A 72089-nucleotide genomic window follows, 5' to 3' on the forward strand; every position below is an offset into this window, starting at 1 on the left:
GGAAACACTGGAAAAAGTAATGTCAGAGTGTTGTAATTATTGCCCAGAAAACAACATGGACAGTTCATGCCGTCACCTGCAGCTGAGCTGGACTGGAGGGCCTCTAGTGTGTTTATCCTTCCAAAGACCGGCTAGTCCACCTTTTGTTCCTATTCTTAACAAGCTTGCAAGGCAAGTTAAGTTTAGAGATTGCAATGGGAGAAAGTGACCCAGTGGGGTTCAGGATCGATGGCAGGGAATCTGAATCTGCGTTTTCCAAGGAGTAAATCTTCCTGGCTCTAATACTACGCCACCTGCAGTAGTGCAGCTCACTATTTGCTCCCCTAGAAAGAAAGAAAGCCCATTGAGTTCAGCGAGGATTACCAAACAGGTATAGGATTGCAGCACGCTTACCGGAAAGTAAGTCCAAGAGAACTCAAGGAAGGCTGCCTTCTCAAGAGACCAAAGGCCACGCGATCCCGCGGAATTGCTTCGCCCCCGCAGGGCTGGCGTCGGTGCAAAGATGCGGGGGGCCGGCCTCGACTCCAAGAAAATAAACAGCCGTCCCACGTTCCCAACAAACCCCATTGGGAAGGGGTTTGCTCTCCGCGCGTCCCTTTCGCTCCGTTTCCTGATCTAGACGCGCTGCTGGAAAGAGAGAGGTTGCCAGGACTTACGCGCCGAGCAGTTCTGGCCGGGGAAGGCGGTGGCTTCGGGAGATCGGCGCCTCTGGCCTTGCCGGCTGCTCCCTCCCTGCCTTCTCGGAGCCTCCTCTTCCTTGCCCTGCGTCCCGGGCCCGTCCCACTTTCCCTCGCTCACCTTGCAGCAGCGAGAAGCTTTCCCGAGGCATTTTGCACGCTCGCGCCACCTTCCCACGTTCACTAGCGCGTTCTGCACGGGGAAGGGAGCGCTCGCGTCTTGGGCTCTCCTCCAGTGGGGAGGAGATTTTCTCTCTCCCTCTTTCTCCCACGCCCCCAACCGTGATGTTTTGGGGAGATGGCTGCGAGTAATGGATAGAGATTGCAAGTGGCTAGAAAGACCGAAAGGTCGGTGTAACGCGCGATGCTGATTTGTGGGAAAGTGCCGTGTGGGACAGTGCCTGTTGGATTTCCCAGACTCTGAGCATCCTAGAGGTGGAAGAGTACTGCAGTGGGGATACAGGAAGCCCTTGACTTACAGCAGTTCATTTAGTGACCGTTCAAAGTTACAATGGTGCTGAAAAAAGTGACTCATGACTGTTTTTCACACTTACAACCATTGCGGCACCCGCATGGTCACGTAATCGAAATTCAGATGCTCGGCAACTGACTCATATTTATGATGGTTGCAGTATCTTTGGAGTCTTGTGATCACCTTTAGCGACCTTCTGACAAGCAAAGTCAATGGGGAAACCAAATTCACCTGACAACCATGTTACTAACTTCACAACTGCAATGATTCACTTAACGATTGGGGCACGAAAGGTCATAAAATGGGGAAAAACTCAACAACTGTCTTGCTTAGCAATGGAAATTTTGAGCTCAATTGTGGCTGTAAGTTGAGGACGATCACAATTCCAGGGCATCTACTTCCTCTGTCTCCACAATATTTCACTTTGTAACTGGAGTTAGGAATACAGTAATAGCCAAAACTGACAATTAGTAAAATGTGAAGTTTAATTTTTTTAGTTTTAAAACAAGTGATGTGTTTACTCTTATACCCAGAGTTAATTTTTTCCCTTAAGGTGAAACTTCTTGCCCTAGCTGGTGCTTTATGTTAATAGATGGTAGTTAGAGATATAAAAATTGCACGTAACTCAGGCAAAATTTTTGATCTGGGTCTGGATACCTGGTTCTGGATGCTGTTTTAAATCAATAACTGTCAGAAGAACTCATATAGATGCAATTTTACATTGTATTATTCTGTGATGGTTTGAAAAATGGTAGATTATCTATTGTCCTGTGTTAGTGATGCTCCTTGTTACAGAGACGCTGTGTTTGCTGAAACTGGAACTGTTGAATTCTGGCTGGTCATACTTTTGTTACTTGCATCAATCTGACTCCTCTAAGTTCAGGTCAAAAAACCTAATATAACCTTCCTCAACCTGGTGCCCACCAGATTGAAGTGCAGTTGGCTAGGGATTCTGGGAGCAGCAAGCAAATAACCAAGCTCAGAGAGCACCAAAAACACCACAATATAGGTAGTCCTTAACTTACAACCATTTGTTTAGCAACCATTCAGTTACAAAAGCATCGAAAAAAGTGGCAGGTGAGCGGACTGACTTCACATTTAAGAGTGCCACAGTATCTTCCACAGTCATGTGATCAAAATTTGGGTGCTTGGCAATTGGCATGTATTTATTGTCATGGTTCCAAGAGATGGAACTCTTCAAAGAACTTCGAGGCATTATTTACCTAAAAGAATCTTTATTAGAGAAGCATAGCATCAGCACTAACACAATGGAAGCCAAAAACTGGATTCCCCTCCCCTGAGCACATAGTATCAAAACACAATTCCCTCCTCCAATTAACAGTCATAAATCACATTCTCCAATTCGTTTGAAATGCAGGCTTTCTCGCCTGATTCTGATCATCTCTTATTTCAATAACCTTGGTTCACACACTAGGTCCAGTATTGTTATGTCTAGCTAAACTCTCATGCACATTCCTCCCCCCAGCATCATCTAACTCTAACTGTAAGAGTAAAACATAAGAAGAAAATGGTTGCATCTCCATCTGTTGTCAAAGCAAAAACATCCGATGTTAGCAGCGTTGACATTTATGATAGTTGCAAAGTCCCAGGGTCATGTGATCACCATTTACCACTTTCCCTGTTAGCATTTGACAAGCAGAGTTAATGGGGAAGGTCAAATTCACTTAACAACTGTTTGTGATTTTTTTTTAACAAAATTGATTGTAAAATCAGGTGCGACTCACTTAATAACCTCTTGGCTTAGCAATGGGAATTCTGGTCTCAATTATGGTCCTAAGTCAAGGACTATCTGTATTTTTCTTTTGCGTTTTCCAAGGGGTCTGGATGGAGATCTTCCTCCTGAAGGTTAGATTGGCATTCTCATAATTGGTCCTTTAGAAATACAGTGGTAACAAAGAAACCTTGAAGGTTACCCGATATACTTTGAGTATTGTTTTTATGGTCGTTTGTGTTTTTTTACTGGGAGTTATGTTTTTATTCTCTGTTTATGTTTATATGTTGTAAACCCCTGGGAGTTGTTTTTGTTGAATCCGGTGATATATAAACATAACAAGCAAAGAAAAGAACTTTGATCTGACAAGTCAAGGCAGTTCCGCCCAAGGGAATCCCTCCTCCACGCTATCTGTAAAGTGGAAACATTTTCCTGCCAGAACTGGCAGGAAAGGAGCAGCATATCCCCATATTGCAGTGGTTCTCAACCTGAGGGTCGGGACCCCATTTGGGGTCGAACGACCATTTCACAGGGGTCGCCAAACAACGCAGTCCGCCATTTTTTTCCCCTTTTCCTTAGCTGTGCTACTCCCTTTTATTCTATTGGCTTTTGAAAGCCAATAGGATAGACTCTCTTGAATAGAGTCTAATTCTATTGGCTTTCAAAAGCCAATAGGAATTGTCCAAGCTGGCTCTGCCCTGCTGAGCCCGCCAAAAGTCCCATTCTACAAATGGTGCTGCACCAGTTGAGTAGTCCTTGACTTACAACCTGTTGAGTAATCCTCAACTTACGGCCGGTTGGGGGTCGCGGCATTAAAAAGGTTGAGAACCATTGCTCTAACTAAATGCATCCTCCTTGTTGCTGATCATTCTCTTCGTCTCTTTCTTTCCATCTTTCCCAGTATCAGATCCTTCTCCAGAGAGCCAAGTCTTCACATTAGACCTGAGATTATCACTGTTTTTGAAACAGCTGATAGACATGCTAGCACGCCACAGGTATTACTGTCCCAATATGGCAGTGGTTCTCAACCTTTCTAATGCTGGGACCCCATAATACAGTTCCCCATGTTGTGGTGACCCCCAACCACTTATACATCATCAGGTGCCAGGGGCGTGGCCAAAGAAAAGGGGGAAAAATGGCAGACAGCCTTGTTTGGCGATCCCCGTGAAATGGTCGTTCGACCCCAAATGGGGTCCCGACCCACAGGTTGAGAACCACTGCTCTAGAAAGCTCCAATCAATTTATTCTTCTGAATAAATTAAGAGTCAATTTGATGCAGTGGTTCAGGAGGTGGCTTAAAAACTGGGAGTCTGTGAATTCTAGGTCTGCTTTGGGCATGAAAGTCAGCTGGGTGACTTTGGACCAGTCCCTCTTGCTCAGCCCAGCCCACTGCAGAGGGTTGGAGTGGTGGAGAAAATAGGCAGAAGGATTTAGTGTGTTTGCTACTTTGAATTATGTTTATATAAAAAAGGAGGATAACACTGAACAGAAGGCAAAGAATTGGAGAAGATCACAAAGTATCAAAATCAAAGTTGAAAACTATTGCACACACTGGCTGCGGTGGTCACAGTGGCTATACCAAAAAATCTTGGACAGCACTTACAAAATCTTGGACATTAAAAAATCTTGGACATTCACTTACATAAATTATATGATTTATGATGATTGTACTTTATGATTATGACCATGATTTATCACTTGCCGCTTGTATGTATACTGACAGTTTATGCATCGGAGACAAGTTCCTTTTGTGTCCAATCACACTTGGCCAATAAAATAATTCTAATTCATTCTATTCCTATTCCATTCTATTCTATTCTACAAAATCTATGCATTGAATGTGTCAATTCCCATCTATCAGTTACCATCTGTTAATTGTGAAAGTCCACAAGGCTTGCACACCCTACCCTGATATTCTAGGTTTGGGGGGTGGGGGAACACGATGTGTATGAAAGCCAATGCTAGCCGCGTAAATAACTGGCAGCAAACAACTTGTATATAACAATAATATCCACGTGCATATGATACCGTTGCATCACAGGAAGGGCAGAGGACAGTCCTTGAATTTTAAAGCAATGTTGAGACTGGGCTGTTGATTCAGTGGTCACAGATTTGCAAGCCATCAATCTCTGCTTATCATATCTTCCTGATGATGCTTTAGAATAGAATAGAATAGAATAGAATAGAATAGAATAGAATAGAATAGAATATAGAGCTGGAAGGGACCTTGGAGGTCTTCTAGTCTAGCCCCCTTGCTCAAGCAGGAGAATCTATACCAGTGATAGCGAACCTTTTAGAGACCAAGTGCCCAAAAACCGCCTGGCCCCTGCTCCACCTGCCCAATCCTGCCCTGCTCCGCCCTCACCCCACTCACCCTCAGGGCCATCCATGGCACGCTGCAGGTTGCCCAGGCGGCCCTGCAGCGCCATGGTGACCATGCCCTCCGCCTGCACCCTACAGCATCATCTGCTGCCCAGCTGCCATGTGCTTGGCTGTGCAGCTCCACACTGGCTGCACCCAGGGGTGATTCTCCGGGGGGGGGAGCTGCTGGTGAGGAGGGAGCTACGGGGGAGGCGGGGCGACGGCATGAGTGCCCACAGAGAGGGCTCCGAGTACCGCCTCTGGCACTAGTGCCATAGGTTCACCACCATTTCAGACAAGTAACTGTCTAGTGCAGTGGTTCTCAACCTGTGGATCGGGACCCCATTTGGGGTCGAACAACCATTTCACGCGGGTGCCAAACAATGCAGTCTGCCATTTTTTTCTCCTTTTCCTTAGTTGTGCTACTCCCTTTTATTCTATTGGCTTTTGAAAGCCAATAGAATAGACTCTCTTGAATAGAGTTTAATTCTATTGGCTTTCAAAAGCCAATAGGAATTGTCCAGGCTGTCTCTGCCCTGCTGAGCCCACCAAAAGTCCCATTCTGCAAACGGTACTGCACCAGTTGAGTAGTCCTCGACTTACGACCGGTTGAGTAGTCCTCGACTTACGACCGGTTGGGGGTCGCGGCATTAAACAGGTTGAGAACCACTGGTCTAGTGTCTCTTCTTAAAAACCTCCAGGGATGGAGTGCCCATGATTTCTGAAGGCAAGCTGTTCCACTGGTTAACTGTCCTCACTGTTAGGAACTTTCTCCTTAATTCCAGGTTGCTTCTCTCTTTGGTCAATTTCCAACCATTGTTTCTTGTCCTGCCCTCTGGTGCTTTGGAGAATAATTTGACCCCCTCTTCTTTGTGGCAGCCCCTCAAACACTGGAACACTGCTATCATGTCTCCCCTATTTCTTCTTTTCTTTAGCCAAACCCAAGTCCTGCAGCCGTTCTTCACCTCCAAGTTGTCTCAAGCTTTCCCATTTGCTGGGCTTTCATCCTAATCTCTGCGAAGTCAAGGCTCGGACCGACGCCCGTCACGTACTCCCCCCCCCCACCCCGTCTACTTTCTTCCTGATTTCCCCCGTGGGCGCTCTACCCTCCGCTTCCTCCCTATCCTCGTCTCCCCCGCTGAAATGGTTAAAGCAGCGGCTCTGCCATTCCTAGAGAGGGAACAGGAAATGCCGACCAGGGCCCCTTTAGAAGGGGAGGGGGCGCGGAATCTTCCTGTCCCGCCCCCTTTCCATTCTCGAGCGGACCGTGCAGTCCGCGGGTGGCGGCGATTGCAGGTGGGCGAGCCGATCCTTGCTCGCCCGGCAGCGGCGAGGGAAGGTCAGCGCGGGGGGAGCCGAGAGGGAGGCGCCCCGGGCGGGTGAACGGGGGACGAAAGCCCGCAGCGGGAGCGGGGAAGATCCATATCTCCGGGCCCGGTTTTGCAAAGCGGGGAGGCGAGGCAGGGCTTGGGGGGGGGGGACTCCGTGGATGCGCGTCCATGTTGTTTTCGGGTTGTCTCTTCCCGTTTTTCCCGATTCCCCCGGGAGCTTCAGGTCTTGCTCTGCCTCCGGAGGGGAAAAAACGGGGCCCACCCGAGCGGGGTGTTGGAGAGGAGGCGGAATCGGGCAGGCGAAAGTCAAGATCGCCCCCCGTTGCCCTCCTGGGGGGGGGATTCAAAGAGTCGTCCATGTTTTCTAAGCGCTACGACAGGCGGAGCCGACCTTGGATTTACTGGTGGTCTCCCATCCAGGTCTGGAATGATCAGGTTTGGCTTGGCTGATCTGTCAGGTTTCGCCTGACACATCAGTCCTGGCTCGCTGCTTAAGTGTGTGTGTGTGTGTGTGTGTGTGTGTGTATGTATCAATAATAGCTGCATGTGAGAATGTAGCTGGACCCCTGGCCTTTCTCACCCATCATTAGTTTGCAGGCAGGCAGGTTGGTTCTCCTGAGGTTTGGCCTGCAACCTCTGTGTTTTTCCCTGAGTGAAAGAGGAGGAGATATCAACCTATGCAGTAATGGGAAAAAGGTCCTCTTGGGGTTGGGGGGGGGAACTCCTCTTCTGCACATTCACTCCCCCCTCCCTGTCTGAAAGATCTGTCTGTCATCCTTACTGCATTTTAATTTACTTCATTTTAATGTTTTGAGGAGTTCTTGCTGCTCCCTGAGCTTGGTTGTCTTCTTTCAGACATTTCAGCACCCAGTTAGGTAACAGCATCAGTGTGAGGGAGGGTGTGGTTTGCTGTTTATATGCAGTAGTTGGCCCTGCCACTGTTGGTGGGGATGTGGTTTTCTCCTTGTTCTTTGATGAAGATATTGTTTAATGTTAGAATGCTTGTTGGCTTTTTATTGTTTGTCCCCTTAACAGCTTGAAGCAAAAAACAATGCCCTAATCAAGGAACTATCAGGAGAAAACCACATCTCTACCAACAGTGGCAGGGCAAGCTATAGATCAGGCATGTCAAACTCGCGACATCACGTGATGTTGCGCGACGTATCGGAGCTTTTTCGCCATTGCTGGCATTGGGGTGGGTGTGGCTCCGGTATGATGAAACCGGCCCGTGGGCCGGCAGTTTGACACCCTGCTATAGATAGAATCAGAATAGAGCTGGAAGGGACCTTGGAGGTCTTCTAGTCAAGCCCCCTGCTCAAGCAGGAGACCCTGCACCATTTCAGATAGGTGACTGTCCAGTCTTTTCTTGAAAGCCTCCAATGATGAAGCATCCACAACTTCTGGAGGCATGTTTCTCTGGTTAATTGTTCTCTCAGAAAATTTCTCCTTAGTTCTAGATTGCTTCTCTCCTTGATTAGTTTCCATCCATTCCTTCTTGTCCTGCCTTCAGGTACTTTGGAGAATAGATTGACCCTCTTCTTTGTGGCAGCCCCTTAGATATTGAAACACAGCTATCATGTCACCCCTAGTCCTTCTTTTCATTAACCTAGACTGCATGGCTAGTTTGAACTAGACTCAGTGGCTAGTAACTCTGATATTGACAATTGACTTGCTACATAAGTTTATCAAGAAAAGAAGAATGAAAGTATTTCTCTTTGAAGCATCTGGTTAGCCAATAGGAATGCTGGTCTGGATTGGTTTCCAATCTGTACTCTTCTTGGACCACCACCCCCTTGCCACTTGATGCTGTGTTTGTTCCTGATTCCCAATCATTTCCAGTTGCTTATCAGTCAATCCTTGCAGCTTGCACAGCATATTGACCAAGAATGCATATCTGCTTAGAAACAGCTTCTAAATATTGTGTGATTTCGTATTGCATTTAGATTTCTTATCTTTGGACTAGAAGCAAGGAATTGCAATTTCTCTTCTATATGAAGTCAATATATCTTAAGGTCACAGTGACCAGGCTTAGTCTAACATAGAGGTAAAGAGCTGAATTCTGTATCATAAGTCTGTATTCTGAATACAAAAACCACAAATCTGTCTGTACATTTTTTGGAAGGTATTAAAATAAATCTGGCTGTCTGTATGCACTATTGCATTGTTTCTCAATCTTGGCCACTTTAAGACAGGTGGACTTCAACTCTCAGAATACCACAGCCAAAAAAGCATAATAGGGTCCTATTATGATAATGAAAAAGTCTTTTCCATATTAGAAATACAGGTAGTCCTTGACTTACAACAGTTCACTTGTGACATTCAAAGTTACAGCAGCACTGAAAAAAGGGATTTTATGACCCTTCTTCACACTTCCATTACAGTATCTCCGTGGTCGTATGATCAAAATTCAGAGGCTTGGCAACTGACTCACGACAGTCGAAGTGTCCCGGGGTCACGTGATCACCTTTCACGACCTTCTGAACAAGCAAAGTCAATGGGGAAGGCAGATCCACTTAACAACCTTGTTACTAATTTAATAACTGGGGAGATTCACTTAACAACTGTGGCAAGGAAGTTTGTTACATGGAGCAAAATTCACTTAACAAAATGTCTCACTTAGCAACAGAAACTTTGGGCTCAGTTGTGATTGTAAGTCAAGGACTGCCTGTATACAGCATTATTTAAATAGAAATAATTCCATTTAATAGATAGCAATAAATGGATAGCAAACATCAACTAATGGTTTCATGGGTAGCAATTAATGGTTTAATGCAGTGGTTCTCAACCTTTTTAATGCCACGACCCCCAACCAGTCGTAAGTCGAGGACTACTTAACCAGTCATAAGTCGAGGACTACTCAACTGGTGCAGCACCGTTTGCAGAATGGGACTTTTGGCGGGCTCAGCAGGGCAGAGACAGCCTGGACAATTCCTATTGGCTTTTGAAAGCCAATAGAATTAGACTCTATTCAAGAGAGTCTATTCTATTAGCTTTCAAAAGCCAATAGAATAAAAGGGAGTAGCACAGCTAAGGAAAAGGAGAAAAAAATGGCAGACTGCGTTGTTTGGCGACCCCCGTGAAATGGTCGTTCGACCCCAAATGGGGTCCCGACCCACAGGTTGAGAACCACTGGTTTAATGGGTAGCAATTAATGGATTAATAGATAGCAATTAAGGTAATAATGGATAGCAAATGTGAACATGTGTCCCCAGGGCATTGCAACTATTGTAAATAGATGCTGTTTGACTAATATCTGAATGTTGATCACATTATTACAGGGGGGGGGGCTGTGATGCTTTTAAGCATGGGTATCAATCTCAATTGTGTCATGTGACGTATCATGACATATTGCGACATTTTTTGCCTTTGCGGAACCGGGGTGGGCATGGCCTGCATGTGATGCCTCCGGCCCACAGGCTGCCAGCTTGACACCCCTGGTTTTAAGTATAAGGATTAACTGCAAGTGACTTTTCAGCACAGTTGTAACTTCAGATGGTTGTTAAATAAATCATAATTTGAGGATTACTTGTAAACAGATTGGTTCCTCCTAGCTTTTCAGGGACGGGCAATGTCAGATATATCCTACTACCTAACTGGGCTCCCTTTTTCTCTTCTTTCTATACTGTTAAGTATATGCCATACAAAATCAGGTGATGAACGAAGGTGATTGAACGTTTTCAATTAGGTTGAAAACGAAGCCAATTATTTTATTTAAATGAAACACCTTGAGGTATAGCAAGTATTTTTCAGCTGGGAAGCTGAAAAAGGTGCCGTGGGGAACAGCAGGCCACGTTGCTGCAAAATAATCACATCCATGGTTTCTGTGAAGTTATCAGATATCAAGCTAAATGTAATTGCGGTTTCATAAAAATGATGTCAGTAAATATATATCAGCTTTTCAAGGTAGGCCAGGTAGGGGAATACACACTATAGGAAATAGTAGATTCCATTTTATTTATCTAGGCCCGTGGTGGCGAACTTATGGCACGGGTGCCACAGGTGGCACGCAGAGCCCTCTCTGTGGGCACGTGCGCCGTCACCCCAGTTCTAGGCCTTCAGCTGGGTATTATAAAACCTTTTCCCTTTAGGCCTCCACCACCGTGTGCAAAAAAAAAAAAAAGGTTCAATCAATCAATTTCAATTTCTTGCGGGGGAAAAAAAAAGATCTCGCAAAGTTGGAATTGATTAATTGAACTTTTTAGTCCCACCCAGTCTGCCATTATCACCGCAGCCACACCCACCCAATGGGCCACGCCCACCTGGCACCTGAAGATGCATAAGTAGGTTTTGGGTTGCAGTTTGGGCACTCGGTCTCTAAAAGGTTCACCATCACTGATCTAGGCTGTAACAACAAAATCTTGAAAGTCTGACTATGTTTCCTTCCTCCTATATTGAACAGCATCAAGGAAAGACAGTCTTAACTTTCCTTCTCACGTTTTCTTGTTTTCCTGGGCTCCTATTTTGCTAATCATGTTTTTCTGTGAGACCGTCTCTCTACTCTTCTAAAATATGCATATATTTTAAGGTAGTGAATTCATAGAGTTGGAAGGGACCTCAGAGGTCTTCTAGCCCAACCCACTGCTCAAGGCAGAAGACTATCCATCCCTATCAAATGGTTGTCCAATCTGTTTTTGTAAAACTTGCACTGATGGAACACCCTGAATTCTGGGAAGCAAGCTATTTCATCGATTAATTGTGCTAACTGTCAGAAAATTTCTCTTTCTAGGTTGAATCTATCTTTTAACAAGCTTCCATCCATGACTTCTTGTCCTGTCCTCTGGTGCTTTGGAGAATAAGCCCTTTTCTCTGACAGCCCCCCAAGACAGTTATCACCCCCCCGTTCTTGAATTGGGTATGTCTAGTTTAACGAAGAGAAGGACGAGGGGGGACATGATAGCAGAGTTCCAATATCTCAGGGGCTGCCACAAAGAAGAGGGAGTCAAGCTATTCTCCAAAGCACCTGAAGGCAGGGCAAGAAGCAACGGATGGAAACTAACCAAGGAGAGAAGCAACCTAGAACTAAGGAGAAACTTCCTGACTGTTAGAACAATTAACCAGTGGAACAACCTGCCTCCAGAAGCGGTGAATCTCCAACACTGGAAGTTTTTAAGAAGAAACTGGACAGCCATTTGTCCGAAATGGTATAGGGTTTCCTGCCTGAGCAGGGGGTTGGACTAGATGACCTCCAAGGTCCCTTCCAACTTTACTATTATTATTATTATCATATGATTTAGCTTCCCAGCACTTTTATCATCTTTGTGGCTCTGCTCTGCACACCTTTTTGTATCCAAGCTTGTGAAACCCTCCCAAAGCCCATACTAATAGGAAATTTCATTTCAGCTTAGGAAAGGGAGCCCGAACTAAAGGTGGAAGCTGCTGGGCTTGGAACAACAGAGAAATCAGAGGAGCAGGAAAAAAAAATCTAGATGTCCAGGTTTAAATAATCATGAAGTTATTTGGTGGTTTCTCCCCCCCCCCAAAACTGAAATATGTTCTTCAAAGGAGAGTTTGATGCCAGTCAGCAGTTGAGTAAGAAGAAGGGTGACCCCCAACTTTGCAAGGAGAACAGGTAGTCCTCGACTTACAACAGTTCATTTAGTGACCATTCAAAGTTACAATGATACTGAAAAAAATGACTTATGACCCTTTGTCACACGTTTGGATGCTTGACAACTGATTTATGACCGTTGCAGTGTCCCGGGGGTCATGTGATCACCTTTTGCGATCTTCTGGCAAGCAAAGTTAATGAAGAAGCCAGATTCGCTTAACAACCATGTTATGAACAGCTACGGTGATTCACTTAACAACTGTGGCAAGAAAGATTGTAAAAATCGGGTAAAATTCACTTAACAAATGTCTCGCTCAGCAACAAAAATTCTGGGCTCCATTGTGGTCGTAGGTTGAGGACTACCTGCACAGGAGGGGGGAAATGTGCATCAACTCTGCAAGCATGGCATTGGAGCCCCGCCCCTTTTGCATTGTGCATCCAATGGCAATGCTTGTTCAAAGGAGGCAGGGCTTGCATCACAAGGCTGCACCTGCCATTTTGACGCCGTCTGATTGTCACAGCAGTAGAGAATTCCTGCAGGGGCCGATTGCTAAATGGAAAAAAAAAATGTGGAAAGTATAGGAAAAGGAGACACTGCGGAGTTGGAAGGGCGGTTCAAGTGTTCCTAGGATGATGGAGAAAAGCAGAAGGTGTGTTGCTGAATGCTGATGTTCTTTTGAAACTTAATGCTTATATAGTAAGTGTTGCCTGTCAGCTAAAGGTCTTCAGTGTCGCAATCATGGTTATACTTTAAACCAGTCCTTCTCAACCTTGGCGACTTTTAAGATGTGTGGAGTTCAGCTCCCAGGATTTCCCAGCAGCCGTGTTGGTGGGAGAATGCTGTGAGTTAAGTTCACACAAGGTTGAGAAACACTGCTTTAAACAATATATAAATAATAGCACCAGTGCATCTTAGGCACTACTGTGTTCTTAGGGATCTTTAAATGCCTTCAGATTTGATTCTGGAATGGAAAAGCAGAAGCATTAGAAATAGAGATTTTTTTTTTTTAAAGAAAAATGATCTGAAAAATATTAAGAGAAATTTGGTTCTAGTTCCTGTCATGTGATCATGGTGCGGCTGCTTTGAGTTCCACCTAGCACAGGGGTTCTCAACCTTGGCAACTTTAAGACTTGTGGACTTCAACTCCCAGAATTCCTCAGCCAGCAAAGCTGGCTGAGGAATTCTGGGAATTGAAGTCCACAAGTCTTAAAGTTGCCAAGGTTGAGAACCCCTGACCTAGCAGGACTGGGCAGAAATTGATACACGTCTCTTCATGGTATTCTCATTTTTCTTCTAGGCATTGGGCAGTGGAGAAAGAGACAACCGCTTCTGCTAAGACGGACAACATTCTCTTGTGAGTCTGTGAAGATCCAAGTCCTCATGGAGGCCGTCCCAGAAGAGGATGAAAATGCCAGCTTGCTGGGTAAGAGAATTTGGGCAGCTGGTCCAAAACCCTTAAGAATAAGAGGGAATGTCTTGCTCATTTCACACCCAGGCTGCCTCTGTCCTGGGAACTACATCTTACTTCAGCACAAGTAGTCCTCGATTTACAACAGTCCATTTAGTGACCGTTTGAAGTTACGACGACACTGAAAAAAGTGACTTATGACCATTTTTCATACTTAACGCCCATTGCGGCATGATCACGTGATCAAAATTCAGATACTTGGCAACTGGCTCCTGTTTATGACGATTGCGGTGTCCCAAGCAATTGTCAATGGGGAAGCCAAAGTCACATCAGAAGGTCACAAAAGATGATCACATGACTACGGGACACCACAACCGTCATGAATCAGTTGCCAAGCAAGGGTTGTTAAGTCGTAAGACACTTTTTTAAGTGTTGTAACTTTGGTCACTAAACAAATGGTCAAGGATTACCTGTATCCCACTGAGTCACCAACCCTTTCAAGGGTGTCTTACGTTTGGATTGGGCAGCCTTTGGGCATGCTGGCTGGGGAATTCTGGGAGTTGAAGTCCACCTATCTTAAAGTTGCTAAGATTGAGAGTTGCTGCTCTAGTGCTTGCTGGATTAGCTGCTTCACGTAACGCCCCGGTTCCTTCACTGACTTGTATTGCATGTGGAAATAGCCACTGAGCAGACAAATCCAATGGGATATGGAATCTTTCGTATTCTTGTGATCTCATTGGCTGCTTTTTTATTATTATTATTCCTGCAGGCAACGGGGAAGTGACGGAGCCCGAAGTGGCGACCTGCTGGATGGTGCGGCCTGACTATATGGAATTCAATGGGGATTTGCTGGAGGAGAACATGTATGAGTTTCCTGGGATATCTATGGTCGAGGAGGGGAGCCATTCAGAAGCAGCAGTAGAAGCGTCTTCCTTTTGTGGAAAAGGCCCAGGCTGTACCAGCAGCATCCCAGACTCCTTTAACGACCAGAAATCCATGGTTAGAGAGAAGCCCTACAAGTGCTCATTCTGTGGGGAAAGTTTCAAGCAGCGCTCCTATCTGGTCAAACACGAGAGGACCCACACAGGAGAAAAACCCTACAAGTGCTCGGTGTGTGGGAAAAGCTTCAGCCAGAGTTCCCACATCATTACGCACGAGAGAACTCACACGGGAGAGAAACCCTATCAGTGCTCGGACTGCGGGAAGAGCTTCAACCGCAAAGCCAACCTCCTGGCGCACGAGAGGACCCACACGGGGGAGAAACCTTACGCCTGTTCGGATTGCGGCAAGTGCTTCAGCCAGAGCTCGTGGCTGATGGCTCATAAAATCATCCACACCGGGGAGAAACCGTTTAAGTGTTTGGTCTGCGGGAAACGTTTCAATAACCGTTCGAGCCTTATTAAACACAAGAGGTCTCATTCGGAAGAGAAGCCCTACATTTGCTCGGACTGCGGGAAGTCCTTCAAGGAGAGCTCTAAGCTTATCAAACATCAAAGAATTCACACGGGCGAGAAACCGTACAGGTGCCCTTTGTGCGGCAAAGGCTTCTGCTTCAAGTCCAGCCTGAGCCAACACGAGCGAACGCACACGGGAGAGAAGCCCTACGCCTGCTGCGTCTGCGGGAAAACCTTCCGGCAGAAGTCGCATCTCATCAGGCACGAGAAGATGCACATGGGAGACAAATCCTACGCCTGTTAAGGCTGCCGCAAAGCCATCGGCTGGGGCTCAGGTAGCACAGGTAGAACGACGTGTTCTCCCTGCAGGGAGAGATACACAGCTGAAGTTCTGCCAGCCCCTGCAGTGGCAGAAGGAAGTAAAGCAAACCAGGAATTGGAAGGACAGTGTTCTGGGACTTGAAACTTGAAATTCATTTAAGCCCGCTTTGTAAATCTTTTGCAATTTTCTTTTTCTAATAAAAGAAAACCAAAGTAGATCTCCCAACTTAGTCTATCCCTCCTTGTTTCAAGCTTCTCAAATCTGTCCAGAGTTACCTTGAGGTAAGATGGGCGGCTACCCTATAAATTTTGAAAATAAAATAAATAAAATGTAGAGTCGACCTCCTTAGCAGTCCTGATTAGTAGGGAGCTGCTTCAAAGGAAGGCATATTGCAGAAATTGGGGGAAAGAGGCTGACCCATTGAAAGGAAAAGGAAAACAGGTAAAGGGGAACTGGTGTTCTAAATAACCACCACACTGCAGTGTGGGATTGTGTTGGAGGCACTTCTTATATCGACTCTATCATATGGAAGGTGACTTTCACATTGGTCATTAAAACATGATGGTTTTTTAGGTAATTGTACTCTAAAGCCCCCTGTTGGCTCCTTGCTGTAACTCAAGAAAGGCCACAGAGAGGATCAAAATATTTTCTAATAGATTAGAAGCATATAGAACAGTGATGGAGAACCTTTTAGAGACCGAGTGCCCAAACTGCAACCCAGAACCCACTTATGCATCATTGGGTGCCGGGTGGGTGTGGCCCATTGGGTGGGCATGGCTACGGTGGTAACAGCAGACTGGATGGGACTAAAAAGTTCAATTAATCCCAACTTTGCAAGATCTTTTTTCCCCCGCCCCGTGAGAAGTTGAAATTGACTGATTGAACTTTTTTTTTTTTTTACATGGCGGCGGAGGCCTAAAATGAAAAGGTTTTATAAAACCCAGCTGAAGGCCTAGGATTGGGGCGACGGTGCGCGTGCCCACAGAGAGGGCTCTGAATGCCACCTCTGGCACCCATGCCATAGGTTCGCCACCACAGATATAGAATTCTTGCAGCTATTAACATACACAATCTCAGTTTAGTAATAAGAAATACATGTTTTGGTAAAGTTTTAATAAAAGTGTATCAGGGTCAAATGGAATTAAAACTTTCAACATTTCTTTCACTCTATGATAAATTATTTTCCTATTATTGTTGAGCTTTGCAGCACATAAGGAAGGATCCATTTATTCAATGCCTTTGCAGCATTTTATAGAAAAAGATATTCATCTTGGCAACCAAGAATGGAATAATATACTAGTAATAAAGTGTCTTACACCAAGTCACTCAAAGTAGATTTTTGAAATTTGAAGTACATGCAATAGATTTTCCATTGGAATTCCCATTGTTCCACTTCTATAGCTATACACAAATTTTACATTCATTTTAATCATAGGTTTTTAGAAACCTCTCCAGAACTGTTATTTCACTAATAAACTATACGTTGTGCCTCAAACCAAGAAATGCTAAATTGTGAAAAAGGAAACATTTGAGACATCAATAGCCTTTCTCCAACAGATTTTATATATATATTCAATAATGATGGTGAAAATGCGACTCCCGGGCATAATTATAAATGGAATGAATAAAGCGCGTTCACCAGGAGAGTTTAAAGTTAAAATACTTTAATTAAAGTATTTTACTATATTAAAAGGTTGCCAAGCTTTCGTTGGGAAAACTCCCCAACATCTTCAGGGCTGAGAGACCGTTTCTAACAAGGTGGTTTAAACGGGTTCCATAGACGTCTGTGCTTGGTTCCTAGACTGTACCAGCATTCCTGGCTGAACAGCTGATAGGTGGGAGGGGGAATCAGAGTAAAGATTTCTTCCATCATTCTCTCGAGCACTTGTGTTCATATCTCCGTTTGAATCATCCTCCATTATGGTGTCCTCCATGCTCATCTTCCCTCGTAGGTCAATATTTAAGTTAAATCCCCCCCATTTCTGTGAGCAAAAGTCTGTTGGTATTTGGGCAGATTCCCCGATCATGTTACTTTCCCTTTTATCAAGCGAACGGGTTGGGGAGTTTTCCCAACGAAAGCTTGGCAACCTTTTAATATAGTAAAATACTTTAATTAAAGTATTTTACTTTACACTCTCCTGGTGACGCGCTTATTCATTCCATTTATATAATATATATGTGTATATATATATATATATATAATAGATATCTATCTATATATATATATATATATATATATATATATATATATATATATATATGTCTGTTAAAGGAATATTTAAAAGAGGTATAACCCCTTATAACTTTAAGTGCCCTTCAAATGGCACTTAAAAAGGTGACTTATGACTGTTTTTCATGCTAACAATCATTGTAGCATTCCCGAGGTCACATGATCTAAATGTCAGGTTTCCCAGACAGGAATATATGAAAGGGGAGGAGACTGTCAGGGCCTTCAAATATGATGTTTCAAACATGGCCTCTGCAGTTGACCCATCAGGTGAAGGGTCTAATTCAGGGGTGGGGAACCTTGGCTCTTTTATAACTTGTGGACTTCAACTTCCAGAATTCCTGAGCCAGCCATGCTGAGGGGAAAAGGGAGGTTTCCAAGATGAGCCATGCTGGCTCAGGAATTCTGGGAGTTGAAGGCCACAAGTCACAAAAGCCAAGGTTCCCCACCCCTGGTCTAGTTCATGAAATTGGAATGTCAAAATAGGTTTTTGAGAATCGGTTGCAGGCTTCTTCACAATTTCCCAGGATTAATGTGGTCTATCATGCTTTTTTCTATGACCAAGGTATTTTTGCAACAAAACCTGCTCGCCTATTCTTCCTTTTAGAGCAACACAATTGCCTAGCAATTTTACACTTCCGTCCTCCATATCAAGAACAGTCTGATCAGGCTGTTCTTCCTTGCAGGTTGTAGGATGGCATTGGGGAACTGACTCCAAATACAGGTAGTCCCCGATTTACAACAGTTCATTTAGTGACGGTTCAAAGTTACCACAGCATCAAGGTGACTTATGACCATTTTTTCACACTTACGACCTTTGCAGCATCCCCATGATCATGTGATCAAAATTCAGATACTTGGCAACCGGTTCATATTTATGACTTGCTGTGTCCTGAGGTCATGTGATCGATCCCCTTTTGTGACCTTCTGACAAAGGGGGAACAAGATTCAATTACCCACTGGGTAAGTAACTTAACAACTGCAGTGATTCACTTAACAAATGTGGCAAGAAAAGTTGTAAAATGGAGAAAATTCACTTAACAAATGTCTCACAGCAGAAATTTGGGGCTCAACTGTAGTCATAAATTGAGGACTATCTGTAGTGCCTTTCTCAGATATGGTTTTGAGTCTAGGTCTTGGGAATGTAAGAAGAAATGATGGTCAGGATGCTGCTGCAATTTGGACAAGACTACCAGTCTTCGCTGCTGAACTTGGTGATTTTCTTGCAGATATTTCATTCCATATAGTAAAGATATTATTTATCTTTATTATCTTTCTTACTCCCCCCCTCTTATTGGTGTTATTATTCTGTTGCTTTGCATGCACTGAAGAAAAATTTCTCAAGCCTTTTAATTACACTTGGCCAAATCAAGTGTTCAATTCTCCAAACTAGGTAACATCTTAATTTTAAGATATTGCTGCCACTTAGTGACCAGATTTAGAATTGCACTGTCTGAATATTTGTAGCCCCATTTGGAGATGACAAGACGACAACTGGTTTGAAATACCATTTAATAAACCATGGGAAAAAATTCATACAACAGAGTAAGTCTACACATGCTTTATTTGTGGGAAAAGAATTCTTTCAAAAATCACATCTCATTAAACATGGAACCAGCCATACAGAGGTAAGAGACCACATACATTTTCAACCTGTGAAAAATGTTCCATCAAGGATCCCATCTTATTAACCATGAAAGGAGACCGGGGGGGGGGGGGGGAGAGAAGAGGAAATCTGCTTGTTCAGTATGGGGTACAAACACTGAGTCATAAAATACCCCTCATCATTCATGAAGAAATACATACAGGAGAAAAACCATATCAATGCTCCCTGTGCAATGAAAGCTTTTCTTAGCGTGCTGGGCTTTACTGCACACAAGATCCCTCACAGAGGAGTAAAACATATTTGTGGTGGTCCATGTGCACAAAATGCTTCAGTAACAGGCATGTCTGGTTAAGACATGAGCAAATTCATCTGGGAGAGGAAGGTACCCTTGTCCCACCTGTGGGAAGAGGTTTTAGCTCGTCCTCGGGGGTCTTCTCCAGCACAGAAGAATTTATATGGGGGAAATGCCCTATAAATGGTTGATTTATGGAAAAGGCTTCCGTCATAAAAACTTCCGAGACATAAGGGAAACCATACAGGAGAAAAACCATATACATGCTTGGTCTGTGGAACGGTTATAGCTGGAAAAGTCACCTGGCTGTCCACAGGAGGGGCCATAAGGAAGAAAAATTACATACATGGTCATTGTGTGGGAAATACTTGAACAAAGGATCCAATCTTCTTAGTCATAAAAAGTCTCGAATCCATGGGAAAACTTACAGGAGAGACACCCTATAAATGCTCTGTATGTGAAAAAAGGTAGAGTGGGAGAACTAACACAGGAAAGCAGTCACACACAAGAAAAATATTAACCACGTGTGTTCCGTGAGAAAAGTTTCAAGTAAAGGTTCAACCTCACTCACTATGAAAGAGGCCATGCTGGAAAAATTCTGCATACACGTTCAGTCTGTGGGAGAAACTACAGGTATGAGGCTAACCTTCTCAGACAAATGAAAACCCACATGGGGTAGAATTCATATTTGTTCTCCGTTTGCAGGAAAAAGGTTTGGCAATGAATCCCATAAAAGAATTCACACTGGAGAAAAAGGCTACTACACCTGTTCGGTCTGTGGGAAGAACTTCAAGCACAGAACAAGTTACACCGAACATCAAAAAAATCCACTCAGGAAAAGCTGTACATGTGCTCTGTCTGCGTAAAGGAACATTTGGGAGAATCCACATAGGGGAGAAACTGTATTCACACAGGGTTTATGGGAAAAGGTTCAAGAAAAAAGCGAGCTTCACATCCCCATGAAAGAAGCCACATGGGAGAGAAATCACACGTGCTCCCTCTGTGAGAAACGTTTTGGGCGAAGATAAAACCTCATGAATCACGAAAGAATCCACACGGAAGAAAACACAGATGTATCCGGCCTGCGGGAAAAGTTTCTGAACGAAAGCATACCTGAGGAGATATGAAAAAAATGAAAAAATCCAATGTGAGATGAAAGAGTCTCTATGTATAGCTTTTGTCTACTTCAGGAATATCTCAAAGGGATGACACAAGGAGGCAAATGTCAAAAGGGGAATCATGTTGCAAGTTCCACACAGTTTCAATGTGTGTTGTGACTTTGTATGCCTTACAACAGCGTTTTTCAACCTTGATGCCTTAAAGTGTGTGGACTTCAACTGCAAGAATTCCCCAGCTTGCATGAGGTAAGTATTTTTATTTTTCATCTTATCTTATGTAATTTATTAGTACAGGTCATCCTTCATTTACAACCATAACTGAGCCCAAAATCTCTGTTGCTAAGTGAGACCTGTGTTAAGTGAGTTTTGCCCCATTTTACAACCTTTCCTGTCACGTATATGAAATGAATCACTGCAGTTGTTCGGTTAAGGCAGGGGTAGGCAACCTTGGCTCTTTTATGACTCGTGGACTTCAACTCCCAGAATTCCTCAGCTTGGAAACTTCTCCCTTTCCCCTAAGCATGGCTGGCTCAGGAATTCTGGGAGTTGAAGTCCACCAGTCATAAAAGAGCCAAGGTTGCCTACCCCTGGGTTAGGGTCACGGTTGTTAATCTAGTGAATCTAGTTTCCTCTTTGCTGGTCAGAAGGTTGCAAAAGGGGATCACATGACTCTGGGACTTTGCAACCGTCATAAAGGTAAGTCAGCTGTCAAGCATCTGAATGTAAATCATGTGACCCTGGGAATGCTGCAATGGTCATTTAAGTGTGAAAAATGGCCGTAAGTCACTTTTTTCCAGTGCCATTGTAACTTTGAAGGTCACTAAGTGAACTGTTGTAAGTTGAGAACTACCTGTAACTGGCTCCAAATAACAAGGGATCTTTGGTAGCAATGGAGAGATTAAAACCCAAGGTTCCCCACTCCTAGTCTAGGGCCACTACCCTATGCTGACTCTAGGGCTGACCCAAGTGGTCTTCCGGTCTGAGGAGCAACTAAAACCCGAGTTTAATGGAGATTCTCAGATGTCCAGGTCATGGTTGTCCCAAAGGTGCTTTTTTCACGAGGCAACTGGACTTTCTTGTTTTTCTTTGAAGACATTTTGCTTCTCATCCAAGAAGCTTCTTCAGCTCTGACTGGATGGTGGGGAAGGGAAGGATCCAGTCAGAGCTGAAGAAGCTTCTTGGGTGAGAAGTGAAACGTCTTCAAAGAAAAACAAGGAAATCCAGTTGCCTCATGAAAAAAGCACCTTTGGGTAAAAACCAGGTCTTCCTGCTCCCAGCCCAGCCCCTTTATCTCTGGCCCACACTGTCTCTTTTTAAAGATAATAATAATAATAATAAAAGTTGGAAGGGACCTTGGAGGTCATCTACTCCAACACCCTGCTCAGGCAGGAAACCCTATACCATTTCAGACAAATGGCTGTCCAGTCTCTTCTTAAAAACTTCCAGTGTTGGAGCATTCACCGCTTCTGGAGGCAGGTTGTTCCACTGGTTAATTGTTCTAACTGTCAGGAAATTTCTCCTTAGTTCTAGGTTGCTTCTCTCCTTGATTAGTTTCCATCCGTTGCTTCTTGTCCTGCCTTCAGGTGCTTTGGAGAATCGCTTGACTCCCTCTTCTTTGTGGCAATCCCTGAGATACTGGAACACTGCTATCATGTCCTTCCTCGTCCATCTCTTCATTAAACATGACATACCCAATTCCAGCAACTGTTCCTTATGTTTTAGCCTCCAGTCCCCTAATCATCTTTGTTGCTCTTTGTTGCATTTAGCTACCCAACTTTGTTGCATTTAGCTACCCAACTAAATGGCCATCATTACCTCTTTGGACACGAACTCCTCGGATCAGTTATGTATTGTGTGAAGAAGCACTTCCTTTTTGCCTCTTCTAAGCCTTGCAGTCAGCTTCCCTGGGACTTCAGTCATGTTCGGTTCTCAGTTGCCTTTTGTCCAAACAATTTAAGTCTGAAGTCTTCTCACTTCAACACATCCTTTAAAAAAAAACAAACCACACAACAATTTCCCTTTGAAACTTATTTAGATCGAGAGTACATACCACAAAGCAGGACAAGATAAGTATAGATAGTCCTCGACTTACAACAGTTCATTTAGTGACCATTCAAAGTTACAATGGCACAGAAAAGTGACCTACGACCCTTTTTATCACACTTATGTTGAAACATCCCCATGATCATGTGATCAAAACTGACTCATATTTGTTGCAGTGTCCCCCCAGATCATGCAATCTTCTGAAAGCAAAGTCAATGGGGAAGCCAGATTAAGTGAATCTGGTTTCCTCATTGACTTTACTTGTGAGAAAGTTGCAAAAGGGGATAGATCACCTGATCCAGGGACACTGCAACTGTCACGAATATGAACCAGTTGCCAAGCATACAAATTTTGATGACTTGATCATGGGGATGCTGCAACGGTGTTAAGTGTGAAAAATGGTCATAGGTCACTTTTCTCAATGCCACTGTAACTTCAGCCGGTCACTAAACAAATTATTGTAAATGGAGGACTACCTGTATTCTGAATTCCTAGAAGAACAGTCAGCATTGGGAAATGCAATAACTGCATACCAGAAAAATGTCAGATTGAAGTCACCTACCTGATCTGAAATGAAGCCGAATTAAATGTAATGCATTTCCTGATGTTGGGTGTGTGTTTTTTGGTTCATTTCCTGCTTTTGATTTCCTGGTGCTTCTGTAGTTGGCAATTAAGGCCAATTACAAAAAAAATATACAGGTAATCCTCAGCTTACTATTGCAGTTGAGCCCAAAATTTATGTTACTCAGTGAGACATTTGTTGAGTTTTGGCCCATTTTACAAGCTTGTTTGCCACAGTTGTTAAGTGAATCACTTCTGTTATTCAGTTAGTAGCGGAGTTGCTAAGTGACTCTGGCTTCCCTATTGATTTTGTTTGTCAGAAGGTCGCAAAAGGGGATCACGTGATCCTGGGACACTGCAACTGTCATAAATATGAGTCAGGGACCAATTGTCTGAATTTTGATCACATGACCATGGAGATGGTACAACAGTCGTAAGTGTGAAAAACAGCCATACATTTCTTTTTTCAGTGCCACTGTAACTTTGAATGGTCACTAAGTGAACTGTTGTAAATCGAGGACTACCTGTATTATAAATAGGACAGGCCACAAAACTCAGTTCATGCAGGGCACGGAATACAGGTAGCTCTCGACATACATTAGTTCGTTTAGTGATCGTTCAAACTTACAATGGCACTGAAAAAAGTGACTTTTTTCATGCTTACAACTGTTGTGGCATCCATATGGTCACGTGATCAAAATTCAGACACTTGGCAACTGACTCACATTTATGATGGCTGCAGTGTCCCGGGGTCACGTGATCGCCTTTTGCGACCTTACGATCAGTAAAGTCAATGGGGAACCCAGATTCACTTAACAACCATGTTACTAACTTAACAACTGCAGTGGTTCACTTAACAAATGTGGCAAGAAAGGCTGTAAAATGGGGCAAAATTCACTTAACAAATGCCTTGATTATCAACAGAAATTTTGGGCTCAGTTGTGATCATAAGTCAGTTCCTGTAGTAGGAATGTGAGGAGACCTCAATGAAAACCCATAGCTAAACTGGAACAGCAATTTCAGAATTTTTTTCAAGTACAAAGAAGGATCCAACACCCCTACAGACAAAATCTTAATTCTCCAGCCATCATTCTAGCATCTGGAATTCTGGGAGTTGGTCCATACATCTTAGTTTCCAACGTTCCAACACTGGAATAGACACTTCTTTGCTATAATGAGTTATGTGCCATCAAGTTGTTTTAAACTCCTAACTACCACATAGATGCATTTTTGTGTAAAAGTTATTATTAATTCCCCCCCTATACATCATGGTTCAGTCCAAGCTGGGAATAAACAACATGGCCACTGCTTTAGAAAGAAGGTTGCAGTTTATAGAAGAGGAGAGCCAGACAGAAAGATGGCTCTGGAAGAAAACAAAGAGAGCACATGTAGGGAATGGGTTTTTATACCCTCTGGAGCCTTTTGTTTGGAATTGTTCCTGTGGCATCAACTTTGACCTGAGTCTGGGTGTGCCCTTTGGCATCTGTGGGTTAATCCTATGTCCTATCTTAGAGTTTGGGTGGGGTATGTAGATTTTAGGTGTCTTTGTCTTCTTAATCTTCTAGCTTCAATCTTCCTCAATGGTTTACTTCCTAATTTCTACAGAGCTGGTTTCTGCTTGGGGGAAGGGAGACTTGGGGATATTAAAAAAACTGGGCATGCTTTTCTGCCTCTTTAAGATCCTTTGAGGAAATATATTTTTTTGCCCTTTTAATATTTCCTTCTTGGGGGGGGGGGCGCTAACTTCCCACACTAGAATCAACAACCCCTCACATCAAAAATCTAAGAGTCATCAGCCCCAGCCCCAGGGAAGCAGGATATGACCTTTGGGACATAATAGGATTAACCCACCACCATCAGAATACCAGAAAGACAGACTCAGATCAAAGTTCATGCCACAGGAACAACTCCAAACAAAAGGCTCCAGAGCAGTGATTCTCAACCTTTTTAATGCCACGACCCCCAACCGGTCGTAAGTCGAGGACTTTCCCTGCCTGGGAACACTGCGCATGCGTGGTGCCGCTCCCTGCGCTGGCCAAGGCGTAGCTGGCAAGCGGCAGAGACAGAGCCGGCCTCCCACCTCCCTCCCCTGGCCCTCTTTTACTTACATTTTTAGTAGTTGCTCAGCAGGGAGGGGTGGAAACTGCCAGACAGCTTGCCTTCACTGCAGACAACTTGCAGCAGCATTTGCAGAATGGGACTTTGGTGGGCTCAGCAGAGCAGAGACAGCCTGGACAATTCCTATTGGCTCTCCTCTTCAATAAATTGCAACCTTCTTTCTAAAGCAGTCACCATGTTGTTTATTCCCAGCTTGGACTGAATCATGAAGACTTTTCCTTCAACACAAAAATTAGAGCCCAAAGTAAGACAATGTGTGACTCTGAAGAAAGTATTTGAGCCCCCCCCTCCCCCAGCACCACTAACCAGGCTTCCAACAACTTGTCCAAAAACCCTTAAGTTTGTAAAGCTCTGGAGTTTGTAAAATTTCCTTACACTACTTGTAAATGGAGATATGGGAGGGGCTGGGAATAAAATCCACTAATGCAGGGGTTCTCAACCTTGGCAACTTTAAGACTTGTGGACTTCAACTCCCAGAATTCCTCAGCCAGCAAAGCTGGCTGAGGAATTCTGGGAGTTGAAGTCCACAAGTCTTAAAGTTGCCAAGGTTGAGAACCCCTGCACTAATGAAACGTCTGCAAGAAAACAAACAAGCTCAGAAAGCACCAAGGACCCCTTATTTCATATTCCTATTTTATTGCACCCCCAAGTCTCTTTCGATGGGTGGCGCAGGAATTTAATTAATAACTAAAATAGCACTTAAGACTTAATATGTCGTTTGTAAACCGCTTAGTGAGGGCTGTAAACCACTGGAACGACATAAGTGGTATCGGTACTACTAGTGCTATTTTAGTTATTAATTAACTAATGCTTTACAGCCCTCTCTAAACTGTTTACGGTCAGCATTATTGCCCCCGCAACCATCCGGATGCTCCTTTTTACCGACTTCGGAAGAATGGAAGACCGAGTCAACCTTGAGCCGGTGATAAGACTCGAAAAAAAAATAAACAAACTTGCTATACTGAGTAAACAGGGAGTGGCGATGACCTCTAAAATTGCTTTTCCTGGTTTGCGCAAGCTGCACAGCCACCCACCGTTTGTTTTGCCCCGTTCGAGTTCTGCAAGCGGCCTTTCCCGAAGGGCCGGGTCGGAAAATGAAAGCAGCCGAGAGAGTTTTAGCCTTCAGCCAGAGACGGTCATGGCTGCTGCAGCAGCTGGGACTCCCTTGCGGGATCTCTGCGACGAAGTCACTTGTCCCATCTGCCTGGAGTGTTTCAAGGACCCGGTGACCATAACCACGTGCGGGCACAATTTCTGCCGCACCTGCCTGAGCAGCTGCTGCCAAGGACCCGGGAAAGGCGGCGCCTCCTGCCCCACTGTCGAGAAACCTTCGACCACGGGAAAAACATCATCCCCAACCGGCCGCTGGCCAACGTGGTTCAGATCGCGGAGAAGTTCCGACGGGCGGAAAAAGACCCAAGCAAGGCGAACTCGGGTGAAAAGCACCACCAATCCGTGCAAACCTCCTGCGGGCACGAAACCGTCCTCAGCTGTGACATCTGCGGCATAACCAAGCCGCACAAAAGCAACACAGGCACCCCTTTGCAGAAAACCAGGGATGCACATAAGGTTGGGAAAAAAAAAATCTTACTCGTTTAGGATCCGGATTACTTTCCGCCCCCCTGCCTTTCGGGAATAGGGACCCGCGCAATCCCGGTTTTGCAAGCCTGCCGCTGTGAGAGCGAGGGAAGGATTGGGGAAGGCCATCAATGCGCATGCTCAGGGCAATCAATTGCCAATTACTGATCCAAAGCTGGCCGGTTGCAGGTTACTGTTGCTGGCGAGGTATTTAAAACGCGATTTAGCGATTGGTTGGTTATTTATTTTGCCGCTCTTTGCTTCTTTTAAAAAATCGCAATTAGAAGGCGGTTAGGCGTGTGAGACAGAATTGCTTTACCTAAAAAAAAAGATTGCAAGCATCGCCTTGCGGCGCTAACTGACACTATTGGGCTAAAAAACACGTGTGATCTTCGCTATGAGGCGGCTATTTCCCCAATAATAAGCTTGATGTGCATTCAGACGAATTCTCTGGGAGAAAATGCTCGACGTTGGTGTTTTTCAAAGCAGGAGGCACTGCTGGGAAATAGATGAGAAATGAATAATGTATTAAAATCACCATTTTTTTCCAGATCGTGGAGAGAGAAGGCAGGTCTTTATAATGGGCATAACAGCTGAGATAATGAAGTAAGATTGAATAAGCAAAAGGAAGTTTTTCTTTCTTTCCAACGCATGTTTAAAACTAGGACCAGGATTAATCACAGAGTACTCTGTGGTCAAAAAGGCAGAATGGTAGCCCCCAATGCAAAAAAAAAAAAAAAAAGGATTTAAACCTACAGTTCTGCATCTATATCACTTGTGATACTGTTCGTTTTACTGTAAGCCTGATCTAAGAAATCTTGCCATCTTACAAGTAATATTTGGATTTGAATCAGCTAAAAGAGTGAAATGAAATGGATCTGATCTACCAAGATAGCTGGTAATTTAAAGAGGATTTTACTTGATAGGAATTCTTAAAATACAAGGTGTGCTCCTGGCTTGTCTTAGGCCAAAAGATGGGAGCTCAGCCAGTAAGCTAGTTTCTTTTTTAAATATATTTTTTTTTTATCAAAGAAAGATTTTAAAAAACAAACAATACAAATATTGAAAAAAGAGTAAAGAAAAGTAACAAGTGTATGAAGAAATGGCTTCTGGTCTTTACAGCAGTTTCAACTACTGTATTGCACATCTATATTTTATCTCTCAAGTTACCACATAATTTCCTTCTTTCCATAATAATAACCTTTTCTAATAATCAAACTGATAAATCACACCAGTAAGTTGACTTCCAAAGATAACTTAAATCTTGGTTGTCATTTTCTCCCCAGGAATATGTGGACAGTTTTGTGGAGATGGTGAAGGAGGTAAAACAAAATATTTTGGCACATCAGTCAAACAGAGAGAAGGAAAGCAAGGACTTGCTGGTAAGTTGTTGCCCCTGCCAAATGAAGGGGAAAAAAGACTTAAAGCCACATTGAGATTAGAAGTAGTGATTGGTAAATAGGTATTATTGTTATTATGGTTGGTTTCACAGTCAGCCAAATGACAAAGTAGATCACAATCTACTACTTGATAAGATAGAAAAATGTGGGTTAGAGGAGCATCACCACCAGATGGATCTGTAGCTGGCTGACCGGCTGTACTCAGTGTGTGGTCATCAGTGGAACCACATCTACATGGAGGGAAGTGTATAGTGGGATGCCCCAGGGCTCTGTTCTGGGCCCAGTGCTCTTCAACCTCTTCATCAACGATCTGGACAAGGGGATAAATGGGGAACTCATCAAATTTGCAGATGACACTAAGCTGGCAGGAATAGCCAACACTCCAGAAGACAGGCTTCTGGACAACCTTACGGACCCTGCTCAAGCAACACTTATGTGCTATGAGCTGGGTGGAAGGGAGGGAACTGCCAATAATCTTTTCAGCCATCCTTGCCATTCTCTGCACTGCTTCCTGTCTGATGCAGTGATGTTTCCAAACCAGACTGTGATGCTGTATGACAGGATGCTCTCAATTGTCCCTTGTGGAAAGTGGTAAGGACAGGGGAAAGAAGATGTGCTTTTCTCATTCGACGCAGAAAATGCAGGTGCTGCTGTGCCCGCTTCACCAGTGTCTCGCTGTTGAGTGACCAAGCCAGCCTACTTGTTAACTGCACACTCAGGAATTTGAAGCTGGTAACCATCTCCACAGGTGGAATCATTAATGCTCAGAGAAGTGTGGCTGCCTTTTCTGAAATTGACAGAAACCAATCTTTGGTTTTTCCAGTATTTAAAACTAGGCTGTTTTCCTTACACCAGTTCACCAAATTCTTAACCTCCCTGCGGTAAGCATCCTCATTGCCCTCATGAATAAGGCCCACTACTGTTGTATCATCTGCAAAGGCAGTGTTATTTGATGCTTCAAAGGGATTGTCACAGAAATATAAGCTGTGCCAAGTAAAGCTTGCAATGGATGTGCCAAGTAAAGCTTGCAATGGATGACGGTGAATTTGTCAATGCCGATGGTGTTCAAGTGGTGCTCCAGATATTTTGGGTTTGCACCTAAGGCACCTATATTGGTACTATCTTAGCTTTCTTTTGCCATTTTCATTATTTGGTTGGTCACACAGTCAGCCAAATAGTTAGACTGGATTTGGCATTTTTATCCACCCATTGAGTCTGTGGAGATTCTGAGTCATTCAGGTCATGATTGTCCCAAGGTGCTTTTTCAAAAGACGTGGACTTTGTTTTTCCTTGAAGACATTTTGCTTCTCATCCAAGAAGCTTCTTCAGCTCTGTCTGAATGGTGGAGAATGAAAGGATTTATATTCCTTGCAGTCATCTGAACACACATTTGGCACTATTTTGGGTATAGACACCCATTTCCACTTGGAAGTTTATCTGTGCCCTCAGGGTCATCCGAATAGTGCAAATGGGTGTGGACACACCCATTTTCATACCTATTTGCATGATTCAAGTGACCCTTAGGGCACAGATAAGCCTCCAAGTGGCCTCAACAACTCTCTGAAAAAGTGCTAGTGACCAGATGACTGTAAGGTATATCAATCCTTCCATTCCCCACCATGCAATCAGAATTTAAGAAGCTTCTGGGATGAGAAGTGAAACATCTTCAAGGAAAAACGAAGTCCAGTTGCCTTTTGAAAAAACATCCTTGCGACACCTATTGAGTCTTTCCCAGAGACCTGGGATAGGTAGATTTTGTTTGATGGGGTTAAAGGTATTGTTACATGATGTAAGCTATTCCAAGTTATTATTATTAATAATTTACAGTTGAAAGGGAGCAGGATTAGAACCATGACAAGTGATTTACTGCTGTTTGCTATCTCTAAATGCCCATGTTGTGGTTCCGGCTAATGAAACATTCCAAAGAACTTCCAGGCATTTATTTTCCTAAAAGTCTTTTATTGTTACAAAATGTCGGCACAGGCACAACGGAGGGATGCTAGGATCTAAGTTCTCTTCCTCTGAGCAGTTAAATTATCAGCATGTTCCCTCCCTAAATTAGCTGTCATATCTCACATTATCCAATTAGTGTGAAGGTCAAAGGTTTCCTTCCTCTTTCTTTCCTGGGCTTTACCCCCAACGCCCCTTCTGCTCTTTATTAACCCCATATTTGCCAGACAATTCTGCATATTGTCAAAAGCAAGAATATACAATATTTGCAGCGTTGACAGCCCACTTCTAGCTCTGCCCACTCTATACTCGAGGCCCTTTGTTATCTATTTTATTTCTGCAGAGACAAATGAAAGCTGAGCGAGGAAAGGCAACCTCTATGTTCAGAGATCTCCACCACTTCCTGGAAGAACAAGAAAAACAATTCCTGGCCGAGATGGAAGAGGTAGAAAAGGAGATTACTGGAAAAAGGGATTTCTTCATGGCTTTGACTTTCCAGGAACTTTCACGCTATGAAACGATCATCCAGACGATGAAAAATTCTCAGCAGCCCAACGATGAACTCTTTACGGTAAGAGCGGAGTTCTTTGGTGTATTTGCTTGTTGCAGTTTCAAGGAAAGGTTTAAGGTCACTTTCCTTCCACATTGCTGTGCACATAGTCCTTGACATATGGCCGTAATGGAGCCTGGCCATTATGATCATATATCATAAAACAGTTGTAAAATGGTTTGGTCACATGATCAACCTGAGTTTATGACCTTATTTGTGGTGGTGGTTAAACAAAATACCGTGGTTAAGTAAATTCACATCATTAATTGAACCAGTGCTTTGCTATGGTCTTGGTTTTGCCAAAAGCTGGATGTTAAATACCGGTTTTTGGCAAAAGCGTAGTAAAACATCCATCAACGTGGCCATGTTGTCAAGTGCCCGAAATTCAGTCACCTGACTGCAGAGGAGGCTCAACCATCAGAACTTAGAATCTAGGTCATAGATCCCCTTTTTCAGGTCAGTTGTGACTGAATGGTGCTAAGTAACTGGTCATAAGTGGAGGACTACCCTATACATTGAATTGCAGCCTTAACAACCTTACATGAATATTTTCAATGGGAAAGAGAATAGTTTGCATGCGAAACCATTGACTCTTTTTTTCTGGAATAATGTGTTTGGGTGATTAGGCCCTGGAGCTGCTTTAAAATGTTCTTAAAGTTAACTTTGGGGTCTGTTGTTCAAAAATATCCTCAATATGTCAAAATGTGAAAATATTTTGCGTCATCCTGTATATATAAGTCAAGGTTGAGTGTTTAACAGTAAACTTTAATTCCTTCTAGTTCCCTCTATTGTCCAATTTTAAAATCTTCTCTTACTATTAATTCACTGTCTCTTGTTTCTTTTGGTTTATTTTACACTTTTAAATCTATTTTGATATATTTATTGTTTTAATTGTTGTATGCTGCTGAGAGTAACTTTTTGTGAAACGGGCAGCCATATAAATTTGATAAACAAGGAAATATTTTTCTTAAAAAAGAATTCAAAATAAAACCAAAACAAAATTCCTGCAGGAAGAATTCTTTACAATTAATTCCAAATCTTATTTCAAATTTATCTGGACACTTAGTTCATGTGTAACTTTCTAAAATCAAAGTTTTAATGACTCATTTCTGTTTATTCCAATATATATATATATATATATATATATATATGTAGGTCTTTGGTTATTCGGGTTTTCTCCCGCGTACAATTGGAAGTGTCTTGGCGACATTTCGATGAAGTCCCATTCGTCATCTTCAGGCTGGTGTTTTCAGCTTCGAGCTTCGAGGAGCAAGCACAAGTTTCACATTGCTCCTCGAAGCACGAAGCTGAAAACACCAGCCTGAAGATGACGAATGGGACTTTGTCGAAATGTCGCCAAGACATTTCCAATTGTACGCGCGAGAAAACCCGAATAACCAAAGACCTACATACAAACACCCGCGAAAACCTCAGAAAACATAAACACACGCACACACACACACACACACAGTATTTAGTCCTTAAACTTGTATTTAAGACTTATTTTACTAAGGACACTCACCTGATGTTGTCAGACTTGTTGATTGAAAGATTTCTAATAGCCGAAAATTAACAGGCAATTTCTGAAAGTGATTATAAAGGAAGTGTATGAATCCAGTTTCCTTTTAAAAGTACCAACCATGGGTTGAGCAAGATAGCTATTCCAACATCTCCCAGAGCTCTTAAATCCACCGGAGACCACTATTTTGCAGTCTCCTCACAAGGAACAGCTGTCTGGAGTACTTATGGGCAATCTCAAGACCTCTCCTTGCCTTGAGAGGAATTATGAAGAGTTGATTTACTTGCTGGCTCTTCATTCTACCATATTTGGATGCATTCCACCAACTTCAGTCTGTCATTTCTTCCCCACAAGTCTCCCTCTTGGGCCTTTAGAAGGTGGTAAAGACTTGGCTTTTCCCCAAGCGCTGAGGGCAGGATGTGAATGAAACTCTAGGGTGGTTATGTGTGACCTATGAGTGTTGAGATTCTACCTGGGGTCTTAAGTTTGTCTTTTCTTTTTTTTCCAAAGAAATTTTGATGATTTCACCATATCCTTGTTCACTGTCCAGAGTTCCTTTGGTAGCTAAATGGCCCTCTAAATTTCATGAATGAATAAATAAGTGAATTAATGAATGAAGAGTTTAATTGCCACAAAATTCAGCGTGAGAAATATCTGTGGCAGAATTCTTTCAATTCCTACTCAAGGAATTTTTCTTTCTCTTCTTCCTCCAGGAAATCTCAGACAGCTTGCAAAGGTAAGTGGATCCCATCTGTCCCTTTCCCATTTATTATCAACTGTACAGATAGTCCTCGATTTACGACCTCAATTGAGCCCATTTCTGTTGTTAAATGAGACATTTGTTAAGTGAATTTGGGGCCATGTTATAACCTTTCTTACCACAGTTGTTAAGTGAATATTTTTTCCCCCATTTACTTTGTCAGAAGGTCACAAAAGGTGATCACTGGACAATGAGACACTTGCAACTGTCATAAATATGAGTCAGTTGCCAAGTGTCTGACCATGGGGATGCAGCAATTATAAATGTGAAAACCAGTCATAAGTCACTTTTTCAGTGCCATTATAAGTTTGAACGATCACTAAACAAATCGCTGTAAGTCGAGGACTACCTGTAGTCCATTTTTATAGGTTCTCCTGCTTGAGCAGGGGGCTGGACTATAAGACCTCCAAGATCCCTTCCTATTCTGTTCTGTTCTGCTCTGTTCTGCTCTGTTCCATTCCATTCTATTCCTTAAGATTCTGTTGTTTCTTTCCAATTTATGTGAGGGAATTTTTGACTGGGTGGACCGAAGGCTAACATTCTTTCATTTCTCTAGTGAAGAAAAGATTAAGAACCTTCCATTTTTCCATTCTACCGTAAAGTGGAAAATTTGGGACTTCTGTGATATCAATCACATCCTGGAAGGAATCACGAAACACTTTAAAGGTAATACACGAAGATTTTAGACTAACTCCTAACATCCCACTTGACGCATGGCAAGATCTTAGTTGTAGGCAGCAGTGAAATTGCTAAGGAATTCTGAGAGTTCAAGCCAGTTTAAAAGTTTGGTCTGCTTATATGTGGCTGAACTTTGCGATTTCTTCCTCCGTGGAAAACCGATTTCAGCATTAAAAAACCCAGTTGAGTGATAAGAGGCACATAAGTAAATATCTGTAAAATTGACGAGTGTGCTTCACATTATTGTTGTGAGATCTGCCTTGCACATGACAGAGCAATGCTTACTTCTTTTCCTGTCGTCTTTTCAGATACTTTGCTGTCTGGTCTTCAGCTGCAGAAAGGTAAACTTGGGGAGGGGAATCGAAAGCAAAGCGAACAGGGCCGATTTTTCTCTTGGCCAGATCATTTGGTCAAAATGGAGACCTGGACTCTTTTGGAGCGCCCATAAAGAGGGCTTTTGTTTGATACCAGCAATCAGAATTTATCTAATTAAAAAGCCCCAAATCATTTAAGATAACTTTCTGAACCTCCCTAAGATTAAGGAAGGAAGTGCTCATGGAGATTTTTTTTCTCCCCCTCCCTCATTTTGTCAATTCGTGATAGAAAAGATATAATTTATCTTATATAAAAAGATAAATTTATATATAAAGATAAAGATAAAATTTGTATATAAATAAATTTCCTATTTATATAGTATATTTAGTAAATATACTATAAATTTACTGTGTGTATGTATGTGTGCGTATATCTATATACACATAATGTAATATATGTATTATATATACATATACCTTCAAGGTCCTTTACAACTCTTCTATTCTATTCTATTCTATTCTATTCTATTCTATTCTATTCTATTCTATTCTATTCTATTCTATTCTATTCTTGTTTTATTTTATTCTATTCCTGTTTTATTTTATTCTCTATTCCTATTCCTATCCTATCCTATCCTATCCTATCCTATCCTATCCTATCCTATCCTATCCTATTCCTGTTTTATTTTATTCTCTATTCCTGATCTATTCTATTCTATTCTATTCTATTCTATTCTATTCTATTCTATTCTATTCTATTCTATTCTATCCTATCCTATCCCCTATCCTATCCTATCCTATTTTCTATTTTCTATTTTGTTTTCCATTCCATTCCAACCCATCCCACCCCATCCCATCCCATCCAGAGTTACATTGCTTGAGTTAAGCAGTGTTATCAATGATCTAAATAAATAAATGTAAAGGAAGAGTCTGGATGAGGAAGAGTTCCCATTCAAGAAATCCCTTTTAACTGAGGGAGAATTCAATCCTTGTGATTTTGTTTTTAGAGTGGGGTGTATTTCTATTCCAGATTACAGCTACTTTGCTTCCCTTTCTTGATCTTCTTCTCCATTAACAGCAAACATAACTCTGGATTCAGACACGGCTCATCCCCAACTCATCCCCGGATGGTAAAACAGCGGAACTAGGCGATCGTCATCAACAACTGCCCAACAATCCTGAAAGATTTGACGTACTGGCTGTCGTGTTGGGACGTGAAGAATTCAAGGAGGGTCGGCATTTCTGGGAAGTCAATGTAGCGAGTCAGAAAGAATGGGCAGTGGGGATTTCCCGGAAGAATGTGAAAAGGAAGGGTGCATTCTCCTTAAATAGAGAAGAAGGGGTCAGTATGCTGGGAATATGGGGAGGTAATTACAAGTTCTCCCTCCCACCTAATCCTCTTCCTCACTTCCCGAACAAGAAATTAAAAAGGATCCGGTTGTGTCTAAATTGTGCTGCGGGAATGGTTTCATTTTTTGATGCTGAGACTGGAACTCTGCTGTATTCAACAACTTCCTTTCCAGGAGAGATCGTTCTTCCCTTCTTTTGGCTGGGGTCACATGCCCAGCTCAGCCTCTGCCAATAAGACCTTCCAGTGGGACCACTGTAAGAATTCCAGATGTTGGCACCAGGCTTTGTTTCCATCTTGGCACTTGGTTTCTTTGATGTTCGGGAAGAACGCATCAAAGGCATTCAGGTGACACAATCTAGAGCATTACATGCAGTCCTCGACATAACAACCATTTAACAGGAGATTAAAATCATGACAGTGCTGAAAAAAGCAATTTAGAACCGTCCTTAAGAGTTACGCCCATTCCAATCACATGATTGTGATTTGGGCGCATTTATAATCATTGCAGCATCTGGTAGTCACATGATCACAATTTGCAACCTTCCTAGCTGACTTCTGACAAGCAAAGGCAATAGGGGAAGCCAAGATCGCTTAATGACCATATGATTTGATCAGTGACCATGACAAAAAAAGATTGTAAAAAGATGTGGTCACATGATGCCTCATTTACTGACTCTGTCACTTAATGATGAATTTTCTAGTCCCAGTTGTGGTCATAAGCTAAAAACTGTGTAATATAATTTATTTGTTTTAAACATATGTCACCTGTAGCCTACTGCTCAGCGCTAATAACTGGACAGCGTTCCTGTTAACAAATCAGAATCACTTCCATACCTAGACTTTTTTTGAATATTCTTTAAGCTGTCTCCCCTATCTTCATAGTGCAGAGGTCCCCAACCTATGGGCCGTGTGAGTGGCTGGCCAGTGCATGCGCATATGAGTGTGAGCTTACTGTCCCTTGTGCTGGTGCTAGCCGAGCTGCGAGCCTTGCACCGGCAAAAGCTGAGCTGCGAGCTGTGAGTCTCTAGCAGCGCTAGCCGAGCCGTGAGCTGCGTGCTGGCACTAGCTGTGCTGTGAGCCTCTTGCTACCGCTAGCTGTGCTGTGAGTCTCTTGTTGGTGCTAGCCACAGCGTGAGCCTTGTGATGGCACTAGTTGAGCCTCTCACTGGTGCTAGCTGAGCCGTGAGCCCCATTTGCGGCGCATGCATGCTCACAGCCCTATTCGTGCCATATTCCTACTGGGCCACCAATCCAGAAAGTTTGGGGACTTCTGTCATAGTGCATCCTTATTTTATTAAAGATAGCAAATGCCATTTCAGGATAGCAAACCCAATCAAGATATTTATTTTTTTACAAAAAGGTATTAACAATAAAACCAAAACATCTTTATATTGCAGTCACAGACTAAAAAAACCAAATAATAATAGTAATAATAGTAATAAATAATAATAATAATAATAATAATAATAATAATAATAATAATAATAATAATAATAATAATAGAGTTGGAAGGGACCTTTGAAGTCTTCTAGTCCAACCCCCTGCTTAGTCTCTTCTTAAAAACCTCCAGTTGTGTAATAGAATTTATAGTGATAACAGGAATAAGTAACATGGCAGATTAAATTAGGGCAAAACGAAAGGCAAAATGGATTAATGAAGTGCAATTGGTAGAGTGCAGAAAGATGAAATACTTAAGGCCAATCACGTCATTATTCCAAGTGTTTTGCAAATGCGCAAAAAAGCCATACAAAATGGAAGAAATAAACTTTTAAAACAGAATTGCCAAATTACATCTATTGTTTTTACTCAGGTTAATTAATCATTCCATGGCCCTAAAATTAAGGCAAAGCAAGTCTGTTAGAGAAAGAAAGCTATACTGTATGAGCTTCAATACAGTAATAATGGATCGACACCCATTAAATGCCCTCATATTGACTCAAGTTTTAGAAACTATTCCCCATAATAAACTTCCCTCACCCATCTGCTCAATTGCCAACTTATTCTCCTGCACGTACTAAATATTTAGAACTTCTGAAAAGAAAAATACTCTGGACAGATTCCCTGGGCTTTGCAACCTTCATTAGTTAGCACCCTCTGAAATTGGCATGATCCTAATCAGCTTCACCCATAAAGCAGGAGTGTCTAACCTCTTGGCTTGCCTGCAGAGGAACTGTCTTCAGACACCTATGAAATGTGTAATAGAGTTAATGTATATTAATTCATAATGTTAAAAGTTTATGATATTGTGGGACTTCTGCTTGCGTCCATGGACCATGGATTGGATGCACCTACCCTAAATACTTCCTTTTGCCTCTTAAGTGCCAAGCAAATAGACAGTTCCAAGACTTTCCTTTTAATGCAGTGGTTCTCAACCTGTGGGTCGGGACCCCATTTGGGGTCGAACGACCATTTCATGGGGGTCGCCAAACAAGGCTGTCCGCCATTTTTTTCTCCCTTTTCTTTGGCCACGCCCCTGGCACCCGGTGATGTATAAGTGGTTGGGGGTCACCACAACATGGGGAACTGTAGTATGGGGTCGCGGCATTAGAAAGGTTGAGAACCACTGTTTTAATGTGTATCGCTCATGGTGTGCTTGCTTACTCTTTTGTAATTTCTTCCTTTCCTGTGAGTGTAAATACAAGTATTAATTTCCTCTTGCTACAGTTGTTAGTTCAGAACTGAGGTGGGATTCCATAGGATGGCAGAATAAGGAAAAGGGCTATGAGATTTACCCCCCCTTTCCCAGCTTCCTTTGTAAATCAAGTTCTCAGAACATGAACCTTCCTCATCCTTAGGTCTCAACTGGCTCTTTGTGTCCTTATATTTCTGATAGTGTACTGTAAGTATGCTCAGGGATAATTTCCTAATAAACTTTTTTCAAGATTTATTGCCATTCTGTGTCTCCCTTGGTGTTCTTTGTTCTTTGGTGTCCTGCAAATTCTAAATTAAGCCTTGATGCACAGATTGTCTGCATATATATCTAACAGGGAAGTGAAAAATACTCAACAGGACCTCTCTGGATGCTAGATCGAGTGAATGGATTCAATTTGTCCTGATGTGATACCTGAGATAACAATATATTTTGGGTTCAGTGAAGCCCTTGATAGTGCAAGGTGAGCATCTAACCCAGGGGTAGGCAACCTTGGCTCTTTTATGACTCGTGGACTTCAACTCCCAGAATTCCTGAGCCAACATGGCTCAGCTTGGAAACCTCTCCCTTTCCCCTCAGCATGGCTGGCTCAGGAATTCTGGGAGTTGAAGTCCAGGAGTCATAAAAGAGCCAAGGTTGCCTATCCCTGATCTAACCCAATGTTTCTCAATCTTGGCAATTTTCAGCTGGTTGTGGAATTCTGGGAATTGAAATCCACACATCTGAAAGTTGCCAAGGTTGAGAAACACTAATCTACCCACCAGTGAGTAGACCCTTTAATGTCCTCTGAGAATGGAAAGTGGAGCAAAGATGGCAAAGGCACTTCTCTACTTGCCCAGGACACCCATGGAGTAGGAGCAATAGAAGTGACTTCAATTACAGCACTGGATACAAACTAATGAGGAAATTTTGGACTCTGCTTATGTCCCTAGTGGTGTTGTCTGAGCTGTATTTTGAGACTATAGTCAGCCCAATCCAAGTAGAGTGAATGAGGGCCTCAAAGTGAAGGGCTGACTTAATGCATTTGAAGTAAACTAGGCATAAAATCTTTCACATCCAAGATTTAACACGATCAAACTTTAGTGTAGTACTTAAAACTTATGCCAAAGTCTCAACAAGCCAGGGCTTAATTATGTTTGTTGTCTCTTCCAACTCAGTGAGGGAAATTAACCTCAGGTCACTCCTGCATTGATTGTCTACGCCGTTCTCTCAACGATGATTGGAAAAATCCCTGAGGATTTGGCAGGGAGAGAGATGAAGAGTTTTCAATAGTTTCATAATTGTAGGTGAGAAATACGGAGTGGATTGCAGCTGCGGCAAGGTGGACCACCAGGATTAAAGGTGTAAACAAAATTTAGTGAAGCAGGTGGAGAGTTAAAATTTAGTGAAGCAGGTGGAGAGTTCAATCACTTACAAATAGTCAATGAGGGAGCAATTTGGCATTGGCTAATAGAAAAATACCAGAGACATACTGAATAATGGATAAACAACAAGCTGCATTGGTTAGCAATGCCTGCATATTGTACAGATCTGAATATTCTCAGTTGATTCAGCCTGATGCAAGTCTAGTCATATAGGCAGTAAAGTCCTAAATCACCTCCCCTCTCCTCAAGTATTTTTTTAGTTCCAGGACACACCTGAAATCCAGAGAGTGTTACATGGACCAACCACAAAATGTTCTTAAATTCTCTAAGAGCACAAAGCAAAGTATCAGATCTATTTAATTTTTAAAAAAGCATAGTTTGTTCTAAATCAACAAACTATGAACCCCTTCATTTAAATTTTACATTTTTCATTCATTCCCAAACATTTGTTATATGAGAATAATTTAATAAATATTATCTTAATAGTACTATGAAGAATAATAATGATAGCACTATGAATAACAATAATAAGGCCAACTTGAATGTAGCATGAATTGATTACAAGGAGGCATTTGACTCCCTGATAGCAATAGCACTTAGGCTTATATACTGCTTCACAGTGCTTTACAGCCCTCTCTAAGCGGTTTACAGAGTCAGCATATTGCCCCCAACAATTTAGGTCCTCATTTTACCCACCTCAGAAGTATGGAAGGCTGAGTCAACATTGAGGCTGATGAGAATTGAACTGCCGAACTGTTGGCAGCCGGCAGTAAGTAGAAATAGCCTGCAGTACTGCATTCTAACCACTATGCCACCACAGCTCAGAAGGGAATAAAGTGCTTAGAAATAACGAGTTAGTAGAAGCATCAGAATTTTTTTTTTTTATTAAAAAGTTTTTATTTTCCATTTATTCATACAAAATACAATTAAATTCCTAACCATTGGTACCGTCTGCCCATTCCCCCCAGGCTGCGTCCACCCTCTCTAATCCTTCCCCACTTCCCTCCTCTTTCTCTCCTCCCTTCCTACTCTCTTCCCCTCCCCTTCTCCTCTAACCATCCTACTTCCTCCCTACTCCTTCCTCCCCTCTCATCCCTCTCACACACATGAACGCAGCATAGGGGAAATGCCCAAGCGTTTACCATGACTATATTATCATTACCCACCCACTCACCCACCAACCCACCCTCAACCCTCCCCCCTCGCTTCCCAAAGCAGAGTACAGGGTTATTATTAAGAAAGTTAACAATAAAAAAAAGAAAAAAAGAAAAAAAAAGAGAGAAAAAAATCATACTTAACCTTTAACTCCCCTTAAATTAAGTCATATAAACAAATCTCTACAACAGTTACTATAAAATTTACTCATAAAATAAATGAAACTTTATAATCCCATATTTTTTCTGAATATAATCTATCCATCTTCTCCATACAATAATATATCTTTCTTGTGTATGATCCTTCAAATAAACAGAAATTTTTGCCATTTCTGCAAAATTAGAAACTTTAAATATCCATTCTTCTAAAGTAGGCAACGAGTCCTTCTTCCAATACGAGCCTACTAATAACCTTGCTGCAGTTAATAAATTCAACATTAAAGTAGTTTCTTTGTCATTTAAATCCACAAAGATACCCAATGGGAATAATTGAGGGGTGAACTTTATCTTCCTTTTAAAAATCTTTTGAATGTTCCACCAAATCATAATCCAAAAAGCCTTTCAAACATGAAAATATGTTTGCATCCATATTACCACATCTCCAACATTTGGGTTGTAAATTTGGATACATACAAGATAATTTTTTAGGATCTAAATGCCATCTGTAAAACATTTTATAAAAATTTTCCCTCAAATTTTGAGCTTGTGTAAATCTAACATTTCTAATCCAAATTGTCTCCCATAAGTCCGAAGCATCAGAAGTTTTGTGCAAAGATTTATGGCACAATGGTGGACAGGGTTACTAGTCAATGGTGATGATGATGATAATAATAATAATAATAATAATAATGTTGGAAAGGAAGTCATCGAGTCCAACCCCCTGCTCAGGCAGGAACCCTACACCATTTCAGACAAATGGCTGTCCAGTCTCTTCTTAAAAACTTCCAGCGTTGGAGCATTCACCGCTTCTGGAGACCGGTTGTTCCATTGGTTAATTGTTCTGTCAGGAAATTTCTCCTTAGTTCTAAGTTGCTTTTCACCTTGATCAGTTTCCATCCGTTGCTTCTCGTCCTGCCTTCAGGCACCTTGGAGAATAGCTTGACTCCCTCTTCTTTGTGGCAGCCCCTGAGATATTTGGAACACTGCTATGATGTCCCCCCTCATCCTTCTCTTCGTTAAACTAGACATACCCAATTCCAGCAACCGTTCCTTATATGTTTTAGTCTCCAGTCCCCTAATCATCTTTGTTGCTTTTCTCTGTACTCTTTCTAGAGTCTCAGCATCTTTTTTACATCGTGGTGACCAAAACTGGATGCAGTATTCCAAGTGTGGCCTTACCAAGTGGTATTAATACTTCACGTGATCTTGATTCTATCCCTCTGTTAATGCAGCCCAGCACTGTGTTGGCTTTTTTGGCAGCTGCAGCACACTGCTGGCTCATATTTAAGTGATTGTCCGCTAGGACTCCGAGATCCCTCTCACAGTTACTATTATTGAACAAGTTACCTCCTATACTATACCTGTACATTTGGTTTTTCTTGCCTAAATGTAGAACCTTACTTTTTTCACCATTGAATTTCATTTTGTTAGATAGATTGGGAGAGATTAATATCAAGAGAGGAATCTTCCAAAGAGACTCACTTTTACCACCACTGTTTTTCATTGCACTGAATCTGTCTGTCAATAATACTGAATAACTCAGGCCATTGCTATCAAAATTTTAAAAAAATCTGCCAGACTATCTCACCTCCTATATATGGATGATTTAAATCTATATAGAAAAACAACATCTGAAATAGAATCGCTGCTCAACACTGTCCATATATACAGCCAATATATTGCCATGGAGTTTGGACTGTACAAATGCGCCTTGTTTACCACCAAATGGGGAAAAATAGTGAAAACTGAAGAAAATAAGATGCCCTATGGGAATAACATCAAGACGTCTGGATGAAGATGATCATTACAAATATCTAGACATCTTTCAAGCTGACAACATCAAGCATACTGAAGTCAAGAAGGTTAGAAGTGAATACATTAAGAGAGTGAAGAAGAACTTACAGTCTAAACTCAGTGGAGGAAATACTATCAACGCAATCAACTCCTGGGCAATTCAAGTCATTAGATAACACAGCTGAAATAGTAGACTGGACTCAAGCAGAACTGAAGGCCGTGGATAGGAAGACAAGAAAAATAATGACAATGAATCATGCCCTTCATCTTTGCAGTGATATTACAGACTCTGTTTACTAAGGAAAATACATGGTCATGTAATGTTGAAAGTACATCAGACATTGAAGAAGAAAAAAGGGCATTGGAAGAATACATGAAGAAGGACAATGAAGAAGATGCATTGAAACTAGTGTGGCAAGAAGACTGGGTAGACCAAAGTGGCCTAGAAAAAAGAATAAATGAGGAACAGACAAGAGGCATGGGAAGAGAAAGTGTTACATGGCCAGTACATTAAAATGGGTCCTCAACCTCCAGGCTGTGGACTGGTGCTGGTCCGCGGCCCATGGGGAACTGCCACATAATTGGTGGTTGAGTTTTATTTTTTATATATATATAAAACAAGTTTTATTGTTTTTTTTTTAATTTTTACATCAGAGTGCTCAAGAAACACCGTGGTGATGGGGTGAATCAATCATCCAAAAACAAGGTCATACCTATATAACTCAAATTAATTCATTAAGAGTTCCCTCTCTATTTCCCTCAAATAGTATAACATATTTAGGTTAATCAATTTCTACATGAAATTCTATCAGTCAAAACAATCATCAATAACATTATATCTATGTAAATCCCAATCCTGTTTTTAAGCTTTACTAATTTACAATTACCATATTCCAATTTAATCTTAAATAAACACATTATTAGCACTTCGGGTATCCCTTCTAAAAACGCATAATATTCCAACAATAACATTCTAATATTTCCACATATATTCTATTTCTTAGTCTAATACAGGGGTTGTTGTTGTTAATTGCGAAGTCGTGTCCGACCCGTCGCAACCCCATGGACAATGTTCCTCCAGGTCTTCCTGTCCTCTACCATCTTCTGAAGTCCATTTAAATTCACACCTACTGCTTCAGTGACTCCATCCAGCCATCTCATTCTCTGTCGTTCCCTTCTTCTATTGCCCTCAATCTTTCCCAACATTAGGCTCTTCTCCAGTGAATCCTTCCTTCTCATTAGGTGGCCAAAGTACTTGAGTTTCAATTTCAGGATCTGGCCTTCTAAAAGCAGTCGGGGTTGATCTCTTCTAGGACTGACCGGTTTGAACGCCTTGCAGTCCAAGGGACTCGCAGGAGTCTTCTCCAGCACCATAGTTCAAAGGCCTCAATTCTTTTGCGCTCAGCCTTTCTTATGGTCCAACTTTCAGCCATACATTGCAAACTGGGAAAAAACCTATGCCTGGCTATACGCACTTTTGTTGCAGGGGGATGTCTCTGCTTTTTAGAATGCTGTTTAGATTTGCCATAGCTTCCTCCCATGAGCAAGCGTCTTTAATTTCTTGGCCTGCAGTCCCCACTGAGGTGATCTTGGAGCCCAGGAAGATAAAATCTGTCACTACCTCCATTTCTTTCCCATCTATTTGCCAGGAATTGAGAGGGCTGGATGCCATGATCTTGGTTTTCAAGCCAACTTTTGCACTCTCCTTCTTCACCCACATCAAAAGGCTCTTTAGTTCCTCTTCACTTTCTGGCATTAGAGTGGTATCATCTGCATATCTTAGGTTGTTGATATTTCTCCTGGCAATCTTAATTCCAACTTTTGATTCATCTAGCCCTGCCTTTCTCATGATGTGCTCTGCATATAAGTTAAATAGGCAGGGTGACAGTATACAGCCTTGCCGGAATCCTTTTCCAATTTTGAACCAATCAGTGGTTCCGTGTTCGGTTCTCACTGTTGCTTCTTGACCCGCATATAGGTTTCTCAGGAGACAAATGAGATGGTCTGGTACTCCCATCTCTTTAAGAACTTGCCACAATTTGTTGTGATCCACACAATCAAAGGATTTTGCATAGTCAATGAAGTAGAAGTAGATGTTTTTCTGGAACTCCCTAGCTTTCTCCATGATCCAGCGTATGTTGGCAATTTGATCTCTAGTTCCTCTGCCTCTTCGAAATCCTGCCTGTACTTCTGGTAGTTCTCGATCCACATACTGCTGGAGTCTAGCTTGTAGGATTTTAAGCATAACTTTACTAGCATGTGAAATGAGTGAAATGGTGCGATAGTTTGAACATTCTTTGGCATTGCCTTTCTTTGGAATTGGAATGTAAACTGACTTTTTCCAATCCTGTGGCCACTGTTGAGTTTTCCAAATTTGCTGGCAAATTGAATGTAGCACTTTTACTGCATCGTCTTTTAAGATTTTGAATAGCTCAGCGGGAATACTGTCACCTCCACTAGCTTTGTTGTTGCTCAGATTTTCTAAGGCCCATTTCACTTCACATTCTAGGATGTCTGGTTTGAGGTCAGTGACCATCTCCTTGTGGTTATCTGGGATGTTAAGATCATTCTTGTATAGTTCTGTGTAGTTTTGCCATCTCTTCTTAATCTCTTCTGCCTCTGTTAGGTCTCTGCCATTTTGGTCCTTTATCATGCCCATCTTTGCATGAAACGTTCCCTTCATATCTCCAATTTTCTTGAAGAGATCTCTGGTCCTCCTATTCTCTTGTTTTTGTCTATTCTGTGCATCGTTCATTTAAGAAGGTATTCTTATCTCTTCTAGCTATTCTCTGGAATTCTGTATTCAATTGGGTGTATCTTTCTCTTTCTCCTTTGCCTTTCGCTTCCTTCTTTCCTCAGCTATTTGCAAAGCTTCCTCAGACAGCCATTTTGCTTTCTTGCATTTCTTGTTCTTTGGGATGGTTTTAGTTGCTACCTCTTGTACAATGTTGCGAACTTCCATCCATAGTTCTTCAGGCACTCTGTCTATCAGATCCAGTTCCTTAAATCTATTTGTCACCTCTACTGTATATTCATCAGGAATATGATTTAGTTCATACCTGAGTGGCCTAGTGCTTTTCCCTATTTTTTTCAATTTAAGCCTAAATTTTGCAACGAGAAGCTCATGATCTGAGCCACAGTCAGCTCCTAGTCTTGTTTTTACTGACTGTATACAGCTTCTCCATCTTTGGCTGCAGAGCACATAGTCAATCTGATTTCTATGTTGACCGTCTGGTGATGTCCATGTGTAGAGCCGTCTCTTGGGTTGTTGGAAAAGAGTGTTTGTTATGACCATCGTATTCTCTTGACAAAATTCTATTAGCCTGTGCCTTGCTTCATTTTGTTCTCCAAGGCCAAACTTGCCTGTTATTCCGGTTTATCTGTTGGCTTACTACCTAGCATTCCAATCCCATGATGATAAGGACATTATTTTTTGGTGTTAATTCTATAAGGTGCTGTAGGGCTTCATAGAACTGGTCAATTTCATCCTCTTCAGCACCAGTGGTTGGGGCATAGATTTGGACTACTGTGATATTGAATGGTTTGCCTTGGATTCGAATTGAAATCATTCTGTCATTTTGAGGATTGTATCCCAGTATTGCTTTTCCTATTCTTTTATTGACTATGAAGGCTACTCCATTTCTTCTGAGGGATTCTTGCCCACAGTAGTATACCTGATGGTCATCTGAGTTAAATTCACCCATTCCTGTCCATTTATAGTTCGCTGATTCCTAAGATGTCGATGTTCAGTCTTGTCATCTCTTTTTTGACTACGTCTAGCTTGCCTTGATTCATGGATCTTACATTCCAGGGTCCTATGGAGAAAAAATCTTTACAGCATCGGACTTTCCTTTCACCACCAGATATATCCACAGCTGAGCGTCCTTTCGGCTTTGGCCCAGTCGCTTCATTCTTTCTGGCGCTACTAGTACTAGCCCTCTGCTCTCCTAATACAGGGGTAGTCAACCTTTTTATACCTACCGCCCACTTTTGTATGTTAGTTGTAAAATTTTCTAACCGCCCACTGGTTCCACAGTAATGGTGATTTATAAAGTAGGGAAGTAACTTTACTTTATAAAATTTATAAAGCAGAGTTACAGCAAGTTAAAGCATATAATAATAATTACTTATCAAATACTTTATGTCGGACTTTTGCTAAGTTTGGCAGAATAAATCTTTATAAAACAACTTACTGTAATTAAATCTATCTTTTTATTTATACTTTGCATACATAGAAGCATGAAGTCTGATGAAATTACATTTAATTAATTAAATTATTAATGAGACCCCTGATGCTGCTGCTGCGAAACTAAATACTAGATATCTGGCTCAATTTTTGTAAGGAACAAACTAAGGTCTCCTCTTTCGGAAATATTCAGGCGGTTTCTTTCTTTGGTCATAATATGATTAACAGCACTAAAGCCTGATTCCACAAGATATGAGGTAGGGAATCAATAAACTGAATATCATTTTCCACATATTTGGATATAAGACAGGCATCTTTTTACTTTGCCATAGGTTTTCATATCCACCACTATCGAATTTATGTTTACTTTCTTCATCATATCTAATTTCTAACAGTTCTTCTTGGCAAGTTGTATCAGCCTCTTCAATATTTGCGGTAAAAGGATTTTTCATCCAGTCATACATCTTCAGTTTCAAAATATCTTCAAATCGGTTTTCCATGTCCAATTTAAGTTTGTTGAGGTGGCTACTGAATCTGTCAATATCCTCTGGAGTTACATCATCTTTTATAGATCATAATTCAGGAAACTGATGAAATTCTTTCTTCAACAGATTATAATGAAGTAGTTCAAGTTTGTCAATAAATAATGACACAATACTTTAGCAACCTATAAGAGTTTTATTAGCTCCTTGAAGCTGCAAATTGACATCATGAAATCTCTTGAAAATATCTGCCAAATAAAAGGCATCATTCTTTACTGTTTTTAACTGTTGACCCAGATTGATCTCATTATTACTTTCAAAAAAATGTATGACACTATCATATAATGGTACAAAATGAGCTAAATATGTACCCTTTGACAGCCACCAAACTTCTGTGTGCAAAAGTAACGTAATAAAATCTTCATTATTGTCCTGACAAAGCTGTTGAAACATTCTATCATTTTTTGCATTGGATTTGATCTTGTCTATGGCTCGAATTATTATAGTTAATGATGAATGGAGACTTGTACTTAGATGTTTTCCTACCAGATGTTGTCTGTGCACCACACAATAAATACATAAAACATTTGGCACTTCTTCCTTCAAATAAGCAACAAATCCATGATAGCGACCTACCATTGATGGTGCTCCATCAGTAGCGCATGCAACAATATTATTCAAAGGAATATTATTTTTTGTAAAGTATGATTTCACAGTATTAAATATAGATAATCCTCTTGTATCTGTGATGAGATTTTTGCAAATAGCATTTCTTCTTGTTATGTATTGTTTTCATCAAAATAATGTACATATGCCATCAATAAAGCATTATTATCTGCAATGGTAGACTCGTCCAATTGCATGGAAAATGAAGAGTTTTGGATAATACTTATCAGTTTTTTTTCAAACTTATCAGTTTTTTTTCAACATTAACTGCCATTTCTTCAATTCGTCACTTTACTGTGCTATCGCTTAGGGACGTTTTTAAAATTTCAGGTATATCCTGATGCATTACTGTTGAGATAAATTCTTTTATAGAGGGTATTATTACAGTTTCTCCAATATTATAGCTTTTACCACTTTTTGCAATTAATTGTGAAGCGCGATAAACGGCAATTAATCCATCTTCGTTGCTGCATGTTGTTTCTTAAATGATGCAATGATTGTTGAATGATTTTGAAATTTTTTTATATATTTCCTGAAAATATTCAATGGGCTTGTCTTATCATTTGGATGCTTTGTAGAAAGATGTTCTCGCAATCGACTTGGCTTCATTGCCTCATTGGATAATGTTTTATGACACAATAAACACATTGGATGTTGTTTATTTACAACAGATTCTATGAAACCCATCTTCAGATACTCTGGCAAATAGCCACGAGTGTATTTCTTTTTTTGAGACATGGACTCACAATATTTTGTTTGAAGCTGTAGGCATGTGCTCACTCTCACAAATCTAACTGCGTACTGACCAGTGCGACCGCAAAGAAAAGAACCTGCACCATGTATTGTCTGTGCATGCCTCTCGTGCATCATGGATTGGGTTTGGGGGGAGCGTCGGCTACCAGCTCTGCTTGTCTGTTACAGCTGGGTGATGTGGAGGGAGATGTACGAGTTATTCTGAGATGAGGCTCTTTTGTTTGCGGTCGCACTATAGCGCCATTTAGTTTCACTTACGTAGCGTGAACTAAACTTATGCACGGGCGATACAAATAGTATATTTTCAGAAATTTAAATTGTCTTGGGGAATTTTATGAAAACCTAATGAAAATGTTTTTAAATAATGCTATGAAAATTTTTTAAAAAGTCAATTAAATTAAAAAAAAGGAAAGTGCTTCAGTATCGGACAAAACTCCTATCACCCACCATGAAAGCTGGAACGCCCACTAGTGGGCAGTAGGGACCAGATTGACTACCACTGGTCTAATAGATCATTAATTAGTACCATTTCTTCTCTTATCGCAAATCTCTCTTCTTCTTCCATTACAAAATAGTTATTCTACTTAAAATAAAAAATATTACTCTACTCTATTTTAAATATATAATCTATCAATCAATCTATTTCTATAAAAAAGGTCATTTCAACCCATTAGATAACATTTAAATCTCATCCAAATAAACAAAATATCCTCTTGCTAACTTCACATACTCAGTTAATTATTAAGTCAGTCCAAATCTCTTAAGCCTTTTTAATCCATTAAATAAAATTTTAAATCACATTTTTGAATCTAACTCTAGCTTTCTTTCTGTGCCAAGCCGGTTTCCATAATAACGCATCTGTGTCGACAAATCTCAGTATTTGAGTATGGATATTTATCGACACATCAATCTGGTCTAAGTTCTCTTCCCCTTCTTCCAATATCATCTGGATAGTATAGTCAATTTTTTTCTGTGTTGTAATTACTAGTTGATTATCCAGGTTCTGAAAGTCAATTCCTGTTGCTTTTAAGACTGCAAATGTTTCAGTTGAAGTCATTCTTTGATCATCAGAGTTCTCCATAATTTGTACATAGGCTTGTGAAGTATCCTCTTCTGTAGTGATTAGTTGACTTGTATAATGATCAGTTAGAGTCTCAATTTGAAGTTTTAGGTCAAGCGTTTTTCTAGAGCTCAAGTGATCAGTAGCTTCTTCCTCCATCTCTTTAAATTGTGTGCACTGTTGCATATAGGTCTCTTTAAAACTAATCTGCTCCTCCTTTATTGCTCCTTGGCCTATAGGTTGATCCATTAAAATTTGAGATTCAGTTTGTAGTTCTGCAAAGTGATCTTTAATTTTTCTCTAAGATTTCATGTACTCTGTGGCTTCGAGGATTTTTTCCAAAATAAGCTCATAATCAAGCTGTGGGTAAGATTCCTCCATTTCCATAATAGAATAGTCTTTTAGTCTTTTAGTAGAAGCTTTATTTATTAAAAGTCAACAAATATCCACCTCCACAATTTCTAGTAAGCCAATTCAGCCCCAGCTGTTTCAAGTCCTTTATCTTTTCCCTTTTATTATCATTTGAAGGTCAAATCCATCTTCAAACACCAAGAGAAAATACAATTACAGTAACACTTTTCACCACAAGATGTCCTCAGTAGGCTGTAAAATCTTTTTAAAGGATTTTTTCAGGGTCCCGAAATAGCCAAAGAATTAAATATCCAATAAAAATTTACTGATTTATACCTTTGTTCAAAGCTTTTTTTCCCAAGTAGACAGATGCCGCTCTCTTAAGGCAGGGAAATCATTCAGAGGCTTTTTACAGGAAAATAGTTGGGCTCAGAGAGGGAAGGAAAGGTCTCACCTGGATTTCTCCACGGTGGTTCTTCTTCGCTTAGCTGTTCTTCTGACTTTCAGCTGTTGCAGCTGGGTGATTTTACTGGCTGAACTTTTCTCCGACGGCCCTAAGCAGCTAGCTCGGACTGCGGAAGGAGCTGCTGCCCTTCCACAGTCAACGAGGGCCTTCTCGATGGTAGTTGCCCCTCCAGGGTGACTTTTCAACCCGATTAAGGGTCTACCGGTGGAGGGAAAGCAGCTGGCAAAGAGACGACTGCACATGCTGTGATGCAGATCCGGTGGTGGTGCATGTGTGGGATTAGATTGTACGTAAGAAATCATCCCCTCCCCCCTGCTGCCACTGCAGCTGCCAGCCTGTGGAATCAAAAAAGTTAGGGACCATTGCATTAAAATCCAGTCTGAGCACATGGCTGACTGTGCTATGAACATCAACCATACGAACATTGACCTATGGGGTGATATTGATAATAGGAGCCCCATTCTAAATACAAGTAGAATAAAAGTTCAATACAGGTAGATTAAAAGACTGATAAAAGTTCATTTAGTGACCATTCAAAGTTACAACGGCACTGAAAAAAGTGATTTATGACCGTTTTTCACACTTATGACCATTGCAGCATTCCCATGGCACGTGATCAAAATTCAGCCACTTGGCAACTGGCTCATACTTATGACAGTTGCAGCATCCTGGGGTCATGTGAGCACCTTTTGTGACCTCCTGACAAAGTCAATGTGGCAGCCAGATTCACTTAAGAACTGCGTTATTAATTTAACAAGTGCAGTGATTCATTGAACAACTGGGGCAAGAAAAATTGTAAAATGAGGCAAAGCTCACTTAAGAAATGTTTCATTTAGCAACAGAAATGTTGGGCTCAATTGTGGCCATAAGTTGAGGACTACCTGTAAAGAATTGCCAAGAATATTTCTTCTCTTGCAGCCAACCACGACATAAATATGGCTGTAGCATGTTACCTTCAGTCCATTCCCAGCCTATGAGGGAGACAACTGAAGTGATCCTTAGCTCCACTGCTGTTCTGGGTATATCTAATAAACCATATTCTGAATTGGAGAAGAGGGGAATTGATAGATTCTGAATTTGCAGTTCAGAAACTGGCAGGTCTCCATTAGGAGCTGTGATGGCACAGTGGCTAGAATGCAGTATTGCAGGCTACTTTTGCTGACTGCCGGCTGCCAGCAGTTCAGCAGTTCAATTCTCACCAGCTCAAGATTGACTCAATCTTCCATCCTTCTGAGGTCGGTAAAATGAGGACCCAGATTGTTAGGGGTGCAATATGCTGACTCTGTAAACCACTTAGAGAGGGCTGTAAAGAACTGTGAAGTGGTGTATAAGTTCCCAGACGGCAGAGGGGGGTGATCCAGCAATGACAGACATGGCAGAACGGGCGAGTGCAAAGAGTGCCACCTGCATGTGGGGCGAGTGGAGACAGGAGAGGTCCAGGACGCCCACTCATAGAACGGCTTGAGACCCCAGTGAGTGGAGGGATGGAAATACCTACACGGCCCATTGCAGGATCGGGGGAGAGATGAGAGGCCAGCACGATCATGATGAGACGCATGATGGAGGAAACACCCCCAGACGGGACTATGCGGCAACTTACCTAGGCTACCAGAGGAGATGGCAAAAGGGGTGATTCAGCAATAACTCTGAGCAAGGCATGCAGCAGAACAGGCGAGCGGAGCAGGCGGGGGGAGACAAAACGCCAAGAGTCAAATGGACGCAGACGAGTACGGTATGATTAGGAGCGATTACACAGCTGACTGGGGGAGAGCGAGGGGCGGGTAGACCGGTCACACAGTCTATGACCAGATTGCTAAAACAGCTGGCCATATAAGCAGGTCTTCCGACCGCCGGCTTTTACTCTGATGATGTCAGCAGAGGACTGATGAAAGCTAAGTATTAAACAGTTTGTTTTTATTTATCCCGGAGTTCAGTGATTTTGTTGTAATTTTAATAGAAATACAATATATATATACACAGGCATAAATAAAATTAAAAAAGAAATTAAAGATAAGGGGAAAAAAGGGGAAAAGAAAAAAAGTCATGATTAGTACAAGCAAGGAAAGGGGCTATAAAAAAACCTTCAAACTTTCTTTCATACAAAAACAAACATTAGCAACAGCACTTAGACTTATATACCACTTCACAGTGCTTTACAACTTTTTCTAAGCAGTTTACAGAGTCAGTATGTTGCCCTCAATAACCTGGGTTCTCATTTTACCGGGTTCTCATTTGGCAGGATGGAAGGCTGAGTCAACCTTGAGTTGGTCAGGATCGAATTCCTGGCAGTGGAATTAGCCTGCAATACTGCATTCATTCACTCTGCCATCATTGTACATTAAGTACAATGACCATTATAACCAAATTAAATAATAATGTATAATAAGTTTAAAATCTAATCAGAAAATCTAAGAGTTAAAATTTCATTTCTTTCCATGTCCTGCAAATAGTCCAATAGTGGTTTCCAAGTTGAGATGAAGCTGAACAAAGCTTTTTCAAATCAAAGTGGTGAATTTCATCATCTCTTCCAACTTCCAACTGCTATATGTGAAAAAACCTTGCTGGTGTTATCATATATAAAAATAATATTTCATATTTCTTTCAAAATTTTAATTTATTGCAAAATAATAAGATTTGCTGGTGCTTCTATAAATCTCTTGTTCTTGCATTTTTCTTGGGATTCCCTTTTTCACTTCTGATTATATTAAATAAAATAATCTCTCATGACAACTGTCCTGGCATCATAAATAAAAAAATTCATTTAACCTTTTTTTTTTTTTACAAACTTCCACAACCCCTTCTCTTTGCAGCATTGCCTCATTCAATCTCCATGAAAAAGTTGAAAAATTAACTGTCTTATGATCTGGTAAGGTTTTAACTAGAATGTCTCAAAGACATGTGTACATCAAGAATTAAACAGTAGATGACATTTCAATTTAAAGAGAAGAAATCTCAATTAATATCGACTGTTATGAAATCTCAGTCAATTGTAAATAGATTTCATCAGTTTTTGATTGCTGGAGAAAACTGCCTTTTCTCTATGAATGACACAGGTCATAAATCCAACCCTTTATATCTAAAATAACTTTCCCAATATCTCCAAATCATCCTTTTAGCAATTCCCCACAGTTCAATATCACATTTTTGGAATGTAATTCAGCATAAGGTTAACCTTTTTAACACCATGAAGAAGATGGTGTTGCAGATGCTGAACACTGTGTGAGATGCCCTGATGCCCAGCACCCTGACAAGGACTGGGATCAGTGTGTTCCTAAGATGACAACCTTTATATCATACTCAGAAAATCTGGGGATCATCCTTACTTCCTTCACTTTACTTTTCTCTTTGAGCACTGGCTTTATTTTAAGCATCTTTCTTAAGCACCTGGAAATTCCAGTAGTCCAAGCCAACAACCGGGACCTGTCCTACCTGCTCCCTATTTCTCACCTGCTTTCCTTTCTGTCTTCCTTCCTCTTCATTGGCCAGTAAAGGAGAGCCTCCTGCCTTCTGTGACAAGCAGCCTTCAGCATCATTTTCTCAGTGGCCATCTCTTCTCTCTTGGCCAAAACCATCACGGTGGTGCTGGCCTTCCTAGCCACCAAGCCAGGCAATTGTGTGAGGAAATGGCTGGAGAAGCCTTTGGGCAACTCCATTGTTTTTTCTTGCTCTGTTATCCAAGTTATGATCTGCGCTATCTGGTTGGGCACTGCTCCTCTCTTTCCAGACTCTGATATGCATTCCCAGGCAGGAGAGATTGCCCTGCATTGCAATGAAGGCTCAGTCACCATGTTTTACAGTACACTTTGCTACCTGGGCTTCCAGGCAGCTGTCTGCTTGGTGGTATCTTTCTTGGCCTGGAGGCTGTCTGGGGCATTCAATGAAGCCAAGCTGATCACCTTCAGCATGCTGGTCTTCTGTAGCATTTGGATCTCCTTTGTGCCTTCTTACCTGAGCATTAAGGGCAACTACATGGTGGCTGTGCAAGTCTTCTCCATCTTGGCTTCATGCGCTGGGCTGCTGAGCTGCATATTTTCCCCCAAGTACTATATTATTCATTTTGACCTGATTTGAGTAGAAAGGAGCAGTGTATTCTGAAAAAAGAAACAGAAATGTGACTTTAAATGTGCACAACTTAGTAAGCACCAGGGGACCCATTTGCTTATCTTTGTTCCCCCAACAAATATTTAGACTGAACATGATCATTTCATAGGGAAGCTCATTCTATCTGTGTTAAACTTGTGTTCTAAGGCTCACAATTTGTTACAAAAATATCTTCTTCTAAAGTTATTGTAGAATCAAAACTTTACATTTTTCAAAAAAAAATTTCAAAAGATAAAAGAAGAAATGAAAATGAAGACTACTGTAGAAATAAAACTCTCAATATTTTGTGAGAAATTGGCTGTTGTTATCTGACTGTGTAGGTCTGTGAAGTATGTGAATCTTTTTATGCTGTCATATCAGATTTCTTCATTCTACAGATGATACTTTCCCTGATTAAGAAGCAAGAGCCTATGAAAAACTGTAGATTAGCATTGTCTTCTCTAGTGCTAGGTTGAATTGATCCAATAAATGGAATTCCTATGGTGAATGATGGTATCTTGTTACACTTGTGATCTTTATTCACCATTCCATTGTCCAGACATCTGTGCTAATGTAACAGCTATTCAAGAACGTCTAAAAATATTACTGCAGTGGGTCAAATGGGAGTTTTCTCACTGCAACAAAAGATCAATGATATAGACAGTGAACAGAGATTTACTCTAATCATCAAACATAATAGTTTTCTGAAAGGGCCTTTGAGAGTCATTCCAGAATGTATCTCAGACCACCTTCTTAATTGTTCTCCATTCTGAAGGGAAGGTGTTGGTCAGTGAACAATCTATTAACAATGTCCTGAGTCCATTGTTAATCCTGCCCACAGACAGAGATAAATGTTGACCTGTTAAAGAAGACCTTTGTAAAATATATTGAGAGTGAGCCAAATAAAACAGCCAAAACTGTAAGGACATCTGCTTACCCCAACAAGTATTGAGCGCCTGAAGGCAGGACAAAAAGCAACGGATGGAAACTAATCAAGGAGAGAAGCAACCTAGAACTAAGGAAAAACTTCCTGACAGTTAGAACAATTAACCAGTGGAATAACCTGCCTCCAGAAGTGGTGAATGCTCCAACACTGGAAGTTTTTAAGAAGAGACTGGACAGCCATTTGTCTGAAATGGTATAGGGTTTCCTGCCTGAGCAGGGGGTTGGACTAGATGACTTCCAAGGTACCTTCCAACTTTTTATTATTATTATTATTATTATTATTATTATTATTATTATTATTATTATTATTATTATTATTATTATTATTATTATTATTACTATTATTACTATTATTACTATTATCCCAAATCTACAAGGAGAGAAAGAAATAACGGAGGATGGCTCAAACCTCAAGCACAAAGAAGGCAAAGATTCGATAAGTGCAGTTATTACTTAGAGACTGTAGCATGATTTCATATGTCACTGGAATCCATCTATTGTATTTTGCTGTGTTATCTGCATGGTGTTTGGGTTTAGCTGATAAGTGATGTTTATTGGTAGCTATATTTGATTTTAATTACAATCGCTTAAAAGGTGACAATGTGAAATGTTGTATACAAATACAGTAACTAAGGGAGGAATCTCACATGTCTTTGAAAAGGCAAAGGATGTAATTTGCTTTGGTGTTCATGGTGAAATCTACGATTGATGAGTGGGGGATAAAATCAACCCCCAGACTGCTAGAAGGCCTTTTATAAGCCATTGGTAAAGGAAAGGTCACCTTATTATTGCATAACTGAAAATATTCTCTGGATCCTGATTCTTATTAAATGGATCAGTCAAAAAGTTGATGGTTGCAAGAATTGCATCAGCAACTTCTCCTGCTGTGTCTTTGCCCTGTGATCATCCAGAGTTTTGGATATTGCAGAGGTGATAATTCTTATAATTAATCTTGGTTGTCTTCTTCTTGATTCTCCAGACCTTTTCCCCAATGATTGCCTTCAGTGTAAGCATAAGATTTAAAAACAATATAATGTCAATGCTGCAAATACTGTATATTCTTGCTTTGACAACATGCAAAACTGTTTGGCATTTATTGGGTTAATACTTAGCTTAGACTGGGCGGGGGGAAAAAGCCCAGGAAAGAAAGAGGAAGTAAACTTTTGACCTTCTCACTAATTGGATAATGTGACCTGTGACTGCATGAGAAGGGAGGGGTTGAGCAAGGAAAGCTTGATGCCAGCGACCGGAAGTTCAGATTCTGGCATCAATTAGTCTATCATGGTGACCGGCAACTGTAGCTCTTGCAAATAAAGATTTTAGGAAACATTCCTGAAAGTTCTTTGAAGTGCTTCATTAGTCGGAACATGTGACATCATGCCAGAATCCACACTCTTTTCAAACGATCTACGTCCCGATTTATCAACAGCAGCCTCGGGGGAGATCTCATTATGGAGAAAAAAAAAATTGCCTGAAACCAGCCCCGTAGCTGCAGCAGTTTCCCCGGGGGGAAAAGCGACAGCCAGCAAGCCGGGGGAGGGAGAAATTTGGCAGATTTCCCAGCTGAGAGCGAAGACTTCAAAAGCAGCATGGACAGATAACACAGTTATGGGTGAGTCATTGGAAAGATTTCAAAACTTAGAAATGAGAAACAGAAAACAGTCCCTACAAAGTGAAACCTTCATCCCTAAGAGAGAGAATCCCATTTTGAATCCTCTGCAACAAAGGGGAAATTGGGTTCCCCAGCAAGTGGCTGATCCATGTCCTCTGAACTTACCACAGCCAATAGAGGCCTTGCAATGCCTGGGGGTGGTACAGAAGCCAGGAAATCAGCAGCTGGGGGGAGAACAGCCACAGCAAGGAGGTTGGCCACAGCCCCCAAACGTGCAACCCCTGGGCATAAATCTGCAGCCAGGTTGGGGCCTACAGCACCTGGGGTGGCCACAAGAGCGATGGGGAGCCCAGCAGGAAGCCTGTCAGACCCTGCCTTTGCCAGCCAGAGACCCCAACCCTGAAGAGAGGGTGAGTTCCAGTCTGAGGCATCTGCAGCAATGGGTAGAAGGGTTTCCCCAGCAGATGGATGATCAGCAGCATCAGAGGGCACCACCACCCCCTGCAGTCCAACAACAGAGAAGACCACTACAACCCCCACTTGCGCAGCCACCATTGGGAGGCCTACAGGAGCAGGGGGTACCATCCAACCCCGCTGGCCAGCAGCCATGGAACCAGCCCCAGTGGGGGCCACAGCAGCCTGTGTTTGCACCACCCTTCAATGCAACGTTCAATGGGGACCCAGAGAAGCTGATTTTTTTCCTCAACCAAGTGCGTTCTCATTTAAATCGCTGGGCCTATCTCTATCCGGAACCAGGGCCATGGTTGACGTCATTGGGGCCAACCTGGAGGGAGAAGCATCTGAATGGCTGAACAATCTATATAGCGAGCAAGCCCTCGAATTGGAGGATCCCCATCTCTTTCTCTTAGGACTGAGAGAACGATTTGAAGACCCATCCATCGGCCTCAAAGCAGCAGGACAAATTCACAAGATAAAACCAGCAGGGAGGCCTGCCCTAGAGTACGTGCGAGAGTTCCGCAAGATGGCAGGTCGAATAGAGGGGTGGCCTGAGCAGTCCCTCATCCATCACTTCATCGAGGGATTAGATGATCACCTCTCCCAGGCTTGCATCTATCGAGAAGTACCTGATCGGCTGCAGGAGTGGTACCAGATGGCCGTGAAGCTGGATGTTAAGCTCTCTCGCTATAAAAAGCCTCCCCCACAGGAACCCGAACAGCAACCAGAGCTACCTGAACAGCAATCACCCCCACGAAAGCCTTCAACCACTGCAAGGGCTGAGAGACCCAGGCCACCTGCACGCCCTTCCTTCGAGTGTTTCTGGTGTGGACAAGGAGGACACCGAGCGGCCACCTGTCCAGTCCCCTACCCTTGACTGCAGAGCAAGCCAGAACCGGCGATGCAAAAGAAACCTGCTCAGTGGCTACCAAGAGAAAAATCTAATCGACTCACGCAAGAACCAGTCGCCCAGGTTACACCCCACACACAGGAGAATGCCAAGACTCCAGGTGGACCTGCCCCTGCTCTTCCCTTCTTTGATAGCAACGATGAAGGAGAACACGACCCAATGGTGAGTCAACAAATCCTGCCTTTTTCACTGCCCGCCAAACTTGTAATCCCTAAGTCTGGGGCACAAATAGACTTAAACGTACTAATTGATTCGGGATGTACCCGCTGCATTATTAGTCTGGCGTTTGCCATGAAAATGGGCATAAGGGCAAAACAGCTTTCCAAACCGATGATATTTGAGCAAGCCGATGGCTCCCTGATGGGAGGGACTCTTATTACACAATTAACTGAGCCTTTACGCCTAGAAATAGGTGCACACTGGGAGTTTATTCGTTTCCTGGTGGCTCCAAAAATGACCGAGGCAGTGATCCTAGGACTAGCCTGGTTGGACAAATGGAAGCCGTTTATCTGGTGGGAGAAAGGAATGAGAATTGTGAGACTACCTATAGGGCCTGATCCCCCCATTGATTCAACAGATGTTACCGGGCATCTTAGGCCACCCAATGAGCGAGCGCACATGGCCGTCTCACTGACCCCAGGTGACCCAGTCATCCCCAAAGAATACTTGGACCTGGCGGAGGTGTTCAGTGAAAAAGAATGTGATGCCCTACCCCCTCACAGACCCAATGACTGCTCCATCGAACTGGTGCCCGGAGCCAAACTCCCACGTCCGAGGATGTATGCTATGTCCCCCCTCGAAATGCAGGAGATGCAGCGATATGTGAACAAGAACCTAGCGAGGGGGTTTATTGAACGGGCCAAATCTTCCGTGGGAGCCCCTGTGTTGTTCAAAGAGAAAAAAGATGGGTCTCTTCGTCTCTGCGTAGACTACAAGGGACTCAATGCTGTAGGTGTGGAAAATAAATACCCCCTCCCCCTCCTAAAGGATTTATTGACCCACCTGGCTAAGGGGAGTGTCTTCACTAAGTTAGACCTAAGAGAGGCATACTACTGGGTGAGAATAAAAGAGGGAGACGAGTGGAAAACTGCCTTCAACTGCCCTATGGGGAGCTATCAGTTCAAAGTCATGCCATTTGGACTACAGGGGGCCCCAGCCGTATTCATGCAGTTGATTAATGAGGTTCTACATGATCACTTGTACAAAGGGGTTTTGGTGTATCTTGATGATATCCTGATATACAGCACAAACATGAATGATCATATAAAACTAGTGAGAGAAGTGTTAAAGAAACTATTGAATGCCAAGCTTTATGTCAAATTGTCAAAATGTGAATTTCACCGAACCCAATTAGACTATCTTGGCTACCGAATTTCCAATGAGGGTATTGAAATGGATCCGGCCAAGGTAAAAACTATAATCGAATGGCAACCCCCAAGGACTCGCAAACAGCTCCAAAGCTTTCTGGGTTTTGCCAACTTTTATCGTCAATTCATCCCTTCTTTTGCCGAGATTGCCCTTCCTCTTACAGAACTACTCAAAACAGGCAAAGGAGGAGGGAAGCCACGACCAGGCCAACCACTAGCATGGACAATGAGCTGTCAAACAGCTTTTGAGAATTTAAAGAGACTATTTGCCGTTGAACTGGTTCTAAAGCACCCCTGCCCAGGAGAACCCTTTGTGATTCAAACCGACGCCAGCGATGTGGCGGTTGGAGCAGTGTTACTTCAAAAGAACAAAAATGGGATCCTGCAACCCTGTGCCTACACCTCTAAGAAATTCACTGAGAGCGAGCGAAGATGGGCAATCTGGGAAAAAGAGGCCTTCGCAATTAGGTGGGCGCTATTGAACTGGCGACACTACCTAGAAGGGAGCAAGGTGCCATTTAAGGTATGGACTGATCACAAGAACCTAGAGGCACTGAAAACTCCTCGCAAATTGTCACCAAAGCAAGTACGGTGGGCACAGTACTTTAACCGCTTAAACTTCACTCTAAAGTACATACCAGGAGGAAAGAACTTTCTAGCTGATGCGCTATCCCGGTTACCCCAGTACAAAAGTGAGCGAGAGCAGGTTAACGAGGCAATTATTCCCAATCCACAAACTGTCGCTCAACTTACACCTCGCAGGGTCCCCAATCCAGATGACCCTGGATGAAGAAAATAAAACGAGAGCTCCTCACTGACCAATGGTTCAAAGATAATCAAGCGTCCCTAACATGCAGGGATGGCTTGGCTTACAAAGGGGGGAAGTTATATTTGCCAGAAGCGCTCCGTCTAAATGCTCTCAAACACAGCCACAATGTAAAGCAGGCTGGACACTTTGGATTTGAAAACCCTACACCTCACCCGCCGGCAATTTTGGTGGCCGGGGCTGAAAAAGGACGTGGAAAACTTTGTAAACAGTTGTACTGTATGTGCTACAATGAAAAGAATCCCGGGGAAAACTCCTGGGTTACTGCAACCCGTGGCAGACCCTTCTCAACCCTGGGAAGAAATAGCTATGGACCTTATAGTGGACCTACCTGAAAGTAGGGGAAATTGCAGTACTTGGTACAATGGAAGGGAGACCCATTATCATCATTACTATTATTATTATTATTACTATTACTATTATTACTATTATCCCAAATCTACTAGGAGAGAAAGAAATAACGGAGGATGGCTCAAACCTCAAGCACAAAGAAGGCAGAGATTCGATAAGTGCAGTTATTACTTAGAGACTGTAACATGATTTCATATGTTACTGGAATCCATCTATTGTATTTTGCTGTGTTATCTGCATGGTGTTTGGGTTTAGTTGATAAGTGATGTTTATTGGTAGCTGTATTTGATTTTAATGACAATCGCTTAAAAGGTGACAATGTGAAATGTTGCATACAAATACAGTAACTAAGGGAGGAATCTCACATGTCTTTGAAAAGACAAAGGATGTAATTTGCTTTGGTGTTCATGGTGAAATCCACGATTGATGAGTGGGGGATAAAATCAACCCCCAGACTGCTAGAAGGCCTTTTATAAGCCATTGGTAAAGGAAAGGTCACTTTATTATTGCATAACTGAAAATATTCTCTGGATCCTGATTCTTATTAAATGGATCAGTCAAAAAGTTGATGGTTGCAAGAATTGCATCAGCAACTTCTCCTGCTGTGTCTTTGCCCTGTGATCATCCAGAGTTTTGGATATTGCAGAGGTGATAATTCTTATAATTAATCTTGGTTGTCTTCTTCTTGATTCTCCAGACCTTTTCCCCAATGATTTCCTTCAGTGTAAGCATAAGATTTAAAAACAATATAACTTGTGCCAGAAAGTCTGGGTGGTTTAATGCCTTCTTTGCCATATACTAGTCACTGGGTTGAGAAATTCAAATATAAAACCTTGGCTGAACTCTTGAATAAGGGAAAATACAAAAAAACTAGTCTTGGATTATTGTTAGACATATATGATAAGAACAAGAGGCTCTATCAACATGCCAACTATGATCCTGCAGATTCATCTTCTATTCTTGCCTCACCTAATTTGTGGGGTGCTGAAGCTGAAATGTCCCTTGAATTTGAAACCAGATGAAAAAAAGCCACTGAATTTCTACAGATCAGGAGACACTCTCATCAGTGGAATTGCCTCTTTTGAGAATCTTTATGATGGTTCCTTCCTGTTTGACTCGGCTCCCATTGCTAATATTCTTTTGTAAGTCCCTATGTCTTATAGAGGTACAGCCTCTTTATTTCTTGTGTGAGAGAAATTGTGCAGCAAGATCGTCATGGAAGAAAGGTCAGATACAGACAACCAAGTTATATCTGGGGAATCCATTGGTAGCTCATCTCATAAAGGGAAGCTTAGCCCAGGTGGCAAGAAGCGTGGGAAGAAATTACACAAAATGTTCCATGTGTCTCTGCCTTAATCAATTTGGAAATCCCATTTATGCTTTCCAAGATTCTGTAGTTATTTTTCATGCAAGTATTACAAACATTTTACTGTGCTGCTTCCTTGATCTTGAGGAAGAACCTAAATTTAAAATACTACAGATATCCCTTAATTGGGGACTTAATTCCTTTATCAGATTCCCTTTGTCCCATGAGAAATCCAGATTAGAAAAAGTAGATTTCAGCTAAATGAAAGGATTACTTCCTCTTAGTCAGAAGAAAACTAGGCATCTTATCCTGAATGCCTTCCAGAGATTTATCGTATTGCATGTAGATTCTGCACTGAGGGTGGGACTGCACTAAATGGTTGATTTATTCTTGTTGCTTCTAATCTGCTCTTCCACTAAAATGTTTCTGAGTTTGGTTTACTCCAAAATGAACTACCATAGAAGCAATTTTACTGTAAAATTCAACACTGAATGGAATACTCAGTTTGCTAAGATACACAAATACAGGACAGGAGAGAAATGGGGACAGGGATAGATCTAAGTGTCTCTTCTGAGGTGCAAGGCTGTTTTAAGTGATTCTTTCTAGGCCTCTAACAAATTAACCACTTTGAAAGGGAGAGCTATAACTCTAAGAGTACTTCTTCATGGTTTGCCAGACTCCAAAGATCTTAGGATCTTAGATTTCCTGAAACACTGACTGCTCCCATGTAGATCTTCGCTTCTGGAGAAGGTGTCATGGTGCAAGTAAAGATCTGGAAACAGTTGGATATATTTGCAGGAAAGAAAAATGGTATTTTGATATCTGTAATTCCTGTCATTTTGGCTGTAAATCAGTCAAAGAAACACCTTGCAAATAAGACCCAGAGGTTTTTTGATAAGTATTTATTATTGTGATTACAATGAAAGAAGAATCTTTAAAATACATTGTTCTGATGCAATGCAGAATGAAACTATGAAGTATCTATATTTCCAGAATAAACACTCCAGAGCACTGGAAAGCTCTGTCCTTCCTTTTTGCCCTTGAGGAGATTAACCAGAATCCCCAAATCTTACCAAATGTTACTCTGGGCTACACTATTCATGAAAGCTGTTCCAACAGAAAAGGGACTGCAAAGGCTTTATTGGACCTGCTTTCAAAGGGAGAGGCAGATGTTCCAAATTACAGCTGCGGAAAGAGGAAAAACACGCTGGTGGTCCTTGAAGGAGTTGATGCAGACATGTCCATTGATATCTCAAATTTGTTGAACCCCTACAAGATTCCACAGGTAGATATATAAGCAACATAAATTTAATTAAGTTTAAACAAGAATATTTCCTATATGTACCTAAAGTGATGCAGCAAGACATACATATATAAGCATCTGCAGTTTGTTTTTCAGGGGGGATAAACATTTATAGAAATGGTAAATTTGCAGATATGTAAAAGGAAAGAGTTTTGCATGTTTTTATTATTATTTTTGCTTCTATTATAATTTCATTATTTATTATTTCAAATTGCTAACTTTGTTTTGTTTGTCTTTTATTAACAAGTACAAAAACATATACATTCATATATTTTTTTACATACATATCTTGTAAATTCACATACAAACATACACAAATAGATATGCATATACTGTATATCACAAAATAATATGACAGAATAAATAAATAAATTTCTTATTTTTAACCACCCATTAATATAGTAACAATTTGTCTGAAGATTGAAAGTATTATTGTAAAACAAATGCAAATGTATGCTGTTCCTTCAGTTTTTAATTTTATAGTATATTCATTATATTTGATTTTGATGAAAAGTCAAATGATGATAGTGCTTGTAACACTGACATTTAGAACAGTGATTAGTATTGATAAAAAACATTTTTTTCTTTTCTTTATTCACATTTAATACTGTAGGGCATTTGCATAGAATGTAGTTTTATTGCATAAATTGTATTGTATAGAAAGAACAAATTGTATTACCACTGAGAAGACAGAGCAATAAATGTTCTAGCTCTCTAGATTTAATCATATATTAAAGGTTGACCTAGTTTTACACCAACATTTATGAATATATTATGAACCCTAATATATTTTATTAGCACCACAATATTGTTTGGTGTATTTTTCATATCCTTTGATTGTTATAATTATATATACATACATACATACATACATACTATAAATATGGTCATAAATAAATAAGGATTAGTACATCAGAAATTGGCAAATATATTTTAGTTTTAATCTGTATCTTCTTTTCAGATCAAATTTTCCTTCCTTGGTTTTGAGTGACAGAACAGTTCCTTTTTTTATTCCTTTCCCCACAGAAACAAATGATTCTAGCAAGTGGACACTGATTGGGCTTATTGCTGCAGATACGGAAAATGGAGAAAAATTTATGAGACTCTTCACACCCATACTTGAACAGAATGGTATTTGTGTTGTTTTCACAGAAACTGTTTCAGATAATTTCGCATTCCATCATAAGGATAAAGAAGTTGGTCTTTTCAACAAATGGAACCAAGTCAACATCTTAATTTATCACGCTGAGGTTACAAGTTTTGTAGAAGGATTTTCAGGTGTATTAGATTTCCTGATGAGCAAAGGGGGATATATTGAGGATAAAGTTTGGATCATTACATTTATCTGGGACCTCACCTTACGTATGTCATTGATTCCAAAGTTCAAGAACAAAAGCTATCGTATCTTTTCTTTACTTAGTCGCACAAATAAAAAAATAAATTGTGATCATCTTGAACAACTTGAGTCTTTTACTGAGAGATTTGTAGGTCGAGCATATTCATGTTCCTATTCAAAGCATGCGCTATCTGTGAAAGGCTGGACAAGGTGCACAGAGAAAGAAAAATGGAGGCCAAGGTCTCAAGAGTTGAGGGAAAAAATTCTATCCCTGAATAGCTACCACATTTATCACACCATCTGGACCGTAGCACATGCTTTACACATGGCCTATTCTCTCCGATCCCAAGGAAGAGCCACAAAGAATGGAAACAGATCTGGAGTTCAGACAGTGCAGCCTTGGCAGGTATTTTTCTTTTTCATCACAAAGATTTCTGCTGAACAGGAGAATCTACTCTCCTATTCTGGAAGATTTGGCCTTTTATGGGGATTTCGCTTAAACAAGTTGTTACATTTAATTTATTTTTACCTTATTTCATGAAGAGGAGAATTTGAAATGGTGTAGGGCTTTCTGCCTGAGCAGGGGCTTGGACTAGAAAAACTTCCAACATTTATTATTATTATTATTATTATTATTATTATTATTATTATTATTATTATTATTATTATTAGTTCATAATCATGTTCACCTGATAGAGCTTCTATATCTAGCAAATAAATAAATACAAGAATTTGCGTAGTCTCTGACTGAATGTAAATATAAATATAATAATATAAATATAAATGAAATGAGGAGATACAATCATATCTTTTAATGAACCCCTTTGGATAAATCTTCCTTTTTGTGCCCTCTCTCAGAAAAATGCAGCTTAGTGCTTCAAATTACCATTTTATCACCTGACCTGTTGCCAGGTATCTGATTAGATCATTTGGAAATTTTGAGAGATTTTGATTTGTTAAATATAGTTGTTTCTTTTAATTTTTATTTTTTACTACCTTGAATTATAATGGTATTTCTGTACATAACAATAAAGCTACATCACTTTGGGGTGAGAGGGAGGGACTGGTCCAATCATGCAGGGAGTTTCCATCGCTGATAGTGGAATAAGTAGCCGGCTTTCCCATCTCTTAGTCCAGTGTTTCCCAAACTTGACAATTTTAAGGCATTTGGACTTCAACTCCCAGAATTCCACAGCCAGCAATGCTGGCTGTGGAATTCTGGGAGTTGAAGTCCACATGCGTTAAAATTGTCAAGTTTGGGAAATACTGTCTTGGTCCAACAGTTTCTCCAGTAGTTCTGAATTTGCAGCTAAGCTGCCACAGGAATATGACCTAGTAACGTCTTTTTTTCCACCCCATAATGTTCTTTTCATCAAATCCTCTGTCCTTGAGTGAAACAGTCTTAAGTCATGTTCAGTTGTATTGGTGCTAAAGCTGGTTTAGTCCCTTTATTCTGAATCCGTCTGAGGGCAGCTTCCAGGTATCTCAAATCTATGAGGTTGGGTCACCCATGACCCTGAAGGAAAGTCAACTCATGGAAAAATAACTGAGAGGAGAGACAAATATCAAACCAGCATTGTTTTGTTCCATATCAAGCATGGGTAGGAAGGTCTTCAGCTCAACTCCAGAGAAATGTCCCTGTCCTTAGTCCCCCGACTGAATTCCTGAATTATAGGAAGGTCATCTGTGGAATCAGGAGAATTTAGAATCTTATTTCTGTTTTCTGCCATTGATTCATTTCAGTTTGCTGTTTTAGCTTCACCCTTTCCTGAGTATCTCCCAGTATTACAATAATTCCGTAGAGGGAATCTATTTGGATGAGAAAGGGGACCTGGCAGCTGACTTTGACATCATGTATTGGGTGAGGTTTCCCAATTGGTCTGTTTACAAAATGAACGTTGGGAGTCTGGAAAGAAAGGGATGCTCAGAAGACACATTCAAGTTCAGACTGGACCAGGATGCAATCAGAAGGGCCGTGCAGATCAACGAGGTGGGGAAGATAATTTCTTTCAGTTCCACATATTTCTATGTCTTGTTTTAAATCTGTGGCCATTTCCAACTGTGCCTTTCAACTGAGGGTCACGAGGACACCTTCAGGCATATAATTCAGGGATCCATTTTGGCTTATGTTTGTTATAGAAATGGCAGACCCAGAGACATTTTGCATGGCTCTTTGCAGACCACTGAGATATTCCTGTCCCCAAAAAGTTTATCGTCTGCCACTGGGCTTCATTATACCCTTTGTCAAATGCCCACAGTCACGGAAATTAAACATGTTTTTTCCATTTTCACTTGTGTCTCAGGCAGTTCTGCAGATTTAGATCCAGCAAATTAAAACTTGGGCCAGCAGTTTGCTTGGGTCCTTCCATTTTAGATCTCCTTTCACAGAGACATCAATGCCACCTATTTCACTGAATGCTCTTTTTCTTTATCTTCAGCCTCTGCCAAGTTCTCGGTGTGTGGATAAGTGCCTGCCTGGATTTGTCAGGTTGCTGGACACCATGAAGCCAGTTTGCTGTTACAACTGTGTTCCTTGTGCAGAAGGGACCATCTCCACTGAAGAAAGTAGGTGAGTCAAGAGAGAAACGCTGACTACCTTTTCTTAGTTTTTAATATCCACCATTATTTCTACCAGTTTAATAGGTTTTTAGCTTATCTCACATTTTTATTTTTCCACAATTAGCAAGCAAGAGAATACAGAACGAAGAACAACAGAATCAGAAGGGCTTTTGAGATCTTCTAGTCTAGTCCAACTCCTGTACAAACTAGAGATCATATTCCATTATGAGAACAGAACATGCTTTATATTAGTCAGTGTCATCCTGAAATACTTAAGTTTCTCATCAATATTGAAATCAGTACTTTTCATCAGGATCTTGTTGACTGATATTTTAAATCCAACTAATACTCTGATGTTTTTCTATTTATTCATTAAACATTCTGTACTTTCTAAGGTTCTTGTAAAATCAAAACTGGATCATCAGCAAAGATTCTCAATTTAGGAGTCTATTTTAATTTAATTTAATTTAATTTAATTTTCACAACCTATCTAATGACTCTTGTCAAAGCTTTTAAAAGAGAGATTGGAATAAAAATTACTGAAGGATTTCTGAATAGTTAAATTGTCTAAGGGATATTTCCTGATGTAAAATTTTAATTTGGTATAAAATAGAATCTGTTGGTGCTTTCTGTAAACCCTCTTTATTTATTTTTGAGGATTTCCTTTTCCACCCTGATTATATTGAATAAAATAATCTCTCAGGACACCTTTGCTGGCATCCCAAATCCAAATCCAAATTCATGTAAAAAAATCCACTTTTTTTTAAAACTTTCACCCCTCATTCTCTTTGCAATATTCTTCAATTAATCTCTATCAGAAAGTGATGAACTTGCTTTTCAGTATTAAGTTAATTGTTTTATGATCTGAAAAAGTTTTAACTAGAGCGTCTCAAAGATATTTGTACACCAACAGGAGATGAATATTTCAAGTTAAAGAGTAGAAATTGCCACAAAGAAGAGGTGGTCAACCTATTTTCCAAAGCACTCAAAGGCAGGACAAGAAGCAATTGATGGAAAACAAACAAGAAGAGAAGGAACCTAAAATTAAGGAGAAATTTCCTGACATTGAGAACAATAAACCAGTGGAACAGCTTGCATTCCAAAGTTGTGGATGCACCAACACTGGAAGTTCTTAACAAGAGATATGTCTGAAACGGTATAGGGTTTCCTGCCTGAGCAGGGGGTTGGACTAGGTCCCTTCCAGCTCTGTTATCTGTTATTCTGATGTAGGATTTTTTGAAAACTGAGCCAAAGGTAAATAGATTTCATCAGTTTTTACTTAGTGGGGAAAACTGCCTTTTCTCTATGAACAACACAGGTCATAAATACAATCCTAAATATCTGAAATAAAAATAGCTTTCCGATATCTCCAAATCATTTCCTTAGCAATGTTTCTCAAAACAGTGCAATTCCACATTTTTGGAATTAATTCAACATAAAGTTAACCTTTTTAATTCTGAAAGATTTCTACACCACTGAAAAAGTTAGGTTTTGCATTTGTTCTTTGCAGATGCCAAACACTGTTTGAGATACCCTGAGGATCAGCATCCAAACAAGGACTGGGATCAGTGTGTTCCTAAGGTGACAACTTTCCTGTCCTACACAGAAGATCTGGGGATTATCCTTACTTCTTTTACCCTACTTTTCTCTTTCAGCACTGGCTTTATTTTAAGCATCTTAAAAAGTTATGAATTCACTCCTTAATATATAAAATAAAAGTAATTTCCCAATATGTCCAAATCATTCTCTTAGCAATCCCCCATATTCAAAGTAATCAAATTTCCTCAAAAACAGTTCAATTACACACTTTTGGAATCTAATTCAACATAAGGTTAGCCTCTTTATTATTGAGAGATTTCCATACAAGTAAAGAAGATGAGTACTGCATTTGTTTTTTGCAGATGCTGAACAGTGTGTAAGATGCCCTGAAGACCAGTACCCAAACAAAGACCGAGATCAGTGTGTTCCTAAGGTGATAATCTTCCTATCATACACAGAAGATTTGGGAATCATCCTTACTTCCTTTGCTTTACTTTTCTCTTTGAGCACCGGCTTTGTTTTAAGCATCTTTGTTAAGCACATGGAAACTCCAGTAGTCAAAGCCAACAACCGGGACCTATCCTACTTGCTCCTCATTTCCCTCCTGCTTTCCTTCCTGTCTTCCTTCCTCTTCATTGGCCAGCCAAGAAGAACCACCTGCCTTCTGCGACAAGCAGCCTTCAGCATCATTTTTTCAGTGGCTGTCTCTTCTCTCTTGGCCAAAACCATCATGGTAGTGCTGGCCTTCCTAGCCACCAAGCCAGGCAATAGTGTGAGGAAATGGCTGGGGAAGACTTTAGGCAACATCATTGTCCTTTCTTGCTCTGTTGTTGAAATTATGATCTGTGCTATTTGGTTGAGCATTTCTCCTCCATTTCCTGACTTGGATATGCATTCCCAGGCTGGAGAGATTGTCCTGCAGTGCAATGAAGGCTCAGTTGCCATGTTCTATACTGCGCTTTGCTATATGGGATTCCTGGCAGCTATTTGCTTGGTGGTAGCATTCCTGGCCCGGAGGCTGCCTGGGGCTTTCAATGAAGCCAAGCTGATCACCTTCAGCATGCTGGTCTTCTGTAGTGTTTGGGTCTCCTTTGTGCCCACCTACCTCAGCACCAAAGGGAAGTACATGATAGCTGTGCAGGTTTTCTCCATCTTGGCCTCCAGTGTTGGACTGCTGGGCTGCATCTTTTTACCCAAGTGCTACATTATTGTTTTTCGACCTGATTTGAATAAAAAGGATCAGCTCATTCTGAAAAGCCAAATAGAAATGTAATTTTAAATATGTATAATTTAGCAAGCACTAGGGGACCCTTTGCTTACTTCTGTTCCTCCACCAATTTTTAGATCGAATATGACCATTTCGCAGGGAAGCTTGTTGTATCTGCTTTGCATTTATATTCTAAGGATCATTTAATTTCTTTCAAAAAAAATCTCTTCTTTTAAAATTATTGTAGAATCAGAACTTTACATTTTTCCAAAAATAAAAAGATGTCAAAAGATGAAGAAATAAGTGAAAAAAAACCTACTATAGAAATCAGACTCTAAATCAGTGATGGCGAACCTTTTAGAGACCAAGTGCCCAAACTGCAACCCAAAATCCACTTATGTATTGTCGGGTGCCAGGTGGGCGTGGCACATTGGGTGGGTGAGGCCCATTGGGTGGGTGTGGCTGCAGTGGTAACGGTAGCCTGGGTGGGACTAAAAAGTTCAATCAATCAATTCCAACTTTGCAAGATCTTTTTTTTCCCCGAAGTTGAAATTGACTGATTGATTGAATCTTTTTTTTTTTTTTGTACACGGCGGCAGAGGCCTAAAGCGAAAAGGTTTTATAAAACCCAGCTGAAGGCCTAGGACTGGGGCGACGGTGCGCGTGCCCACAGAGAGGGCTCTGAGTGCCACCTCTGGCACCCGTGCCATAGGTTCGCCACCACTGCTCTAAATGTTTTATAAGAAATTGGTTATTATATGATTATGTGTGGATCATTGAAATATATGAATCTTTTTTATGCTGTCACATCAGATCTCTTGGGTTCATTCTGCACATGATATTTTTCCTGACCTTGAGCAGTCCCTCTTCCTCAGCCCTAGGAAGAAGACAATGGTAGACCACTTCTGAAAAATCTTGCTAAAAAAATAGCACAAACTTGTTCACTCAGACTCTGAGAATCTGCCATGAATGAAACAGAGAACCTCTCCCTCAACAAATTATTCAGGGTACATGGCAGGTTTGAGTACTAAATCATTTTCCATAAATTATGTTGCTGAATTTGATATATTCTTCATTCAAGAAACCTGACTAAATAAGTGTTTGTTTATAAGTGGGTATATAAGTCTTTCTCTCTTAGAGAAAAGCTTCATAAATTTGACTTAAATCTTAATGCTAACCTGTTCCCCAATTGGGTGCCAGTTTCAAATACTGAAATAAAAAAGTTTATTAGTCAGTTAAAGCCTTGTAAAGCTCCAGGCAATGATCTTATTAATCCTGAAATATTATATTGATCTCACTGTGCAAATCCCATCATCTAGCCATCATAGTGCCTCTTTATAAAAATAGTACCTGAGACCTTCCTGGCAATTATAGGACCATTAGCCTCTTAAATACAATAGGTAATGTGAGAAGATTTGTATCAAAATATATACTGCTCAAAAAAATAAAGGGAACACAAACGTATAGGATCCTATACGTTAGTGTTCCCTTTATTTTTGTGAGCAGTATATTTTATTCTTTATACTGTGTCCTTCTTACCTTAAAACATTAACAGAATCCACAATATCTGAGAATCAGCATCTCCACTAGATAATTGACAGTCCAGCTGAAACTAAATCAATCAAGTAAACATAGCAAATGGAGGAAAATCCTTTACCCAAACTTCCTCAAACTCCCAAATAAGTTACCCAAACCTAATTCACATATCAAAGGATAAGATCTGCAAATACAAATAGAATTAATTAAATTAGCTCTTCCAGCAAAACTGCATATTCACAAGAATAAACACCATAGACATACCTACACACAGACTTATGCATACACACACAAACACATGCCCTTCAAGTAGACACTAGAATCAGCATGTAGACACTTCAACATCCAGGACAAGCTCCT

At 41.2% G+C, this 72089-nt stretch overlaps 2 protein-coding genes, 1 long non-coding RNA gene and 1 pseudogene across 8 annotated transcripts in view; 2 read left to right on the top strand and 2 right to left on the bottom strand.

Annotated features, from left to right (window-relative positions):
• Positions 1-1279, bottom strand: part of LOC120305164 (zinc finger protein with KRAB and SCAN domains 7-like) — a 12380-nt gene extending 11101 nt beyond the window's left edge. For 2 of the 5 annotated variants that reach the window (XM_039336590.1, XM_039336592.1), the window contains exon 1: positions 394-790. The gene's annotated coding sequence lies outside the window, so the exon portion shown is untranslated. The other 3 variants (XM_039336593.1, XM_039336591.1, XM_039336595.1) reach the window with 3 other exon arrangements.
• A 5192-nt stretch (positions 1280-6471) lies between these two features.
• LOC120305171 (zinc finger protein 239-like) lies at positions 6472-15471 on the top strand. Of its 2 annotated transcripts, none has more exons than XM_039336605.1 (3): positions 6472-6581; positions 13420-13545; positions 14300-15471. In XM_039336605.1, exons 2-3 carry the CDS (start codon positions 13503-13505, stop codon positions 15226-15228), a joined length of 972 nt encoding a protein of 323 aa, XP_039192539.1. In that variant the 5' UTR covers positions 6472-6581; positions 13420-13502; the 3' UTR covers positions 15229-15471. The 2 variants fall into 2 exon arrangements, with proteins under 2 accessions (XP_039192539.1, XP_039192540.1); XM_039336606.1 differs by having other exon boundaries at positions 6487-6538.
• Positions 15472-19018: 3547 nt separating this feature from the next.
• On the bottom strand, positions 19019-25263 carry LOC120305172. The gene is made up of 3 exons (XR_005555946.1): positions 25202-25263; positions 22305-22474; positions 19019-20484 (listed from the first exon to the last, which is right to left on the bottom strand). It is a non-coding gene; the product is annotated as an uncharacterized LOC120305172 (long non-coding RNA).
• An 825-nt stretch (positions 25264-26088) lies between these two features.
• Positions 26089-35798, top strand: LOC120305173 (annotated as a pseudogene).
• Positions 35799-72089: the final 36291 nt, after the last annotated feature.

Source organism: Crotalus tigris, unplaced genomic scaffold (assembly GCF_016545835.1).
Source record: "Crotalus tigris isolate CLP2741 ecotype Arizona unplaced genomic scaffold, ASM1654583v1 scf7180000017666.379230911805:20528666, whole genome shotgun sequence".
Classification (NCBI taxonomy): domain Eukaryota; kingdom Metazoa; phylum Chordata; class Lepidosauria; order Squamata; family Viperidae; genus Crotalus; species Crotalus tigris.

Bases quoted from the DNA above. Each gene is read 5' to 3' on its own strand.
- LOC120305171 (XM_039336605.1), top strand. From the start codon at position 13,503: ATGGAGGCCGTCCCAGAAGAGGATGAAAATGCCAGCTTGCTGG. The intron at 13,546-14,299 runs GTAAGAGAATTT...TTATTCCTGCAG, and splicing joins TGAAAATGCCAGCTTGCTGG to GCAACGGGGAAGTGACGGAG.